This window comes from Hippocampus bargibanti, linkage group LG06 (assembly GCF_051943395.1).
Source record: "Hippocampus bargibanti isolate YZ-2025 linkage group LG06, ASM5194339v1, whole genome shotgun sequence".
Taxonomy (NCBI): Eukaryota; Metazoa; Chordata; class Actinopteri; order Syngnathiformes; family Syngnathidae; genus Hippocampus; species Hippocampus bargibanti.
This window is the reverse complement of record NC_142739.1, coordinates 2,394,594-2,466,682: the sequence shown is the minus strand read 5'-3', so window position 1 is coordinate 2,466,682 and position 72,089 is coordinate 2,394,594.

Here is a 72,089-nt window from a genome sequence, read left to right as displayed (position 1 = left end):
TGTGTGTGTGTGTGCGTGTGTGTGTGTGTGCGTGTGTGTGCGTGTGTGTGTGTGTATGCGTGTGTGTCTGTGTGTGTGTTTGTGTGTCACAGTGTATGTAGACAGTGTAACTAGGTTTCCAATTAAGTTTAACCACGGGCCTGATCAATGCTAGTCCGCTGTGTGCTGGAATGAGCAGCCCTGGGCATTCTGAGCATGCCCACGAATAATTTATCACTTACACTAGGATTGGGCAAAAGAGAGTAGGAGGAGGAGAAGGAGGGGGCGAAATTCAGTGGAAGGACAACGTGTTCAGCCCAGGGGAGGGATTGCCAAACCGCAGCCAATCAAGAGGATGGAAAGATGAAGGGCTAAGGCAAAAATGAGGCCCCCAAATTGTAACCTTCTGGAATAATCCGGAAAGGTGTGGATCCCAAAAATGTAGAAATCCCTTTCTCACAAAATGTTTATTTACATTAAACCTCGCAAGACCCAAAAAGACCAAATGAGATTGCTGGCCAACAGAATCAGGAAAGTCTCGATCAATAAAAATGTTAATTGCTGGTCATAAAGATGAGTTAATCCACTCAAGTGTAACACAAAACAGACTACACGACAAACCAGAAATCTAAATGGAACAATGAAAATAAGGATTTTAATTGATTGCAAAAATGAAGAACAATAATGTCCAGAGAATTGAACTGCGTACGAAGAATGATAGCAAGGCCATGAGTCTGACACGGACATGAGCGCAAGGCAGTCATGAAGTAGTCCAAGAGCTTGATTACAGTATGTATAAAAGCTGCATCGCTGAACGAAACTCCAGCTAGCGTTGAAAACCAAAACACAAAAACAGATCCAAGATATCAGAATCAGAATCAGAATCAGAATCAGAATACCTTTATTCGTCCTACAATGGGGAAATTTGCAGTCCACAGCAGCAATTGAAAAGGGATGGGGTAGGGGTGGGGGTGAAAGGATAGAAAACAAGATATTCTAAGCATAACAAAATAAAGTGTCAACTGTATACTGTGCAGATGTAAATGTGCAAAACCGTTCCATTAGAAAAACTGAATCAAGAAATGCATTTTGATATATTGCAACAACCCATATTTACAAGTGTCCAGTTTTTTTTTCTTTTTTCACATGTGATCATTGAGAATTGAGATATGACTCAAATATTCAGAAGCATCACAATCAACATATTTCTGTAAACAATAGAAAGATTGTCCTCACTCAATATTGCATTACTCACACTTAAATAAGTTATACTATACTATTCTCTAATTGAGACATTGATAAATAACAGTTAAAATTACAGGAGTACCTTGGCTCACTTATATTGAGTTACGTGTGTGACAGATAATTATTGATTGTGTTGTGTTGCATAATAGTGATAGCACACATCCGGATTTCTTTTCTTGCTTGCTATTAATCATCTCACTCACAAAATCTGACGACAACAGCACAAAACAAATCCTCTCGTCAATTTTGGCAAAACTACTTACCCCACCCATATGCACACCCATTTAAAATTGTCAGTGTCACATTAATTATTTAAATAGAGAAATATAGAAAATAACACATCAGGTACTCAGGGACAAGTTTTTTTTTACTGGCCATGTTACACGTGAAGATGCTGATGACTTGAGTTAATCATTTTCGTGTCCCTTTACTCCTGAAGGGGTGTTGCTAAGTGTGTGACATTAGTAATGTGGTTGGTTAGTCTTCGTGTATGTGTCTGGGCATGAGGTTTGGTCCAGGTAGTGTTTTGCTCGCTCTTCTATTCTGGATTTGTGTTGGCAACTGTTTTCTCCATTCAACAAGTAATGACTGACTTTAAGCTGCAGCGTACTTGATTGAGGAAACATCAGCAAGTCAAAATTGAAATGGCTTAAAATAAACAAAATTTAGGTTTCGAAGTGGCCTCATCAAAGTTTGGATTACAATCTGATTTGAATGCTATGAGAGGATTTATTCTTGAAATGTTTCAGTTTTGCTGAATTGGAGCAATTTCCAAGAAAGAGGTCACCAGAAATGGATGGATGGATGGATGGATGGATGGATGGATGGATTGATGGATGGATGGATGGATGGATGGATGGATGGATGGATGGATGGATGGATGGATTTTCCTTTATTAGTCTCGCAGTGGAGTAATTTACATTTACATGTGTGGCTCAACTTAGATTTGGGTGCCATGTACATGATCCCACAGTGCCAGGTATCTTATTTTTTTTAATCTTCTTTTTTTTTTCTTTTTTTTTTCTTCCTTAAAGGACAACCGACACATTTTTTTTGTTTCCCAACTGACATCAGAAAAACGTTTTATAGCATCTAGAATTCCCAAAACACGCAGGATGATATTTTTAGTCAAATGCAAAACACCAATAAAAATGACTTAAAGTGTTCAAAAACTGCTTCAAATTTCGTAAAATACGCTCAGTAGAAGTCATTTGAAGCGATTTTACAAATTATGGACACAACTTGTCCGGAGGCGTTGGTCACATTTAAACTGAAATGTTACTTTACTTGATTGCGATTGGCCAATTCAACATGTCCGGTTATAGTAGTAGTTATTTAGGGTGTGCACATTGCCCTGGAATAAGATCAGAATCATATTTATTGACCCAGTATGCAATACATTCACAGGGAATTTCGTTACTTCCACTTACAACATCCAGAAGAAAAGAACTAACCAACATGACAGAGGCAGAAGGAGAAGTCTGATCGCGAGATTTAAGATGTAAAAGCAAAGCACTTGGGAGGAGCAGAAAAGAGACTCTGACCGTTTTACTTAAATGGGAGGATGGCTAGAGTGAGAGAAAAAAACTTCACCACACTCAGTACTATTAAAAGGGAGTACAATATTTCTCGAGACTCAACATGTTATGAATAGGTTGGGGGAGGGAGGGTTTCAAAGGGCGTCGGTGTCACAATCTTTGAAACAGGCTGCACAAAATAGGTGGGCTCAAGTCTCTCCAGCTGTGCCAAGGGGGAAAGGTGGAGTGAATAGAAATTCAGCAAAGACGTTGACATTGCGCCTGCAGCTGCAAGGCCAAGACCTTATCTGTCAAAGTGTCGGGGAGGAGTTTTACAGAGAAAGAGAGAAAATAAAGTACTCATGAGTCTTTTTTCCCATCCAGGAGACAGTCCAGATAACAACTGTTTTAAGAACAGGCCAAATATAATTAAAGCCAGCTTTAACTGTGTTTTAGTATGTGATACTCCATGGCGTCAATCTGCCCAATTTTATATAATCAGTCCATCAATTTTCCAAGACAGTCTTTTCCATTTCGTGAAGCAACTGCAACATCATTTCCACTTTGTGGTGCGTTGGGCAACAAGTTAGTCAGGGTGTCCCGCCACACTTATCACGTACGGTATCCTATTTCCTGCTCCTGCTTTGCTAACACCAAACAACAAGATAATTGTTATCAAAAGGACAATAATGTAGATGCCTTTCACATCCTCTACACACAGTATTGCCAAGTAAACCATTCTCCGCTCCTGCCAAGGGTATTCGGTGTACCCAGCAGCAAATGTCCCACAGAGGTCAGAAGGGTCCCCACCACCTGCTCTTTCACTGCAAAAATTTGTATCCATAGTCCAGAGAGTCCATCTGACTAATATAATTGTTTGTCTTTTCTGAAGAAAAAAAAAATATAAATGCTATGCCAAGATGGAAGACAGCATATTAGAAGGAGTCACCAAGAACCATAGCAGCAAAAACAAAGTGCAGGTATCTATTGTTATTCCCCCCTCTATTTTCTCCCTATTATAGGTCACAGTACTGGTGGAAACGGTTATTTTGGTGTAATTTAAACAGGCGTGTAGTCATTGAAGGTTGGCCAAATTGATCAAGCAATTTTTTAGACATGGTATAGGTAACATGGGGAATATCTCACTATGCTCACGGTCCCCCCAAATAGATTCACTTGGGTTGCACTAAAGAGTGAGCAGCACATTAAGAGAAGATTACATGCAATGTGGGGCATCTTACAAGTCCTCGGATCACTGCGGTAAGATTAATCGAGATGAGGTGAGGATAGAGAAATGGGGAATATCACTATATCGAACGTCATAGGCATTGGATGTGGTACACTTTGGGTCATTATGGACACATTTGTTTTAAAATGTGAGATTTTCTGTGTTTAAAACAGATGCGAGTGGAATTTGCCTTTTGATGTTCACTAACATGTTTGTTACGTACTTGGGCTTTTTTACTCCATAACTGCCTCAAGAGAGCCACTTTTTCACCATGGATCACATTTCAAGTGAAGCAAATTTGTGAAGCAACCGAGCCATAGTCCAAAACGAAAGAAACCGATCAAAGCAAATGAGCCACAGCAACTGCACAGTCACAACACATTGACATCAGAAATTTACAGTCTTTTCGTGGACCTCCCATACATGTTGGATGAAACGAGTGCAGGGAGAACATGCAATCTTCAAACAGAAAAATCAGAAGCCCAGATTCAAACCCATAACTTAAGATCAAGCAAACCATGTGATTACTTTGACCACTCTGTTGTGTATTTTTGAGTTATGGGATGATGAGGTGCCCCACAGTACGGAGTGCAGTGTTAGATTCCGGACTCCTGTATAGAATTTGCATTTGCTCCCAAGTTGATACATGAATCGATAAGATGAAGAGGTGGTGGTGAGATGGTGGATGATGAGGTGTGATTCTTCATCCTGGTCAAGGGCACAGCTGGCATGTTGCAGCTATCATCTTTTAACCACTAGTTCCTATGTTGTTTGTATTTACTTGTGTTAGGGTCATTTATTAATGAAACTGGTGTAGCTCAAACTGTGAACGTCTTGTTCCAAAGTTGAAGCCTTTACAGATAAACTACTGACTGGACTATTGCAGCTCTTAACAGATGATTTAATTCACTGCCAATCAAGCGTCTCCCTTCAATCCTTCACAATTTCATCACACGAGAAGCGCATCGTCTAAATTGTTAAAGCTTCACAGACTTACCGAAATCTATGTAGGAGATTACAAAGTACAATTGTAAAGGAATTGCAAGAAGACCCCCACTTGCAGAGGATGTAAAGTTGGGTGCATTGAACGCCTGATTGTGTGGACTAGTGTGACAAGCCCCAAAACTATATTTTATGGATGTACAATAGAAAATGAAAATAAGAACTAATGCTGAACTTGACAACTTGAAATGAAGTATTAGACCAAAATAAAAATAAAAGTGAATCCCCTACCAATAGAGTAAATTAATTAACATTTGATAGATTCAACAATGAAAGCTAAATATTCATTGAAATACATGTAAATGTGTGTGCTTGTATGTGTGTGTGTGTGTGTGTGTGCGCGTGCGTGTGTAGGTGTGTTTGCATGCGTGTTTGTGTGTGCTTGCGCGCGTGTGTGTTAGAATATTCAACAAATTGTTACATAGAGAGGTGGGAATTGTATATTTTTTAATGAAATCGTTTTAAACATTTACAGTATACATCTAAGTCTGCTGACATTTTTACTATGCTTAGAATATATTGTTTTTCTATCCTTTCACCCCCCCGTCCACATCCCCTTTCAAATTGCTGCTGTGGACTGCAAATTTCCCCATTGTGGGACGATTAAAGGTTTTCTTATTCTGAATCTGAACATTTTAATGGCAGAAATACAGGAAGGGTTTTACTGCATCTGTTAACTAGGCGATCATCCTTCACCCATGCCCAGGCAGAACATTGTATTGCATATACTGTGCCAATGCATTTAATTGTGAGGGGTTACTGTCGGAAGGTGTGTCCTCAAGTGTACGCTTATGTATGTATCAGTGACATGCAGTCAGGGGAGACAGGTGAGGCGGTGCCTCACCTGTCATCGTGTAAATATCAAATAACAAAATAAATTTAACAGTTATATTTATTTTGTGATTTGTACTTTAATGGTCTTTTCCATGTAACTTCACCATTTTTGTTTTTTTTTTCAAAATCGCTGAATTTTCACACTTACTGTTCAAATACTAAGTAGAGACGAGCGGTGAGGCAGCAGCCGGCTGAGCCTCACCATGTATTGCGCAATGACTATGCTAACTGGCTTGCTCTGCAGTGAGACCGCATTACTGTCCCTCTGCATGTCGCTATTAAAGTGTTCAAAAGCTTTTAGAATATGAATTAAATTTGTACAGTTTAGCTGGTGATCATACCTGTTACTACATGAGATTCCAAATTCCAAAAACAAGCAGTACAACAATGTCTTTCATCAGATTGCCGAAAAGGGTGAAATCGAAAAATAGTTATTTGAAAGCATTTGTTAACCAATCATAAACTGGATCCGCCTTTCCCGGAAACCCAAGGTAACATGGGCATTGAAGTTTTTTCCACAGTTCTCAACGAACGTTTATAGAACAGGTACTGTCCTGTCTTACTTATTATGGCATGACTCCGGTCAAGCCAGCATCTGAAGTCAAGTGATCCACCACTGCAATTGTGAATACAAAATGTGAAAAAGATACTGCTACGTCACATAATTTAGCTTAAATTCATGTAGTGTAATATAATGTAGTCTAACATCCTGTACCAGAATGTAAAGTAATAAAATGTATTAAATTAAAAATAGTACACTAATATACAACACATTGTCATCAAATGGTAAGTATAGTTTTTTCTTTTTTTAATGTTGCTGTGCCGATGACTATTTTGTGTTTGGGAGCCTTTTACTGAGCAAGTTGCGTGTTCTGTAGCCACAAAGGGACATAAGTCTTCTTGTGCCGGTCCCAAGCCTGGATAAATACAGAGGGTTGTGTCAGGAAGGGCATCCGACGTAAAAGCTTGGCCAAAACAAACATGCAGATCAAACCTCTAAAGATGGAGGACACTTATTTGCTGTGGCGACCCCTTCAAGGGAAAAGCCGAAATGAAAAGAAGAAGAAGCTGGTGTATATAATGTAGAGTCACTGTACATTATAAACACTGTACTGCAGTGTTTATTTTATTTTATTTTTATCAAAACTGTGCATAGGTGTGGCACACAGTTCTCCTGCCTCATGACAGGGGGCGCTGGTGATTAGAGATTCTTCTTGCGACTCCTCTGCTACAGAATAATAGAATTAGTGACAACATGGTACAGTTAGCGAGTTAAGTGCAACCATTCAGTCATTTTTACATGTTATTTTCAGAATGGTGGATTACATATCTAAATTGAAAACAAATTCTAAACTGGACTTTCAATCGAAGCGGAAGATAATAATTAAAGGAAGACCAACACCTGACTGTATAGATCATAAACGGTGAGGGATGAATGTAAATAAATAAGGAGTCCAAGATGGCGCCCGAGTAGGCAGCCGTCAGCAAGTGCTCTGATGAGCCTTGCTTTTTTGTTGTTTTTCTCTTGTTTTTGTGTTTTCTTTTGTCACTTTGTGTTGTTGTGCGTCGTGTGGAACGGATACGGATTGTTTTTCAGCATTTTTGACCACGACATTCATCAAGGAGGAGACTGTGCTGAGCGGTTGCGCCTTTTCGGCACATGGATATGCCAGTACTGTTTTTGAATGGGAGGAATGTCTGTGTCATTCGACTGTCATCGCTGGACACCACAGGGGCCATTGTGCGTTTTTGCGCTGTAATGGGCAGCATCTTCACAGCCCCACTTTGTTCAGTGGAAGGTCGGTGCTGCTGGATAGTCTGCGGCTGGATGGATACATGGCTTGAGGAGCCCGCGATAAGAAGGAAGGAGCGTCAGCGCAGAGCGCCGATGCGTCTATGGAACTGTCGCGGGATGGAATTGAAGCTGATTTATGGGGGACAGAAGATTTGAGACAATCTCTTTTCGTCAATTGATGCTACAGCTGCGTGTTTGCTTTCAACATTGAGCTTGTAGTCGACGTGCACATTCTACCATGATGTCCCTGATCCACTGGTGAAGAGACGCTTTGATCCTCTCCTCTTTCATCTGGAACTGCTTTTTGTAACAAAGAGGGTACAGAAAGTGCTTAAGAATGAATGTCTCTCTGTCTTTGAGTTGTCATGTTATTTAGTTTTTTTTGTTCTTTTGACTTCAAGACGGCGCCGCGAGAGTGGCTGCCTTTCCAGCAGCTCCTGTGTTTTGCTTTTCTACTTTCATTTCTTTCATAACTTTGCTGCTGTGAAATGTAAATTTCTCCACTACGAGACTAATAAAGGCAAATTCAATCCAAATCTCCTGGACAGCTTCTCAGCTTTTTGGCCAAGAAGGATCACAGTCGAAACAGGACTGATCAAGGACGACTTACTTCACTGGCAGTGATCTCCATTGAGACAGAGAGACTTGGACTTCATTTATAAGTAACGGTAACACGATAATGAGTTTTTTTTTCTTTTTTTCTATGCTACAGTTTGTATACAGTATATGAAGAATGCCGACATGCCATTTTAAACAAAACACGTTAACTGTTGCCAATCAAATGGTGAATAAGCTACTCTGTGGAGTTCATGTTTGTAAATCTGACTGTGATGACGTCAGTGCCTCACCAGCCATGAACCTCACCGCACGTCACTGGTATGTATGTACATGCCTGTGTGTGGGTGTGTGCGGCGGGGGGGGGGGGGGGGTATGTGTGCGTGTGTGTCTATGTGTGTGTTTAAAATTGTGGGAGATGGAGTGAGAAAGACATAGAAAACCAAGATAGGGAGAGAGACAGAATGAAGCTTCTCAAAGACGTGAGCAGAATGTCGTGGATGTAAGCCAGGGAGGTGATATATAGTTAAGTCAGTGGCGGAGGTCACAACAAAGCCTTTAACAGTAATGTCCTGGGAGTTGCATCGCCCAGGGGACCAGCGCTCCATTTTGCAGCGACTGAGACTGAGACGTTGTGGCATGACAGCTGGAGCATTAAAGCTGCCCTCTCGTACCATCTATAACATGAAGGAGGTGTGGACGCCACTGATACCACCACAAAACACCAAGCCCGAGGCCATGCGACAGCTGGTGAGTTAAGAGGCATGATGAAAAAAATGGGCTTGAAAAATTGCTGAAAGCAGAGGAGACAAAGGAGGGAAAGGATGAATTGTCTGTTTTTATAGGCTGTACAGGAAATATGAGGCCCAGACTACATGTACTCAAAAAGGTGGATAACGCAAAATGTATTTACAAATATTTGCAATCCTAAAGGAGATGTAGGATGCATTATGCTCACACTTTAAAATAATTTTAGTCTTTAATTTATCGTGCAGCAAAATTTTGAGTCATAAAATAAGTTACAATTTAGAGTGTTCATTTTAATCTCTCAAATTTTCAAATGTTAATTGAGAAATAATAATAATAAAATAATAAAAAAAATAATAATTTTAGGTCAGTGATTCTTCACCTTGAGTGAAAAATAACATTTTGATTCAAGTAAGTGTTTGTTCATTTTTGCCGCTGCGAGACTAGATTTGCTCAACTTCGCTTTACAAATCATGCAGATTGAATGCCGAGTCCTTTCATGTTCCAGCAGTCGTGTGAATTCATGTTGTTCAGATTATTCTGACTACTGTTTTCTTTTGCTTGAAATCATGTGTATTAGTTTTTATTATTCTTATTCATTTAGGTATTTATTTATTAGTTTTTTTATGTGTTTGTTTAGTTGTTTATTTATTGTTTGTTGATTTATGTATTTATTATAATCACACGACGTATGATCACAGCAGTCCCATTTAGACAACCGAGTGAAATAAATTTGCTACAGCCCGAGTGGACAAGCAATGTAATGTGATGATCTGCAGCCGGTGTGTCGTTATTAAATGACATGTTGAGTCGGTAGTGTCTTCACCTCCTTGGAAATGGCTCCGTAGAAGCCCTGCAACTGATTCAACGAACCCCTGGGGTTTGATCGAACCCAGTTTAAGAACCATTGGGTTAGATGAACTCTGCAGGGATGTAATTAATTAAACTTACAGACCTGCACTTCCCCAGTTTAGGAGACACAATGAGCACCATTTCACCCCCCCCCCCCCATGCATTCCCACAGACTAAGTCATATTACATTCAAAGTGAGAAAGAGAATCATGAATTATGTGAATTGCGATACGTAGAATGGACAATGCAGTGACGTGAAGTGAGGGCCTGAATAGTCTTGTGTGCTAGCGACAATATTATCAAAACCAATGACCTGCATTTCAAAACGTACATGTGATATTATAAATTAATTGGAAATTATTTCAGTCTTTATTCTTCATTTTATCGAATATATTTGAAATTTCGGGCGGCTCGGTAGTCGAGTGGTTAGCACACCGGCTTCACAGTGCAGAGGTCGCCGGTTCGCGTCCCGGTCCGGCCTCCCTGTGTCGAGTTAGCATGTTCTCCCCAGACCCGCGTGGGTTTTCTCCGGGTCCTCCGGTTTCCTCCCACACTCCAAAAACATGCATGGCAGGCAGATTGACCACTCCAAATTGTCCCTAGGTGTGAGTGTGAGAGTGACTGTTGTATGTCTTTGTGTCCCTTGCCTCGTGCCCTAAGACAGCTGAGATAGGCTCCAGCAACCCCCGCGACCCTAACGAGGAATAAGCGGTACGGAAAATGAGATGAGATGAGATATTTGAAATTTCACCCTAAAACCCAGGTACTAAACTATGAGCATGGGATTTTGGAAAAGCAGAGTGTACTTCCTTCTCATTAATTTCTGACTTGTACCTCTGTTTTCTGAACCAAATCACTTTTCATGCTTGAAGTGTTTCCATTTGTCCTGCCTGGCGCACTGTGTCCCCAGATGGAGCCCTAAGAGTCGGGACATTATACTCATTTTTTTCCATGGGCAACATTGCAGTTATGGTTTCATTCTGAGAGCTCTTAATGGCTGTGACCCGAACACATATATGACCACCTGTTACACATCAAAACAAATTAAGAATTACTTTTGGGGTTGCCCTGTGTTTGCCCAAACTGGGCAAACACAGGGCAACACGCTCCGTGGCGGAAAGAAAATTGGTGAAAATAAAATTTTGTTTTTATAGAATTTTACACATTCTGCTCTATTAATAAGTTTTTATCCGTTTTATGCGATGAAATAGTTAAAAAGTTGTTTTCTAGACTTTGAACGGATTAAGATTTTTTACATTGATTTTAATGGAAAGTGCTGTTTCGGTTTTTGAACAAATCGGTTTTCGAACAGGTTTCTGAAACGGATTACGGTCGAAAACCGAGGTATCACTGTATACTGCCCACACAATTTCCTGTGGTGTTCCTCCGTTTTGCCCGGAGCTCTACTGATTGCGAAACGGGCATAACAACGGACAAAACGACCTCTGGGGCCAGACGAAATGTTCCGTTTCCGTAATTAACAGAAGTGTGTTAGCTGAGGCTCCGCCGAACCCCTGAGATCGGCTCACCGAACCCCAAGGGTTCGATCAAACCCCTGAGATCTTCTCACCGAACCCCAAGGGTTCGATCGAACCCAGGTTAAGAACCAGTGGTCTAAATATTGAGAAAACATCTGTGCTGCGTGAGAAGTGAAATTTAAATTCAAAAAGTAACAGCCGACGAAAGTGGCGAAGTAAAAATCTTTATTCGTTCATTTATTTTCCGCGTCGCTGGGGGTGCTATAGCCTATGACAGCTGTCTTCGTAAGTAGGTGGGGGACACCTGAACCTGTTGCTAGTCAATCGCAAGGAAAAGTCTTTATATGCAAAATAATAATGGAATAAAACAAGAGACCAGGCCGGGACGAGGTAGAGTACATAAGGTTTATAATTCTGGCATGTAAGTGAGTAGCTCAGCTTTAACTGGAGAAAAATGAGCCTGACCCTGTGTGAACAAAAAAAGGACAAAGCACCAAGGGAGGAAAGAATAAAACGCTGCCACAGTCTGTTCACATAGCATGCATAAAGCCCTACTTTTTTGGCATGACTTAGACCCACTTCTGGTCAATCCTGTTCTCCACATCCTACCAGGCTGCCAGTTTGTTAAGCTCCAATTGAGACACAACATGCAGAGCCAACAAATCAATCTAATTTTGTTTTTGTACTGTCTTTATCTCTTTTGGAGTTAAAGGCTGCTGATTTTGTAGAAACATGTGAAAAAAGCATTCAGCATTAATCTGAAAGATAACAATAAAACCTGAGCAGATTGACTTGTGAGGTTCAAACCTTTTATTTGTCTGTCAAAGTGGCCAAACCTCTTCTCCCATCGAAGCAACTCTCGCTTAGTGTTATTGAGCACAAAAGCATTCGAGACATGTGACAATACCCGATGATTTGGACCGGGCTTAACCTGGCATGATAAATTAAATAAACATAGAGTTTTTAATACGATCAAACATACATACACCTTTCACCTTTAACAGAATGTACTACCTGTCTGTGTATGTTTTACGTGGGTCATTTTCCAAGCCTCTAGAAACATCATACGAGTGGTTGCTATTCAGCAACTTGCCCACACTTCACAGAAGCCTAAGCTACATACTATAAGCATGCAACATTACATGGACCCTCATTCATGAGAAGCACAGTTATTTTGAAGTTATTATTACATCAGGTGATAGTGGCCCGGGGAAAGGCAAAATTGATGGCAATCCACAAACACATGCAACAATCAGGATGGACACAACACATGGAACTTTCATTTCGTATTACAGTAGAATAAAAAAAATGATGAAGCAAGATATGTACTATCTAATATAATTTGTACCCACCCCCCTTTTTCCTGCCCACGACCTTCATGTGTCCTCCATTAATACTGAGGTCTCAGGATAGGTCTGGGCTTAATTCGTGCCAGAGGATGGGTGAAGCCTCATTTTTGGAAAGAGTTAAATAAAAGCAGCGATGGTGTCTCATTTTTTCCTTTCATCAGCAAGAATGGCAAAGACTTGAAATGAGTATGAGATTACTGCCCGGTGGTCCTGTGTCCCAGTGGTTAGCAGGTTGACTTCAAAGCGCAGAGGTCGTGGGTTTAATACCCGCTCCGGCCTTCCTGTGAGGAGTTTACATGTTCTCCCAGGGCCTGCGTGGGTTTTCTCCAACGAACGAACGAACGAACGAACGAACGAACGAACAAACGAACCAACGAACCAACAAACGAATGAATTTATTAATTATTGAGTATGAAATGTGGACTTCCAAATCTTCATCGTGTCAATGTTATATATCGGGCATAACATCAGCCCGTTTGACTTATTGTGTCCTTCACATTTATGCAAAAAAACAAAGTAACCAATATGGTCCATCATAAGCTGTGCACATTGTTTCAGTGCCACCAACCAAAATATCAATTGACAATGATAAAACCATTAGGTTCTCTACCACAAGCCTTACTCCTATGTAATGTGATAATCCTGCTGGCCACCAAGTACAATACATCCACAATACACTGCCACCAACTGTTTCAGTATACATGTCGGGGCACAGTGGGAGTTGCTGTCCTCTCAGGTAATTTCCTCAGCACACCAGGTACTTTTCTGTAATATATGTAAACACACCCGCTCATTGGGACAAAGCCTTATACTACATCTGAAACAACTTTAAAGCGGAATATGTATGAATCATGGAAGAAAGACAATCATATAACATTTACATTATAACAGTGTTTTGAAATACAACTGCCAGCTTAAAAATGGGTCTTTTTAAAGGCCATATCTCACTGAGTGGAAAACATTTGTGTGCACCAAGAAATGGTTTTTCAATCAGTATTTATTCAAGGTCGTAAATGGTGATAAAAAATGCTCCCCACCAACTAATGAAACTGCAGCTTTGAACGAAGGCTGGCAAAAAAAACCAACCCTCACAATGTTCTCACACACTTGCAAACCTTTCTCAATACGGTCTCAATGGCTAATTTTATCAAACGTGTGTTACATGCTGTGTATATCACAACTCCGGAGTTGTGCGGACGAAAATAATTAGTTCGATGATGCTTTTTCGAAAATATTTTTTTTGCCAGAAGACTACGAACCCAAAAGAAGCATTACTTGGTTCAAGTGATACAATTTGAAAGGTTTTTGCTCTCACATGCTAACGTTCTAAATGGGATGGGATTTAGAAAATGATGATAAAAACAGTTATATACCAACAGCTTCTTCCCCCAAGACATTAACTCTTTGAACAGTAGCCCAAATGGAACTCTATAGTGCCTCTTCGCAATTTTTTGATGATGATACTAGTGCAGCGTGTTCGACCGGAAAAAAATTCCTTGTGTGTTCTACATACTTGGCAATAAAGATGATTCTGATTCTGATTCTGATTCTGATTCAACTTGCCAATGCGAGTGCAATCTAAATGGTAGATATAAGCTTTTCATCACCAAATATGACAATTAGTGACCAATAGAAATGCAAGACCACTCAACTAAGAAACAAAGACCTGTTGTAAAGGCCTAAATCAGTGGTTCTGAAACTGGGTTCGATCGAACCCTCGAGTTTCGGTGAGTCAGTCTCAGGGGTTCGATGGATCCTCCGCCGCAGAGGTCCACCCTCAGTCTCGTCTGCAGTTAGTGGGCACAGTCATTGAAAGAAGGGTTTGATGAATGAGCATATTAAACTGGTGGCTTTAGGCTTCAACTACATGAGTTGACAAGTCTCTTTTTTTAATTAGCGTTTTATTAATATCCCTTTCAAAATTCCAAGAAATATATGAGTGTAAGTGGTTGTTCGTTTATGTGTGCCCTGCGATTGGCTGGCCACCGGTTCAGGGTGGAATAGCTACTTAAAATCCTCCACCTTCTTTATCTCTTCTCCCTGTAGCATCATCGACTCAGTTATGCCTGTCGAGTTCTTTCAATGTCATTTGAAATCACTGTTTAAGACAACCTGAAAAAAGACCTACTTCAGAATTCTTTATTTCAAATATTCCCATCCAGCACCGATTGATACAAATGAACAAAAATGTTTTAGTTTATTGTATAAACCCCTCACCTTCCCCCCCCACGCACACCTCTCTTTCCATATTAGTTGCTCATCTTTCACTTGCCTCTCCACTCCCCCTCCTCTTCCGCTTCTTCGCTATGGCCCCTGCAGTCTCAGTCGGAGACAAACGAATGAGGGCCCCGGGAGGGCAGCGCCTGCACTGCCACACATCGCTCACTTGCTCCCTCCCAATCATGCATACTCGCACAACTGGCCTGTCTTTGTCCCACGCAGGCACTACCTCTGGGTTGTCATGGTAACCTGCAGTTGGATTTGCTTTTAAGAACCGATTGTGTTGAGCTTAGGCAGGATGGCGCCCCAGGTGCGTGAAGCCTCATTGGAGCCTGCCATGCCGTGTCATGCTGTTCATACCATGGCAGGTTAGACTTTGATGTCGTCTGCCATATTTGTCAGTTATCAACCATTTTTATACCTTCATCCAACATCATTCTACCATGCATCAGACACCTTCTTTCTGCTCGCAATCTCTTTGTTTATGTTATTAACAACTTTAATAATAACATTTACATGAATATTGATTTGAAAATATTCAGTCAGTCAGTTTTGTCTGACTGTGTAGTGACATGGAGATCATGAAGTCAGACAAATATAAAGGTGAGGGAATGTTGTCAATTATTGTTTACGTCTATCACTACAGTTTGCCCCACTTTATCACATCCGTGCATTGTCTATCATATATTTGTAAGCAATCATTTTTATGGCTTTCCACATATATAAGGGATACACATATATAGAGTTGGACGCCTACAGTGTACTACAACATTGAGCCGCAAGATTCCAGCCAACACTCAGCTCTACAGTAACAAATGCACCAGATTTAGGAATCAAGAAGAACACGCAGGAAAGGGATCCCTTCATTTACCCCAAAGATTATAGTATTGCTCCTTTCTTTGTGTGTGTGAAATACACCTTTACTTGGCTCTAATTTCATGCTAACCTGAGACTGCAGGAATTGTATTTTGTCGCATATGAGATGGAATCCGTTGTTATGGAAAAAAATGAGTCCTTGTGTCATTGTACTGTATCCTTGAATTTCGAGGATGGGAAAATTCCACGAATTAGCAAAAAATTAACTTTAAATCTAACCTTAATGACAAAATAAATGTGTAGCAAATGAACTTTTAGAATTGTTAATGTAATTGTGTGTCAGGTTTTCCACAGTGTTTGTGTGTTTATGTTTGTTATGGTAAGAAATATAAGTCGATGTGAGCATGTCAGTTTGAAGTTAGTGACTTCAGCATTAACTCTGTTGCCTTTTAAAAATGTAGGCATGTTTTAAATATACAATGTGTGAAGTTATTATATTTTTTTTGCTCAGTTTCATTATAATATCCTACTAGGGTTCCTTTAAAGAGCTTAAAGCACACAGCAAACAGCAGATTCAAATTTACTGTACGTTTACTCTCCAAGTAACAGTGCAATCAGTTTAACTTCACAATGTTGGTAGCTGATAAATGCACCAGGCTGTTCTGCATATGATTTTTTTCCCAATGATCATGTTTTAAAGAAATTCAGACTGAATTTCAATCAGTTATCAGGCTTTACAGCGAACTGCACTGTGATATTCAAATCACACATGACAATGCATAGCTAAATAAATAAATAAATAAAATAAGCACTTATGAGACAAAGTCTTCCTATTTAATCCAATTAGGCTACCATCACATAAAATATAGGATAATTTCAATAATACTGTCCCCCTTTATTTCTCACTTGTTTATTTCCTATATACAGTAAAGTCTCGTTGTATCGATATTCAAGGGAGTCCGAAAAAATATCGATATAACCGGGACTATCGATATATCCGACCCTGTTTGCATGTAATTTTCTCCGTGCGTGCATAGAAATAGTATCGATATAACCGGGACTATCGATATATCCGATATCGATATAACGAGTATTTACTGTATTTCCTATATATGATACTTGTCCATGTTAATCACTTTGTTGCAGCTTCTGCTATTGTTAAATCAGAATCAGAATCAGAATCAGAATACCTTTATTCGTCCCGCAATGGGGAAATTTGCAGTCCACAGCAGCAATTGAAGAGGGAAAGCGCTATATAAATCAATATGTATTGCATTGTTTTGCATTGTATCGTTTCCTCTCTGTGGACTATTATCATAGTTCGGTTACCAACATGCTCATGGTAACTGTAAGCATTTCAGACATTGGATGAATAGTGGCCAGAGCAATCTCTCTCAGGGTTTCGGTCACGGGAGAACACAAATGAAGAAATGACAGAAAAAAAACAGGTTGAGAATACAGAATGTTAATTCCATAACAGGGGGGAGATGGTGGAGGTAGAGATGTTGTCTGCAGGTGTGCAGAAGGTCCAGTAGCTGAGTCTGGGTTGACAGGTGCTATAAGCGAGTAGACTGGCAACGATCAAAGGCAAAATGGTAGCCTGCGTACAAGAAGAAAATACAAGTCAGGATCGGTATTAAAAAATTACCGAGAGATGGATGTATTGACAATTTGGTGGTATGGTGGTGTCCAAGGCATTTGATGAAAATGTGTGAGTGGCTCCAGCGCAACACGCCTGAAGCAAAGACAGCAGATTGACAAACAAGCCATTTTCATTGGAGTTCAATAAATGATGCATTATGTTTATGGATGAAATAATTTTACAGTATATTTTGTGTGGCACGGTAAACTGTTTTTCAATTAGGCAAGGCAAGACAATGTGTTTCTCACAAATTAAACACTGCACCCACCATTATTCACAGACACAACATTGAATTACATTCAGAAGCAAAACATAGAACATAAACATAGCTTTAAAAAACGGACAATTATATGATGTTCTTTCACACCACATCAAAGAACTTAAATGTGACTGAAGTTTTTTTTTGTTCATTTTCACTGACAGTGCCAAAGTGCAGTGATAATGTCCAAACCAAGGGTCTTTCACATTACAAATGACCCATTTTACATATTGCACTGGAAAAAAAACATGTTATGAAAGACCTGTATGTACACTATCGCTTGGGTAGAAGGAAACTAAAGTTGCAGCAGAACTTTGAGATATTTATTGAACAGGATAAAAAAAACACTACATTCAAAATTGAAAACACTTGCAATGGGCATGTTGCATGCAAACACTGAAGCAACTGCAAGCTAAAGGATCAACCTAAATTGCAGTCAGAGCTCCAGATATCACTTGCTCAGTCAGACCTTTTATCAAAAGCAAAGCACGCTACGGTGTGTGTGTGACTCCAGATTAATCACAAATGTACATACCTTACAACACCAGTTCATTTATTGATTAATTTTTCATTGATTAGACCATGTAAGGTCAGTTTGTATTTAGCTTCCTTTTTACAACTGTTTATGTTGTAATATTTAGATTTCACAAGGCAGAGCTTTTTCTCCGCGATTTCTATTTAAATTGTACAGATCCGAGCTTGGTGGGTCGAAGGTGTGTCAAAAGTGGGTCTTCCACTTGGCAGCTTTCAAGCACTTTTCACCACCCACCACTATTTGGGAAGGAAAATAATTACTATTCATGTTGGATTATGCCTGGCATACGTGTAGCCATAAACTCATCATGTCTCGGTGCAAGTTCTTCTCAGTGTGAAAAGTAGAAATCCACATCCGGCAGTGGAGATGAAGAACTGTAGGTGGTGGAGTCAATGCAAAACCTTTTGTGAATACAAATGCTTTGAACCTGGTTGACCCAGTCTCGATTGTGCTTGTGGGAGTGTGTGTCGGCACTCCACTTGTGTGGAAACAGTCAGTGGAAGCAGCTGCACTCTGTCTCTTTGCTCCCACTGCATTCACGCTGGTCCTCAGGGTCAAACGCACACACAAATCAGACACAGAGATGTGTCGGAGGCCAGTCTAAGCTGCTGGTGAGTCACTGCTTTGCTGCTTCTGAGAAAATGAGCATCACTTTAGAGAAGAGGCCCCAGCTCCACCTCCACCTTTGTCTCTCTCTTTCCTGTATGGCTCTCCTTACCTACATCCGTGTGCCAAAAAAAATAATAATAATAAAACAGACAAAAGAGCAAAAGTCAATTGTCGACTGCTGCGAGGGAGCTACATATACTGGTATCATTCCACAATGAAAGCTGTACATGTATAATTTGTGTTCTCAAGTGTGAACATAAAATAAAAAAAGGTATGCCTATCTGAGAGAACATGTTCAGGGTGTGTAGCCAAAGATTTTTTTACCCTGCGCTTCTGTCTGGCTAGTCAGCTCCATAGCTCTGTTTAAGAAGAGCTGGAGTGGACACTTGTAATTTGTAATTAGCTGTCTTTTTTCCTGTGTGGGAAGGATAGAAAGCCTTGAAAGAGAAAAAAGGGAAAGGATACATAAGTGAGAAGGTAGAGGAAACAAGCTAGAGAAGCAGAAGAATGGTTAAGGTGAGGAAAGAGAGCAGAGAAGAGGAAGAGAGCGGATGGGAGGGCAAGGCGGGATGGAGCCGAGCAGGAGGTGTGGTGATGGAGTAGAGTTTTGACTTCCAAATTGACACATTAGTATTCAGGCTACAGCCCTTCACACACTACGCTGCCACCACCACCACCACCACTACCACCACCACCCCAGCCACGCTCCGCTGCCTTGTCTGCCCAGCGGCCAGCTCTCCTCCTGCCGAGGATCCAAACACAGAGCGGCGTGTGGCAGAGGCAAATACTTGCATTAAAAAGAGTGCAATGTTTTCGAGCACACATTTGACAGCCTTAATAGCATTGGAAGCATTTAACTTATCATGTACCAATATGCGGATAGTTAGGGAAGCCAAATAGCTTGAAGTCCAATGACCAGTAACAAAATAGAAAAACACTCATCTGCCATGTTGATTGCATGCTCCTGTGTCATTGAGGGAAAAATTAGTGAATCGTGATTTCAAACCGCAAAGCAATGTTGCATTGCAAGTCCATGTAAGTCATACATAAATTTGTTTCAGATCATTTCAGAATCAGCAGTCACATATTGGTAATCATTACATTAACAGTTCTAAAAATTTTGAAATTGAAAATTTTTAATCACGAGATATTAAAGACATTATATGTTTCGGATACTTAATTCCTCCATTCTACCTTGAAATTTCCAATTGTGTATTCACTTTGACAATAATCAAGATGCAACTTTGTTGCTTACATTATCACCTTTTTTTCAAGCTAAATGGCCAACAGTCGTGTCAAAGAAATGCAGTACAGAATATGCAAGGTGTGAAAGAAATGGAATATCTGTAACAATCGTTGCGTCGGCGCTAATTGGTTCAAACGAAAAGGTGCGCATGCGCACATGTTCACGCATACGCACGCAGAGCGGACAGCAGCAGATGATAGACTGCCGAGGCACCATTGACTTGAGTATTATATCAGCGCCAACGCAACTGATGTTACTTATCAGTCACTATTGGTTTGGTTTTTATTACTGTACATGGTTTTATTAATGGTTGTGTTTGCGTTGGTATTCTCAATAATTAAATGAAATATCGTGATTACTGTCTTTCCCCACCCCAAAAATACGATCTTTCTTTGGCTACATACACATTGCATAGGATGTTACTAAACTGTTCGTAATAACACGTTTTCAGATTCACAGACAACTGTCTGTGAGTCTCTCTTCCAAGCACTCGAACCTGAAACGACATGAAAAGAGGCAGATGTGTGGCATTTTGAAGACCATTTTAACATAAGATAAGAGACGATAATATAAGCCTTATTAGTCTCGCAATGGATAAATTCCCAATTCACAGCAGCAATGTTATGAAATGAAGAAGCATGAGAAAAAAATATAGGAGATGCTGTAAAGGTAGTTACGTATCTCTGGAAATTAAAGGAAGAAACTGTTTTATCTTCCATTCCATCCCCTCAAGAACTCCCACTTCTTCACAGTACAATATAGTACTTAACTTCACTTATTTTGTTTCATTTTTTAATTCTTTTTTTATATTAGGGAAACTAACAACATACTGCAGATGGTAATGAAGAAGCTGAGTTTTAAGCCTCTCCATGAATACACAGCGGATCCCACGGGTTTTCAATGGGAGTCAGGTCTGGAGAAAGTTCAGGATGTTTCCTAATGATGTGACCTCCATGACTTGGAGCATTGTTGTCTATGAAGATAAATTAGGACTGTGTTGTTCATGAAGGTGCATGACCACTGGATTAACCTTTTCAGTGACAGTGGTTATTGCAGTGGACATATTATCACGTAATCAGGTTATAGGGTGCATAAAATGGTTTAATAATGTTATTCAAATAGTATAGGCTTGTCGCAAATTTCCGGGCTATTTTGTACGGACTGGACACCGCCAACATCACCTAAATTGGTCTGGTCACAACAGTAGCGAGCGATGCATAATTCTCTCCTCATTGACTCAAACATTGTGTTGGTGCCCAATACTTTTGCTCAGCATGAATCGACTTTGGTCAGAGAGAAGCATCAGGGCCCATTGGCCTCTCGTCCAGCATAAATGCTCGCTGGCTCATGCAAAACAATGATGCCTGTACTTGGTGGTGTGGTCAGATACACTGGGAGGTAATCTCCCACGCAAACCACACTGATGTAGATGGTCTCGAATATTCTGACGTCGCATGTCAGAACCTCTCACATCCCTTTGACGTGCCTGGAGTTGTGATATTCATCATCCTTTTTCTCAAGGCATTGTTTAAAATGTAGTGGCATTGGAGGTGGGCTAAGGATATCCACTTATACATCTTTCTGTGACACTGCTAGTCTCTTGATGTCATTGTTGATGACACTCTCAGCTCAGAGTCTACTTTCAGAATCAGAATCATCTTTATTGCCAAGTATGTGTAACCGGCCTCAGGCCTAGCAGATACCTGGGTCGGTCCAAAGGCGTCACAGGCAGGTAGCACTGTGAACGACGAGGAAAGACGACACGAGACAACCGTGTTAATCAGCTTCACACAACGGCATTTATGACCATTTACTCATCAAAACATCAATTCAGCAATTTCAATATCAGAATACATTCATGTGTAGATCTATACATTCAACATCTATACATTGTATATATCCTCCACATTCGCACATGCTTATGCACGTCTGCCCGCTCGTGTGTGTTGTACTGGGAACTACAATTGACATCCAAAAATCCAAATTCATCAAAGCCACAAAATATTCATCAAAGCCACAAAACAAGGTTTCATATATAGCATCGCCCAATAAGTCCCCAATTACTTTAACATCTTGAGAATGTATAACACTTATTATTTTGAATACCTGTGAACGACGAGGAAAGACGACACGAGACAACCGTGTTAATCAGCTTCACACAACGGCATTTATGACAACTGCGCATGCGTGAGCTGAGCCTACATCGCCTTCCTCTGTTCCATTCACAGGCGCGTAGCGCCCTCTCCTGACTTGGTAGTCTAATCGACTAACATACAATAACAGAGGTCGTTTCTAACCCCCTACATATGTAGAACACACAAGGAATTTGTTTCCGGTAGAACACGCTGCACTAGTGTCTTCATCAAAAAATTGCTAAGTGGCACTATACAGTTCCATTTGGGCTACTGTTGAAAGAGTTCAAAGAGTTAATGGCTTGGGGGAAGAAGCAGTTTAAATGTCTGCTGGATTTGGTGCGCATGGATCGGTAGCGCCTGCCTGAGGGGAGTAGCTGGAAAAGGTGGTGGGAAGGGTGCGGAGGGTCCAGTAGGATTTTCCGCACCCTAGTTTGGATTCTTGCAGTGTGCAAGTCCTCGAGAGTGGGTAGGGCGGTGCCAATGATTTTTTCCGCCGTCCTAACTGTCCGTTGAAGTCGGATTTTGTCCATTTTGTGGCGGCCCCGAACCAAACGGTGATGGAAGAACACAGGATGGATTCGATGACAGCGGTGCAGAAATGTTGCAGCACCTCCTGTGGCAGGCCATGCTTCTTTAGCAGCCTCAGGAAGTACATTCTTTGTTGGGCCTTTTTCAGGATAGAGTTGGTGTCCTGGGAGACTGTGATTCCCAGGAACTTGAAGGTCTCAACGGTTGACACGAGGCAGCTGGATAGTGTGAGGGGGAGCTGTGGTGATGGATGTTTCCTGAAGTCCACGATCATCTCTACTGTCTTGAGTGTGTTCAGCTCTAGGTTGTGACGGCTGCAACAGAGCTCCAGCTGCTCCACTTGTTGTCGGTACGCAGACTTGTCACCGCCTTTGATGAGACCGATGACCATGGTGTCGTCTGCGAACTTTATGAATTGACAGCTGGGTGCGTTGAGGTGCAGTCGTTCGTGTAGAGAGAGAAGAGCAATGGAGAGAGGACACATCCCTGCGGGGCTCCAGTGCTCGTGGTTCGTGTTGAGGATGATATATTTCTCAGTCTGACCTGTTGTGTCCGTCCTGTCAGGAAGCTGAGGGTCCACTGGCAGATCGTAGGGGACGCACCAAGCTGGAGAAGTTTGGGGATGAGGAGTCCTGGGATGATGGTATTGAACGCAGAGCTGTAGTCCACAAACAGGATCCTTGCGTAGGTTTCTGTGTTGTCAAGGTGGTCGAGGATGTAGTGCAGTCCGATGTTGACTGCATCCTCCACAGACCTGTTTGCCCAGTAGGCAAACTGAAGAGGATCTAGCAGAGGTCCGGTGATGTTCTTTAGGTGGTTCAGCACGAGGCCTTCAAAGGACTTCATGACCACAGACGTCAGAGCAACAGGTCTATAGTCGTTCAATCCCGAGGGTGCTGGTTTCTTTGGAACTGGGACGATAGTAGACTGTTTGAAGCAGGATGGGACTTCACACTGCTCCAGGGATCTGTTGAAGATTTGTGTGAAGACCGGAGCCAGCTGGTCAGCGCAGACTTTCAGGCAGGAGGGGGACACTCTGTGTGGGTTCTGTTTTGTGTAAGTGGTCAGTCACTGGGGTTGTGTTGTGTGTTTGTACTGCTTTTTTCCGTGAAGTGCAATAAATTAGCTCTTCACCACAGCCATCATCTATGCATCCATCACTTCATTGGTTTCAAAACTCAATGCTTTGGCGTGTTTTTGTATCTTTGCCATCACTAGCTTTGGTTGATTTTGTTTATTTCATTTGCGTTTTGCACTAAGACAATGGGATTTGGCGTTGTTTTACTCCACCTTTGCGCCGTAATGTCGCGTGCCCCCTATTTAGTTGTTGCCGCCTTGTGAGTGTTAGTTTTGACTAGAAAAACGTTGATAGAGCACCACTTCTTACTACACCTCATCCCGCCATCTCCCACACCCTGCCAGACTCATGTGTAAGGGTTGTAACCAAGCTATGATATACCTCAGAGATACAGTACCTCATTTAATGTATATTAAATGGCTTCCTTCTGTGTCCTCTCCCAGCTCTTTGCTCATGTTGGTTTAATTATATTCACATTAAAAAAATGGAGACAATTTCATTGGGAAATCTATTCATCCCCTGGCATGTATTAAGCAATGCGACCATTAATGTCCAACCTAGTAATACCCCTGCTCCACAGTCTAATTGTCGACTAGATAAATCAGGTTATCTGTAACAATTTCGACACTGCGTGAAGAGCGTAAATCAGGAAATTATTAACGAGTATCTGTTATGTTCTGTCTTGTCACAGAGTGGCAGCAGGAAGAGGAGAGGAGCTGATAGAACAGGGAAGAAAGCAGGGACGTCCTTTTTTGTTATTTGCCAATACTAAAGGTGGAGCTTGACAGCTACATAGTAGCTGAGAAAGTAATTTATGAATTGATTTTAGAAGATAAAAATAAAATGCTGGAAAGCTTAACTGGGGCTACGCAGATTTCCAATGCGCCATTCCATTTACTTCAGCAGTTACTTAAGTTTTCTTTGCATTATTTAACAAGATGCAAACATACCATTATTCCATTATATCAGTAACAGAACTACATGAATAACAGCACAGTGGCTCCTAACAAGTCATTCACATACATAAAGTGGCAAAATAAATAAATAAAACAACACGCGCGCACACACACACACACACACACACACACAAACACACTGGCGGGTGTAGATCATTATGCCTCTGTTAAGTGCCACAGAGGCACCGGTCTCTCAATTAAGAGAAGAGTATTTGTGTATTTGTGTGTGCGTGTGTGTTTTCTGGGGGAGGAGCAGCTGGCAGGAGGTGCTGAGGGCAGAGAACATCTGCAGGTGGCAACAATGCTTCATGCATGTGTCTGCGTGCATACATACACGCACACACAAAACAGTACACATTGCTAGACATGCTACTCTAACTTCCAGCTCTGAGTACAAATACGAAAAATAAACATTTATAAGTGCACAAAGGACTATCAGAGTCATTGCCACTTTTGTCATACCACTGAGACTGTCACCATAGCAACCGAGGGCTGGTCATGACACCGTAGTTTAGTGAGATGGGTGACGGCAAGAGGCGGTGTGAGATAGGCAGGCGATAAAAGGAGCAAAGACAAAGACAGAGGACTGGGGTCATGAAACATCCTCCACAATGTTCAACTTGATTCTTGATTTTAAACAAAGACAGGTAGAAAGACATACCCTTTGTGTACAAAGTGGAAATGCCCTCTTTTCTGTGTGGTTTGTGAGCACACTACTTTGTTCACACTAATGTGCAGCTTGCACACATTCTCGCCAAAGGAGTCAGAATGCAAACGATGATGTCGCAACTTCCTCTTTTGCAAAACATGGTTATATGGAACTCTTTTGTGTTATTCTGCAAGGTGAAGCGATATTATTTTGTCATAATGACATCAGGACATGAATATAATGATGATGGTGGTGAGCGTTCTGTCACTCCATAACATAACAGAGTGGTCCTTCTGCCATAGTGGTAATACAGGTAACATCAGATGTGATTTAGACCACCCGTACTTACGACCACGACTGTCAGACCTTTTTTTTTTTTTAATTCTACGCCTGGCACCGCAACGCGCAAGCTGCCGGCAACGCATATTACAATTTTGGCCAGCCAGCATGTCACACACTCGCACAACACTCTATTGAGCGTGACTACATTCAATACAGTCGTTATACAGTGCGGCAATATCTTCTGTAGTACTGTGCACTGCTTTTTTCCTTGGGCGTCAGACTGAGTCTGAGCGTGTGTCCTTAACCCAGTATATAAAGTATAAATATAAAATATTAATTGATAATATGAAATATAAAATGAAAAAAAATACACTAAAAGGTATGTATAAAATTTATAAATGAACTGTAAATTTCCCTATTGTGGAACGATTAAAGGTGTTTTATTTTATTTTGATACAATAAACAGTTTTGTATACATTACAGGTACAGTTATACAGTCATGAAAATCAATAATATGAAACATAAAATGATAAAAAGGACACTAAAAGGTAAGTATAACATATATACATATACTTTACAGTAAACAGTTTTTTATACATTGCAGGTACAGTTATACAGTAATAAAAATCGATAATATGAGATGAGAATGACACTAAAGGTTGTAATTTTTTTTATTATTTATAAAATGTATAAATTAACTGTAAACAGTTTGGTATATAATAGTAATCAATAGAAAAGGTTGCTTAAAAATAACAGATTGACATCGTATACTATCCTGTCATGTAAACATCACATCTGGCATTTTGAATGGATTTCGATTTACGGCCGTTGTTTTATGACCGTTTTGTCAAAACGGAACCCGGTCGTAACTCCGATGTTACCTGTACTCAGTAGCTATAGGTCTCCCTTTGCGGGTCTGTGACTTGCATGTGCAGTGGAGGCTTGCTTCGTGAGCCAAAGAGTCGTGATAACCTAACATCACATTGTGGATTCAAGTCCAGTGTGGGGTTGTTCCTTAATGAAAAGACACAACATTCATGAACTTGCGAGTGTGATGGGGTAAATGGATGAATGGTAGTTTTAATTGGTAAGAGTGTGTGTGTGTTTGTGTGTGTGTGTGTGTGTGTGTGTGTGTGTGTGTGTGTGTGTGTGTGTGTGTGTGTGTGTGTGTGTGTGTGTGTGTGTGTGTGTGTGTGTGCGTGCATGCTCTCGTTTGTGCACCACGGTGGGGACATGAACCTGACTGCACGCAGCCCGGTGGGGACTTGTGTACCTGTGGGGACCTAAAATGAGGCCCCCACGGGCAAATTGCTCTGAGAGACTTCAAACCGTGTTTTAAAGACGTTTCATGACATTTCTTAAAGTGTCCCCACGGGGGCATTCCAGACCAAAAAACTGTGTGAGTGTATGCGACCCTAATGTGGCAGACTGGTGTCCGCCAGGGAAGTGTCCTCGCACCAGTCCTGTTCAACATCTTCCTCCCGTGTGTGACACTGTTGCTCCATGAGAGGATCGAGAAGAACAGTGGGGTTTCCATAGATTTCCGGCTTGATGGAAATCTATTCAACATCAGGAGGCTCCAGCCAGTCACGAAAGTAAGATCAGAGCAAGTCATCGAACTCCAATATGCAGATGACTGTGCAGTTTTGGCCCACACACCAGAAGAACTACAAGCTAGTCTCTCAGCTGCTGCAGATGCCAATGGTAGACTGGGCCTCTCTGTCAATGTGGAAAAGACTGAGGTAATCTGTCAGTGGGCATCCATTGCTCCAGTTCATCCACCAACATTCATCATCTCCAATAAGCCACTAGCAATAGTGGACTCTTTCAAATACCTGGGCAGCTTTCTCACTTATGACTGCAGCATCGACATAGAGATACAACACCGGATAAAACAGGTATCAGCATCTTTTGGCAGACTTAGGAGGATAGTCTTTCAAAACAAAGATCTGAAACGCCACACCAAGACTGCAGTTTATCGGGCTGTTGTTGTGTTAAACCTCCTCTACAGCTGCGAAGCATGGACCCTGTAAAGTCGCCACCTGAGGATGCTTGAGGCCTTCCACATCAAGTGCCTACAATGTGTCCTTGGGCTATACTGAAGAGACAGAGTCCCCCACACTGAATTACTCCAAAACCAACTGCACCAGTGTAGAAGCTACAGTCACCCACCACCAACTTCGCTGGCTAGTCCATGTGATCAGGAAGGCCAGAAGAGCGCTTGCCACGTAAGGTGCTTTATGGCCAGCTCCATCTCGGCCGTCGCCTGGCAGGAGGCCCCAAGAAACACTATAAAGACCAGGTGAAGACTGCCATGAAAAAATGCGGCCTGAACCCGACCGACCCAGCTGGAGGACATTGCAGCTCAACGCTCCATCTGGCGGCAGCTCCTCCAACAAGGCATACAGACACATGAGGAAGACCGAGGTGACCGACGGACCAGGAAACGTCAAAGGAGACATCATACCAGTGCCATACCCACAACCCCAGTCAATGCCTTGACCTGCTCTGCCTGTGGCAAGCAGCGTGGATCACGGATTGGGCTATACAGTCACATGAAATGGTCCCACAAGAAGAAGTAGAGCTGGACTGTCATCATCGGACACGATGGACAACCTTAAGCAAGTAAGACATTGTAGCAGTCGAGGAATGAGCATGCCCGCCACAACATATTTACATGTGAAAATACGTATAAGTAACACGAGGCCTACAATTGGTGCCTTGCATGTAGCATTCGATGTCACGGCCTTATGCCAACAACGTGGCACATTACCATCGAGTGCATTAAAATTGTTTGTATATTAGAAATATAGAGTTTAGACAAATGATGTTTTTTTTTTAATTTGCAATTTAGAAATACAGTGAGACCTCAACTTACGAACTTAATTGGTTACCAGACAGAGTGTGTAAGGCGGAAAGTGTGTATCTCAAAAATAAAAATTCCCATAGGAAACCATGAAAATGGGAATAATCCGTTCCCGGGTTTCCATAAAATTTACTTTTCAAATAAATCCGCCTTAAAACTACACACAACATACCTTATTCTATGTGTAATAAATGTGCTATTGTATTGTAATGAAAGAAATACACTGCATTGTATCATAAAGTCACTTTATTTACATTTGTGATGGTCATTTATGGCTTGAAGGAATGGCGTTGGAGGTCGAAGGTCAAAGGGTATTGCTGTTTGGAAAGAGAGGCGCATTACATTAGTACTGTAATTAAAGAAATAAACTGTGCTGTAAAATAAAGTTTTATTTACCTTTTTGATGGTCGTTGATGGCTTATGGAAGAAGAGTCACCTTCCATAAGGACTGTTGGTAACTTCACCTCTGGTGCTGTTCGGTCATGTGCTTCCGCCGAAGATCACTCCGCCAGCCGTGGTGGGTGTGTATTATGAAAATAGTGCTTATTATAAGGTTTAATTTTCATAAATTGATGTTTGTAAGACGAAAAGTTTGTAAGATAAAGTGTTTGTAAGTTGAGGTCTCACTGTATAATGCTCAGATGAATGTATTTTGGTTTATTCCAATCAGTTTTGTATACTTGTGCATTTTAGTTCAATCTGGCCCCATCCATTTTAGACTTTGGCCCCCTTTTCAGACACAACCCTTTTTTATTTCCCAGATGCATCCTTGCATGTGTTCAAAATATACAGATTGATTCAAACAGCCAGAGACAGGAATAAAAGTAGCAGCAATTGTAATCTCAGAATTTGAAAATGTTTCAAGGCTATTCTTTGGAATTCTTGTCAGAAATAAGGACAGTGATCATTCAGTTCTTTGCATTGAATAGAGCAGATCAAGCCATTAACCAATAGTGGCGGTTATGGCGAAAAAACATGCAACAGTATTTCCAAAAGTGCAACAAATGACAATCAATACATAAAAAGAAACAACATGATTAACATCTCAAAATGTATTTTTTGTTCTTGCAGGATCAAAGTCGTTGGATGAGATATGAGATGGAGAGATCTGAGAAGACTCAACCACAAATGTCAACCAAGGTATAAGGACCACATTTCACTGAAGGCAACGTTGGGCTGGACTATAGTCTGCCACAAAGGAAATGAAGTTAAACTTAACTTTATCGACATTGTTTTAAAAAAAACGTGCAAATTCAGTTAGTGTCAAATCCTTAGACTTCAGCCACCTGCATTTTGTGACACATAATATCTGAAGAAAGTAACCCATTTATGCTGTAACCAAACATTCTTTCATTGTCAGTTAATTTGATGTTTTTTTGTTTGTTTTTCAGATAAATCACAAAGAGAGCTCCAATGATGACAACAGCCATGACCACACTTGTAGTGATGTTGGTCATAGTGCAAGTGTCCCTGAGCTCCAGAGGCCGGCCAGTGTCATCATAAGTATCTATCGTGCTTAATCTATTGCAAATTCCCCCATTGTGGGACTATTAAAGGCTTTCTGTATGTGTGTGTATGTGTGTGTATGTGTGTGTATGCGTGTGTATGCGTGTGTATGTGTGTGTATGCGTGCGTATGCGTGTGTATGTGTATTTATATATATATATATATATATATATATATATATATATATATATATATATATATATATATATATATATATATATATACGGGCGGCCCGGTAGTCGAGTGGTTAGCACACCGGCTTCACAGTGCAGAGGTCGCCGGTTCGCGTCCCGATCCGGCCTCCCTGTGTGGAGTTTGCATGTTCTCCCCGGACCCGCGTGGGTTTTCTCCGGGTCCTCCGGTTTCCTCCCACACTCCAAAAACATGCATGGCAGGCAGATTGACCACTCCAAATTGTCCCTAGGTGTGAGTGTGAGAGTGACTGTTGTATGTCTTTGTGTGCCCTGCGATTGGCTGGTAACCAATTCAGGGTGTCCCCCGCCTCGTGCCCGAAGACAGCTGAGATAGGCTCCAGTAACCCCCGCGACCCTAATGAGGAATAAGCGGTACGGAAAATGAGATGATATATATATATATATATATATATATAAAATCCGCGTCTCACCCACCATGGGTGGTGTCTGTCCCCCATTTTAGCTCGGGTCCTCTATCAGAGGCCAGGAAGCTTGAGGGTTCTGTGCAGTATCTGTGCTGTTCACAGCACTGCGCTTTTCTGGACCGAGATATTCGATGTTGTTCCCGGGATCTGTTGCAACCACTTGTCGAGTTTGGGGGTCACTGCCCCGAGTGCTCCGACCACCACAGGCACGACTGTCACCTTTACCTTCCAGGCTCTCTCCAGCTCCTCTCTGAGCCCTTGGTACTTCTCGATTTTCTCATGTTCCTTCTTTCTGATGTTTCCATCACTTGGGACCGCTACATCCACGACAACGACTTTCCTTTCCCCTTTATCTATGACCACGATATCTGGTTGGTTGGCCATTACCATCTTGTCGGTCTGTATCTGGAAGTCCCACAGGATCTTTGCTCGGTCATTCTCCACCACCTTGGGAGGTGTTTCCCATTTTAACCTTGGGGTTTCCAGTCCATACTCCGCACAGATGTTTCGGTAGACTATGCCAGCCACCTGGTTATGGCGCTCCATGTAGGCTTTCCCTGCCAGCATCTTACACCCTGCAGTTATGTGTCGGATTGTCTCAGGTGCCTCTTTGCACAACCTACACCTTGGGTCTTGTCTGGTGTGGTATATCCCTGCCTCTATGGCTCTGGTGTTCAGGGCCTGCTCTTGGGCAGCCATCCTCTGAGTACATCATCCGTTGGAGCCTTCTCTTTGATGTATTCATGGAGCTTGGATGTTTCATCCTGGACAGTGGCTCTCACACTCACTAGTCCCCGGCCTCCTTCCTTACGGCTTGTGTACAGTCTCAGGGTGCTGGACTTGGGATGGAACCCTCCGTGCATGGTGAAGAGTTTTCGGGTCTTAACATCCAGGAAAGGTTAGGTTTGTCTAACTAAGGAAAGGTTAAGTTTGTCAGCTGGAACAATGCATTGTTTTTATATATGTTATATGTGTCATGTGCACTTGTTTCTGGCACATTTCAATACAACACAGAGACAATAGCTTTTATTTCAACATATTGAGTGTTTTTTTTTTTTTCTTGAATATTTGTCGACTAAACTTCTGGACACACCAATTTTGTCCAGCACTTTTATTTCAATCTTGAACATTTTACACACAGTTGTTAATATGAAAGCAATTTGTATTTATTTTCTTACCACAATGTCTTGAATGTTTGAAATTTCATTTGATGTATTTCAATTAATAAAAAGATCGGAGGCTGCCATTGAAATTGATACGTGAGCAGTGTTAATTTACTTGATTCTCTTCAATCTATTTTATAATTGTTCTTTTGACTTCAAGACGGCGCCGCGAGAGTGGCTGCCTTCCCAGCAGCTTCTGTATGTTGCTTTTCTACTTTCATTTCTTTCATAACTTTGCTGCTGTGAAATGTAAATTTCTCCACTGCAAAACTAATAAAGTCAAATCCAATCCAATAAATATGCAAGAAAAAGTATGTTTGTTCAACTTAGATTGAAAATTGAAAAAATTAAAACATTGTCATTTAGGTCCGATCTGCACAGGTTGTTAGTCAATATGTAATTAAAAGACAGGAGATATTTTCCATAGATTAAACATCTTCTTCTTCTTTTCCTTTCGGCTTTTCCCTACAAGGGGTCGCCACAGCAAATCAGTGTCCTCCATCTTTAGAGGTTTGATCCGCATGTTTGTTTTGGCCAAGCTTTTACGTTGGATGACCTTCCTGACACAACCCTCTGTATTTATCCGGGATTGGGACCGGCACAAGAAGACTTATGTCCCTTTGTGGCGACAGAACAAATAACTCGCTCAGTAAAAGGCTCCCAAACACAAAATGGTCATTGGCACAGCAACATTCAAAAAAGCTGTTAAAAACTACACAAAGAGCACACCAAGTGTTGGAACTCAGCAGAATTTTTGAAACAAAAATTTGCTGGCAGCACCAATGGGATGTAATTCACAGATAAATAATAACGAATAGCACATTGAAAAGTCCAATACTGGATGCAGTCAAATATTTGGTTGTGACAGAACCTGGCAGACGTACATCTGGTGCTTGATTATTCTGTCGGATATCGTGTCAGAAAATGGGAGGGGGCATGGACCAAGTTGTGCATGTGAACAAAATATTTCACAATTTATGTGTTCAAAATTTAGAATTGTCAAAAAATCTACGATCATGGCTCCTGCAAAACACAATTGCTGACCTTACAGGCTTTAAATATTGTCTCTTGAAAAAAATAAGCGCCACCTGCGGGTAGTTTTGGTTTGACATGATTCGTTAAGTCCCCACGGAGTTGCAAAAAACCTGGAAGAATTAAATCAAGAATTATGCCATAAAAAGTGATTTCTGAGTGAGCACAGGCTAAAAAAAATTGGGTCCTAAAATAATTTTTTTTATGAGTTTCATAAATATGTTTTTTTCATCTTTGAAATTGGGTTCCCACGGGTCAAAACCTTTGCACACCATGTCCCCATCCTGTAGCAAAACGTGTACACGTGGTGTGTGTGTGTGTGTGTGTGTGTGTGTGTGTGTGTGCATTGTGTGTGTGTGAAAGAGAGAGTGGAAGGAGGGGATGGGGGCAATTACCTATGTAATTATCAGGAATGGAATAATCGATAGGATAATCAATTCTGAGTAGATTTGTTAGCGACCCTAGTAGAAATGTCAACTTTCAGATGTTTTTTGTTCCTGTTTTGGCTGTGCCTTATAAGTAACTGTCATTTTATACACAGAAACATACATAAAACAAGCAGTTGTCTGTTAGGGTAAATTTTTGTAGTGACCGCCGTAAATCTGGTGAAGTAGTTAGTGTTAAGATTAGATAAGATAACCTTGACCAGTCTCACAATGAGAAATGTCCATGTTCATGTGCTGAGAACGGTGTGACTTGTTTTGTTTGTAGCTTCATGCACACACCAGTGAGGAGCACGTATGATCGTATGATGAAGACGTATGATCTAAAATCATTAAAAACTAACTGGAATATGAATTGAAAGGGGCACTCATGTCAGGGTCTGCAACAGAAAAAAAGTGAACTTCATTTTCAATGACAAAAGCATTTTGTAGCTCCTGTGGTTTTTTTTTCCTTGTGAAACGGGTTCAAATGATTGACATTGTCATACTGTATGTCCCTCCTCACTTGTCATTCTGCACGTGTGGCAATCCTCCGCAACACTCTCCTGACTTGGGTCGTTTACAAATTCATACATATTTTACAGACATGCCATGTCATGATACAACACAAAAAATACAAATAAAAATGTCACAGATTCATCTTGATAAATGTGCAGTCCTTCTAAGATCAACCATTCATGTATTTGTTAGATAACCCTGTACACCAAACATTATTTGAATCGTAATTGGGTTTTGCGGTTTTGGGTCACACTCAGTTAATCACAGACTCTTTGTCTATTTTCACATTTTATTGTCTTAAACACTCAACACTTAAATACTCAACACTAGTATTTCTTCACACAGAAAAAAAGCTGTTATAAAATAATTTAATTACATTTTTTAAAAGAATTACTTATTAGCGCTCAGGTGTGTTTGTGTGTGTGTGTGTGTGTGTGTGTGTGTGTGTGTGTGTGTGTGTGTGTGTGGTGAAGGGGTGAGAGTGAGCAAGATAAGAGAGAGAGAAGAGAGAAAAAGAGAGAAACAGATAGAGAAATATTGTACAATGCAGATTTACACATCTTTATTAATCATTTTTTCTGCTCCTTGGGCAAATCTATACAGTATTGATTTGAAGCCTGTGCTAAGGGTTTATGTATTTGACCCTTGACCATAAAAAAAGTAAAAGAAAAAAAAACATCCTAATATGACAATAGAAATCCACTACATTTCTACTGCTACTACTCTAACTCCATCTTAATTTGAATGCTATGTATCCATTGTTGTGTATTGAAATGACAAATCCCACTGTGCAATTAGCACTTATTGTAGCACTGACCTACTCTTGAGCCAAAATTGTTTAACAGTATAAAATAAACATTTGTCGATGCCTGAATATTGTCATCATCCCTTCAGCCATCCATCCATCCATCCATCCATCCATCCATCCTACTACATCTCATCTCATTTTCCGTACCGCTTATTCCTCATTAGGGTCGCAGGGGTTGCTGGAGCCTATCTCAGCTGTCTTAGGGCACGAGGCGGGGGACACCCTGAATTGGTTGCCAGCCAATCGCAGGGCACACAAAGACATACAACAGTCACTCTCACACTCACATCTAGGGACAATTTGGAGTGGTCAATCTGCCTGCCATGCATGGTTTTGGAGTGTGGGAGGAAACCGGAGGATCTGGAGAAAACCCACGCGGGTCCGGGGAGAACATGAAAACTCCACACAGGGAGGCGAATGGGTGGCGCGGCTCGGGGCGCCGCGCCGAGTGGCCAGCGCACCGCCTGCCCGGCGCCGCGACACCCTTGCGACCCCCGACCCCGCGCGTACGACCCCGATTCCCGCCGGGAATTAAAAATGCACTTTAATTCATGTGATACTTTAACATGAATTAATTGGTGCTGTTTTAATGAGTGAGTTGAGATGAGTAGTTCAATCTTTAATATGTATGTTTTTTGTATGCTTGCCGTGATTTTTTTATCGAGTTTGTTTTTATTGGATGAGAAATAACAGCACCTGTTTGATGGGGGTGTTTATTTGTCTTCATCTGCATCGAGACCAATTCAACAAATGCTCCAAAACATTTCATTTCCGTGACCTCCGTCTGGGTTGTGAAGTTTAACACACCTATACTATAAATTGCCTTATATGTCATTATATTTTAAATGTTGATACCTATTCATTGTCGCCATTTAGCAAGTTTGAGTGTACCACTGCTTGATGTATGGAAATCTTTGTACATCGTCTCTCGGTGAAAATGCTGCATGCAAGTAATGGACCTTCAAAGACGAAAAAAAATGCAAGGGTGATGTGTTATCATCATAGTCATACCGGAGTTTTAAATTAGCCCAAAGACAAGGAAGGGAAGAATTATTGGTAAGATGTGTTTCTTTCATTGGCACACTGCTCATCATTGGAGTCTGATTCAAGCTGTGCAAGAACAACTCTCCATGTTGGAAAAAAAAACTCTTTATTCATGAAAGCATTGTCTCCATTAAACCATGCAACAAAAGTAAAAATTATGAAGCTTGCCTGTCCTGTTTTTGTGAAGTCGAACAATTACAATCTAAACACATTTTCAATCAAAAGTCAAGCAATGAACTGAAATCATGACATACATGAAAGGAAATGGAGAGTCACAATCCGTTTCATCACGTGTCAAATTCTAGGCCCAAGGGCCAAATTTGGCCCGCCACATTATTGTATTCAGCCCGCGAAAGTAAATCAAACTTCCATGATGCTTGCTCAAGTCTGAACCAAAATTTCAAATTGTCGTATGCTAACCGCAATAACAGTCATTATTATTGCCTTTCAGATTAGAAAACTAGTTATTCATTAATTTGTTGTGCATTCCGAATGTAATATGTGGAGGAGATGAAACATTCTGAAGGTTTTTCCAAATTCATAACTGACCCCAAGAGGAAACCAAATCCAAAACCAAAAAAATCACCTGGTGAATCACATGACAATCATTCTATGTGAAGAGAAAAGATTAAAATATGACTGGGAGGGAATTATAAATCAGTATTTTGCTGCTGTAACCAAACCAGCACATTTAGACAGAAGAAATAAATGCCTCATTGCTTATTTAAAAATCCTGACCTGATTTAGATGATCATAACATCAATAATTTGAATGTGTGTGTGCGTGCGTGTGTGTGCATGTGTGTGCGCATGTGCTCGTGTGTGTACATGTGTGTGTGTGTGTGTGTGTGTGTGCGCATGTGCATGCGTGTGTGTGTGTGTGTGTGTGTATACATGTGTGTGTACGTGTATGCGTGTGTGTGTGTGTGTGTGTGTGTGCCTGTGTGTCTGTGTGCATGTGCGTGTGTATACATGTGTGTGTACGTGTATGTGTGTGTATGTGTGTGTGCGTGGTGCGTGTGTGTGCGTGGTGCGTGCGTGTGCGTGTGTGTGTGCGTGTTTGTGTGTGTGTTTGAGGCAGTGACGTGCGATGAGGTTCATGGCTGGTGAGGAACTGACGTCATCACAGTCAGATTTACAAACATATGAACTCCACAGAGTAGCTTATTCACCTTTTGATTGGCAACAGTTAACGTGTTTTGTTTACAATGTCATGTCAGCATTCTTTATATATTGTATACAAACTATAGCATAGAAAAAAAGAATTAAAAACATGTGCTTATCGTGTTACCTTTACTTATAAATGAAGTCCAAGTCTCTGTCTCAAGGGCGATCACTACCAGTGAAGAAAGTCGTCCTTGATCAGTCCTGTTCCGACTGTATGTTTTCAGTCTTTTGTGCTAAGAATGACCGCTCCCCTGATGCTGTAGCAGCTGGAACAGTGAGCACAAGCTGGTGCCTCAGGAATAGTTTCAATGAGATCCTTCTTGGTCAAAAAGCTGAGAAGCTGTCCAGGAGATTTACATCCATCCCTCGCCGTTGTACAGTCCGGTGTTGGTCTTCCTTTATTTATTATCTCCTGCTTTGATTGAAAGTCCAGTTGGCCAGCCAGAGTCCAATTTAGATATGTAATCCACCATACTGAAAATAAGGCCAAACAACACGAAAAAATGACTGGATGGTTGCACTTTACTTGCTAACTGTTTACTGCAGCATTCTCTCACTAATTCTATTATTCTGCAGCCGAGGAGGCGCAAGAAGAATCTCTGTATTCACCAGTGCCCCCTGACATGAGGCAGGAGAACTGTGTGCCTCACCTAGGCACACAGTTTTGATAAAAATAAAATAAAATAAACAGTGGTGAACAGTGTTTATAATGTACAATGACTCTACATTATATGCACCAGCTAAACTGTAGAAATTTAATTCATATACTAAAAGTGTTTGAACACTTTAACAGCGATATGCAGAGGGACAGCAATGCAGTCTCACAGCAGAGCAAGCCAGCACAGTTAGCATAGTGATTGTGCAATCCAGGGTGAGGCCCAGCCGGCTGCGGCCTCACCGCTCGTCTCTACTTAGTATTTGAACGGTAAATGTGAGAATTCAGCGATTTTGGAAAAAAAATCCAGAAATGGTGAAGTTAAATGGAAAAAAATGTTAAAGTACAAATCACGAAATAAATATAACTGTTTAATTTGATTTGTCATTTGATATTTCCATGATGACGGGTGAGGCACAGCCTCACCTGCCTCCCCTGACTGCGCGTCACTGGTTTGAGGTCATGCTTGTGTGTGGACTGTACATACATGTTTGAAATCAGGCTCTAGTTTCAACCCAATTTGCAGTGAATGACGCACTGCTCAGAGATTGGATACCCGCTGTGTTAAATAATATAGCAGGTAGCGCCATTTGGACTGTGGAGAGAAATGTTTGACGATTAATATATGGTTAGTACTGTAAGTATGTCAACGACTGCTGTTAAATCATTTAGGGTTGGTGAAAGGCTGATTCACAAATATATATGCAAGCATAGTACTGTATCTATGTGTGTGTGTCAATATTGAAAGTATGTGTGGGGGGGTGCGTGTGCGCGTGCATATTAAAATTTGTGCTTGAGTGATATTGCACACGCCAACATCTGTTTGTGTCCACGTCAGCAATGTGTGTCACTCATCAATAATGTACAGTAAAACCCTCTTTTATGCCCTCTTCAAAGCCAGTGACACTCTAGTTTTCCCCATAACTAATTTTTGAAACACATACACAAATGCCAACAATTTGACAAACATATTAAAAATAAATATGGATTCCAAGCGATAGATTTGCTGTACCGAAAGGAAATTTTATCCACAAGTGTATATGATTTGTAATGCCATAATTTGAAGGAAATACTTGTATTTTGCAATTGTTGTTGACTGTTCTTCTTTGAGATGAAAACACGTCAGTTTTTTTCTCATTTAACATAAAAAAAGAAACATGCCTTCTTGGGCTGGTCTCCACTGGCTTGAGGAGGGAGACGTGGAATACGGGATGGATCCGCATGATGGGTGGCAGCCGGAGCCTCACCGAGACCAGGCTGAGGATGGCCTCGATGGGGAATGAACCAGTGAAGCGTGGGCCCAGCTTGGCTGAAGTCCCTGCCAGCCGCAGGTCCCTCGTGGACAGCCAAACCTCCTGCCCGACCTGGTAGCTGGGTGCGTTTCGACGGCGCCGGTCCGTGACCTGCTGGTTCCGGGTCACCGTGCGTGACAGGGCGGCCCTGGTCTCCTTCCAGACTCGGTGGGCCCGTCTGAGGTGTTGTTCGATAGACGGGACTTCCACCTGGGCCCTCTTGGGTGGGAATCAGAGGTGGCTGATAGCCACAGGCAGACATGAACGGGGACTGACCTGTGGCTGTGGAGACCAGGGAGTTGTGGGCGTACTCCACCCAGGGTAAGTGGAGAGCCCACGACGCCGGGTTGTGGAGGCACACGCACCGGAGGGCCGCCTCCAGATCCTGGTTCTTCCTCTCCGTCTGTCCGTTGGTCTGGGGATGGTAACCAGACGACAGGCTCGCCGACGCCCCTAGGGACCGACAGAAACGTTTCCACACCTTGGACACGAACTGTGGTCCCCGGTCCGACACGATGTCAGTCGGAATCCCATGGACACGGACGATGTGGTTAACTAGGAGTTGGGCCGTCTCAACAGCGGACGGCAACCTGGTTAACGGGACGAAGTTGGCCGACTTGGAGAATCGGTCCACTACAATGAGGACGGCCGTCTTGTTACGGGAGTGGGGGAGGCCTGTAACGAAGTCGACGGAGATGTGTGACCAGGGTCTGGACGGTACCGGTAGCGGTTAGGGGACTCCTGCCGGGGGCTGGTGAGAGGCTTTTCCACGGGCGCAGGCCGGGCAGGCTTTGACGAAAAGGGTGATGTCCCTCCTGAACCCCGGCCACCAGAACCGTTGAGCGATGAGTTGGATCGTCCTGTTGACCCCCGGGTGACGGGCTATTTTGGAGGTGTGTCCCCAGATAAGCACCCCCGTGTGTAGAGCAGGGGGGACAAACAGGCGATCCGCGGGGCAGCCCGTGGGGATGGGGTCCCTCCCCAGGGCTTGCTGAACTTTCCTCTCCACCTCCCACCCCAGGGCGCCCAGGATGCATTGGGCCGGCAGGATGTTGGCGGTGACCCCCAGTTGCCGACGTCATAGTTGGTTTCGGCGGGGCTGAGCCGGCGGGAGAAGAAGGCGCATGGGCATAGCTTCTGGTCAGAGGGAGAGCGCTGGGACAGGACGGCCCCCACTCCGGACTCAGATGCGTCAACCTCGACTGTGAACGGGAGGTCCGGGTCGGGATGACGCAGGACGGGGGGGTTTGTGAAGGCAAGTCGGAGGCGGTTGAACGCCCCCTCGGCGTCGGGCGTCCACCTGAAGGGGACTTCGGTGGAAGTGAGATTAGTGAGGGGGAGTGCCTTCTGACTATATCCGCGAATGAAGCGGCGGTAGAAGTTGGCAAACCCCAGGAACCGTTGGAGCTGCTTACGTGTCTTTGGGGTAGGCCATTCTACCACCGCTCTGGTCTTTGAGGGGTCGGCCCTGAGCTGCCCACGACGAACCCCAGAAAAGACAGAGAGCGGACATGGAACTCGCACTTCTCTGCCTTCACGTAGGTTTTGCAGGAGCCGCGCCAGGACCCGACGGACGTGTTGCTGATGCTCCTCTGCGGATCGGGAAAAAATGAGAATATCATCCAAGTAAACAAATACAAAAACATTGAGGAAGTCCTTGAGCACATCGTTAATAAGATCTTGGAAGACGGCGGGCGCGTTCGTGCGTCCGAACGGCATCATCAGGTATTCAAAATGCCCTAATGGCGTTTTGAACGCTTTTTTCCACTCATCCCCCTCACGGATGCGGACCAGGTGGTATGCGCTACGGAGGTCCAATTTGGGAAAAATAGTAGCGGATTGAAGGGGCGCGAAGGCTGAGTCCATGAGGGGGAGAGGGTATTTATTGTGTATGGTGATGTCGTTCAGACCCCTGTCGTCGACACACGGGCGCAGGGATCCGTCTTTCTTGTCAATAAAGAAGAACCCTGCGCCCAGCGAAGAACGTGACGGGCGGATGAGGCCCGCCGCCAGGGAGGAGTCGATGTAGGTGCTCAGGGCTTCCCGTTCAGTTTGGGAGATGTGAAAAAGTCTGGAGTCCGGTAGTGGAGCCCCTGACTGCAGTTTGATGGCACAGTCATACGGTCGGTGGAGCGGCAGGGATTGGGCGTAGTCCTTGCTGAACACCTCCCGCAGGTCGTGGTAGCACTGCGGCACGCCCTTGAGGCAGATGGCCTCGGGCGGGCACCGCGGGAGGGGTCTCGCCCCGCCGTCGCCGACCGCAGGCAGTTGGCATAGCAGTAGGGGCTCCAACCCTGAATGGTGGGACCCTCCCAGGAAATGGACGGGTCATGGGTACGGTACCAAGGGAGGCCCAGTACCAATGGCACGTTCCGGGAGGGCATAACTAAAAATTGTCTGTGTTCCATGTGATTGCCCGCTACCCTGAGTTTAAGCGGGGCAGTAACGTGGGTGACTTCAGCTAAAAGACGACAGTCAAGATCAAGGATCTCCCTAGGGGGAAGGAGATCAATCAGTTGACAGTCCAGAGAGTCAGCCAGCTGGGGGTCGATGAAACACCCGTCGGCCCCCGAGTCCACTAGCGCCCGCACCGTCTGGGGGCCGGATGGGCCGATGATGTCACCGTCCAGCTCTAGTCGCGTAATGGGGGCCGTGGGCCTCCAGGGGTCGCCGCTTCGACGGGGACTTACAGGGGCCGGAGGTCTTGGGCTGGGGGCCTGGGGTGCGACGAGCCCCGGGGGTGGTGCGGTTGTCCCCCCCTCCCATCTGCATGGGTTCGGGGGATCCTTCCAGGCGCCACACATGCACTCTGCTGGGTGTAGTGGTCCGTGGGTCGCCTTGTTCCCTCTGCCGCTCTCTCAGAGGGAGATCCAGGCCGATGACAGCGTCGACCAGGTCGTCGAAAGAGGTGCCGACGTCGCGGGCGGCCAACTCATCCTTGAGTGTGGTGCTAAGTCCTTGATGAAACACCCCCCTCAGTGCTGGGTCGTTGTACCCGCTGCCGGCGGCCTGGATCCGGAAGGCGACGGAGTACTCCGCCGCGGAGCGGGATCCCTGGACACAGCTGTGGAGCCGCCCCACGGCCTCGACCTCCGTCACCGGATGATGGAAGACCCGGCGAAGCTCAGCCACAAAGTCCGGGCACAGCTCCGGCCGGGACTCCCTGACGGCGCCCATGTCTCAGCGATCCCCGTGAGCAGGCTGGTGATAAACGCTACCTTGACCTCGTCGCTATCGTAGGTGTTGGGTTGTTGCTCGAAGACGAGCGCGCATTGCATAAGGAATTGTTCGCATCGTTCGGTTTCGCCAGCGTAGCGGGAGGGGTGGGGTAGCTGAATCTCTCGCCTGCCCACGGGAGGGGCGAGGGTAGTGAGAGAGGCAATGCGTGTCTCGGCGGACTCCATGCGTTGAGCCAGCGCGGAGGTAACATGGCGTATTTCCTCAATGGCCTGGACCAGCTGCCTCACACGCTCCGCCTGCAAGGCTAGGGCAGCGATGATTCTGTCTTCGCCGGCGGGATCCATGGTGGTCGGAGTATTATGTTACGATACTCGAGGCAAGGACGCCGGGCTCGAGTGGCGAGGGAAGGAGGGAAGGCTTGGATCCGAAATGCAACGGCGAGACAGAGATCAGGGTAAAGTCTTTTACTGAGACACGCATGCGAAACAACAATCATAAATTGGGGAATGTGCGTAAAGGCAATGGAACAAATAGCGAACCTGACAGCAAGGTAGCGATCGGCAGATATAGTCAGAAGGCACAATGAGTAAATGACAATCAGGTGTGGAACCGCAGGTGAGAGAAGGAGGGAGGTGACGGGAGGGGCGGGGCCCAGGATGGCGACGAGATGTGACATGTTCATCATGGACATCACGTTGGCCCTGTGGTTAGCGCATAAACTTCACACCACACAAGAGGTGTTTTAAATTCCAAGTCCTGGATATCCTCTGTGGAGTTTGCATGCTCTCCCAAGGCCTGCATGGGTTTTCTCTGGGTACTCAGATTTACTCTCACATTCAAAAAACAATCAGCGGGCTGATTGAACACTCCAAATTGACCCTCGGTGTGTGTGTGTGTGTGTGTGTGTGTGTGTGTGTGTGTGTGTGTGTGTGTGTGTGTGTGTGTGTGTGTGTGTGTGTGCGTGTGTGTGCGTGTGTGTGCGTGTGTGTGTGTGTGTGTGTGCGCGTGTGTGTGTGTGTGTGTGTGAGCGTGTGTGTGTGTGTGTGTGTGTGTGTGTGTGTGTGTGTGTGTGTGTGTGTGTGTGTGTGTGTGTGTGTGTGTGTGTGTGTGTAAGTGTTTGATCACTGTGGCATGTACCCATTAATGAGGAATTATACTCAAATGTCTTTAATAGCACATTGAATGACATCCATTTTTGTCTTTTATTTTTATTAATTGAAAAGTTAAAAAAAGCAACAGAAAAAGACAGCAAAGATTTCCACTGCTATAATGACAGTTAAATTTGCATTTGCAATTGAACGAGGTGACATGGAACACACACACACACGCGCACACACACACACACACACACACACACACACGCACACACACACACACACACACACACACACACACACACACACACGCACACGCACGCATACACACACACAAACTTGAGTGATGTTGTTGCCATCTTAGAGTGATGGTAATATCAGACACTTGAGGAGCTGCTAATGAACCGAGCGAATGGGAAGAAAGGCTCAAGCTCAATCCACTAATTGCCTTAAAAGCTTTTTGTACAATTTGCCCTGACAACAGAGATGGAGGTTGTAGTGCGTTTCTTCAGATGTTTGTTTCCGTAGGTGGTAAGTGAGGAGCGAGAGTGAGGAGTTTAGGGGTTGGGGGGGGGCAGGGGGTATACACCTACAAACATATAAGTGAGAATGAAATATTGTCGTTTTTTAACAACAGTCTCAAATACAGTCCCCTGGGATTTATCTATCCATTTTCTGATCCGCTCCTCCTGACAGAGGTCCCACATCATGCTGGAGCCTATCCCAGCTGTCTTCGGGCAGTAGGAATGTACATGTACAGTACATGTATGATCCAACATGAAAGTCCTTTTCAAACACTTGGATTTCCTCAGACAAGTTTGAAAATGTGCTTTCTGAAACAAGTTCTGGCTGGCTTTGTACACTTTCCAGATTGAGCATCACCATTCTTGTTCTTGAATTGATGTCACACTTCCTTCCGGATTTGTTGCTCACCAGTTAGAAAGACATGTTTACGCACACACCCCATGATGAGCTATAACCATATTGGATCATAACACGAATGACAAAAGAAAAGAATGAGTTTGTGAAAATGATATCACCTTTGTGGAAAGTATCATGGACATTGGGATGCATTTTTTGCATTTTAAGTGTATCACTTATACATAACATACAATCTAAGATTAGATGAGATGTGATTAGATTAGATTAGATTAGATTAGCATGTATTACTCTCACAGTGGAGAAATGTATATTTCACAGCATTTTAGCTTGCATGTTGTACCATTTTAAATTGATCGATGTTGCATTCACACCGCTCGGTAATAAAATATCCTGAGTAGTCTAAGATGCAACACGCTGCATTTCTATTGTCCATAGAAATGAAAAAAAAAAAAAAACAATGAAAAAAATGCGCTTTCTTGAAATAGTCTTTCTGCTAGCCACACTTAGAATCTGGAATAAATATTCTGTATTATTGGAAACATTTACTGATGTAATGGCACCAACGTATAAGGACTCAAATTTAAATTGGATGTCCATCTGAAAAACACAGTGTAAAATTTCATGTACCTCCCTCCAAAATGGTACCAAGGATGTACAGTCCCAGAATATGTGGAAATGGTTTGCTTCAAGGCACCCACATTGCCGCCAGCATGCTTAAGATTTCACGTATTGTTTCTTTTGGGCTGGGGTGATGAAAAATCTTACCAGCGTTTTCCAACAAAATTGTCGCCAGACCCGTGAGCTTGAAATTTTTCATTGTATCCCACTGAGATTCTCCCAAACTCCTTCATTTAAGACTAAATTGCCCTGCCGTTCCAATTTTTGTTTTAGATGCAGTGAATTTTGTTTGTTGTAAACCCTTGTAACTTTTTGGCTAGAGCCGTTACTGTAATGTTTTATTCTATTGCTATAGAAGCCTGTCAACCAGAGTCCATCAGCTTTCTCCCTGCTGTCACCCGTTGTAAATGTGTCACTTAATTGACATACCGGGTTGCTCGTCATACACATGTTGCTTGCATCACTGCGCATGGGCATACAAGGGTGCTAACAGGCAAAGCTAGCGGTTTCGTTCAACCAAACACCAATGCGTTGCCTGGGACATTCTGATGGCTACCAGTTAGTGAGAGGGTTGTGGGGCTTATGACTTTTTAAATTTGAAGCAAAAAATAATGACTGTGATTGTGGTTTACATGGGACAATTAGAAATTTTGGTTCGGACTTTCGCGAGCATCATGGAATTTCACAAGTTTTATTTGCTTTCGAGGGCTGAATAAAATGATGTGGCTGGCCAGATTATGCCTTGACTTTGCCACATGTTCAGTAGGGCATGGAGCAACAACTCTTCTGACCATGTTAAAAATGTGTTACTTAAAAATGTGTTAACAATGTGATTTTGCAAATATGCAGCTACATGTTTCATGTTGGTGCAAAGTTACGTATGTGTGCAAAGTGTTATGAGGAAGTTATGTTTGTATTTTTTTAGGAAAGCCTCAATTTTTGTTCAAGAACTAAAAGTAAATATTCCATCGATCTATCTATCTATCTATCTATCTATCTATCTATCTATCTATCTATCTATCTATCTATCTATCTATCTATCTATCTATCTATCTATCTATCTTTTGGGATCAACTATAATGGCATTCTGCTTTTGTTGTTGGTCGTTTCTGAACAGGAAGTCCTGTCAATGAAAGCCACGTGTCTTTGTGCCCTGCTGACGTAGTGACAAAACGACAGCAAGTTGCTGCTTTAAGGCCCATTGAGTGTGTGTTTAAAAGTGAAAGGAGGGACAGTTGTCCTTTCAGTCAGTGTGTTAAGGTCTCCTGGCCTCACATTAATCCCTGGAGTCTGAGCTCTGTCAATACTGACGGGTTGCGGAGGCAGAGGTGGACCTGGGTCAACAACAAAGCCGATTCACAAAGACAACCAGCAGATGTGTGCATACACAACCGGCACAACCACCTACACAAAAGTTGGCATGGCAATAACTGCAGCCTCTTATTGAGCTGGCCAGGTCTAAGATCTGACAAGATCTATAATTAACCCTTAAAAAGGCTAATTGTGAGGACAGTGACTTCACGAGTGAGGACACTAATGTTTCCCCAAGGACAATATCCAACTTTGTGCTTTTTATTAAACTTGCTGTCCTTTGGATTGTTTTGGGTCCAGGGTACAGTGATTTCATGGCTTCAATACCTCCAATAACCAAATAGTCTAACACTGTATACAACTACATTACATTTAATTTAGATGTCACAGGACTTAAGTTGTGACACGACAAAAGTTGACATAATTAATCGCTGTTGATTTTATACATTAATTTAAAGATAACATATAAACTCTTGATAATATACAACAAAAGCCCACTATTTGCAGGTGAAAGTTGCTGGGGTGGTTCACAAAAAAAAGTGAAATAATGTATGTAGAATTGACGGCCATTATATATGCATTGAAAAACCGCAAGTATGCAAGGTCTACTGTCCATATTTGTTAGGGCAATAATTCAGTATGTGAGTGTGTGCTTGGAATGACATGCTCATGATAGGAGGATTTGTTTGACAGTATATATTCCCCAATCACGACAGTCTGACAGGCCTTCACAAGCCCAACATTGCAGATATTCACAAACTCCACTGATTTTAAGTGCAAAGGATGGCAAGCAAAAAACAACAAATGGTATTGTATTTTATTTTTATTTTTTTTACTATGAATCCTTGACCTCAGTTTGATAAATCTAAACTCTGACCTCAGGAAAGAAAACAATTTTGTTGAAGTAGGAAGGACAAGCAAGATGTGGAATACTAGGGATATATGCATTCAATTACTTATACCAAGTAGATTAATGCTTGCAACAGGCGTAAATATGTTTGGTATATCTCTTTGGGAGCCACTTCAGTGTACTGTCAGACTTGAGCCTCAGCAGGGGAGTGTGTCACTTCTTCACATCACGTCTGAGTAGGAGATACAGTACCTCACTGGTAGCACAGTCTCTTGGGATGTGGAGCTTTGTACCATGGATGCATTGCGGAAGATGGCATATTTGGAGTGCGAGATCGAGTGGGTTTTATAAGGTTTGTGACTTGCGATGTTGGAAACACACATCGACATGCCAAATCACCCGTAATTTTACACGCGCAAACACAAACCAACACACTTGTAAAAAGGGAGTCAAAATCCCATTGCTCAACCTAAAAGCTGAGGGAGAACAACAGTCACTTTCCAAGCAGACAAACTGAAAAAGTTTCACTTAAAATCAACTCCCAGGTTCATTGTCAATGCATACAGTACAAGTCATGAACACATTATCTTATCCTCGTCATAATAAATCCACGTCATTGAGCCTCAGTTCACGGTGTTCTGGGCTGAAAAGTTAATGCTGCAGTTAAACTTTAGCCATCGTCATTTCATAGAAATCTCCGTGTGCACACACAATCATTTCCTCCTGCGATCATTGATCTCACCCAACCTGGACTTATATCAAAGCCCTACTTTTCCCCACCCTTCTGTGCTGAAGGTTGGCTGATCCACAGGTAACCTTTTTCCTCTTTCGTTCTTCATCTTCTTTCCCCTCTCTCCCTCTGTTGCTGCTTTCTCTCAGAACCAGTGAGCATCAAACACTGCTGGGCCTCACGCCAGGGGCTCCGCGCTACGCAAACTGCCTCAGACCCCCCGCCAGTATCCACCCCTCATAACCAAACCACTGCAACTCCAACAACACCCCCACCACACACACGCACACAATAAAAAAATCCTGTGACGCATACACCGCCTCCCACCAGGCCCCAGTTCTACAATGTCTACCCCATGCTGGCTGCACATACTGTAAACAACAATCTGTCAACAGGCTTACAGTGTGCCAGCCTCTGATGTGACCTGTGGAACGGTAAACTGGCTGTGGAGTGGGCCTCCATGCTCACTAGTTGGGGCAGGGGGCTTGGTGGTTTGGGGTTAGTTAGTCAGGGCTGCCGTGTGTGGGGTGCATGGCCAGATTAGTTTAAACAAATACAACAAGGGCTCACTAGCCTGTTGTAAAAATACTAGGGCGGTATGTATGCCAAACCAGCTACAATAAGAATAAGAATAAGAATAAGAATAAGAATAAGAATAAGAATAAGAATAAGAATAAGAATGATGGGCAGTAACAAATACAGCAAGGGTTCACTAGCCTGTTGTAAAAATACTTGGCCGGTATGTATGCCAAACCAGCGAGAATAAGAGTAAGAGTAAGAGTAAGAGTAAGAGTAAGAGTAAGAGTAAGAGTAAGAGTAAGAGTAAGAATAGAAGAAGAAGAAGAAGAAGAAGAAGAAGAAGAAGAAGAAGAAGAAGAAGAAGAAGAAGAAGAATGATGGGCTGTATGGTGGTCAACTTGTTAGCATGTCCGCTTCACAGTACATAGGACATGGATTCAATTCCGGGTTTTGGATACCCTGTGTGGGGTTTGCATGTTCTTCTCACGTCTGCATCACATTTCTCTGTTTTCGTTTTACGTTCCAAAACTATGTATGGTAGATAAATTGAAGACTCAATATATTGTCCCTAGATGTGATTGTGAGTGTGATTTATTGCCCTGCGATTGGCTGGTAACCAGTTAAGGGTGTACCCCTGCCAACTGTCCAAAGATGGCTAGAAAAGGTGTGAAGCGCCTGAGACCCTCATGAGGACAAGCCGTTCAAATGAGGGATGGATGAATGGATAGAGAGTATCGATATTAAAGAAAATGCAAGCCCATACACCCCGACAAGTGATGCCTCATTATTAATGTGTGTGTTTGTGTGTGAGTATGTGTGTATGTGCGTGTGTGTGTGTGTGGGGGGGGGGTGTCTGTGTGCATGCATGAAAGTGTGTGAGTGTGACTGTGTCCTGAATGCAAGTCATCCAAGCTTAAAACTCAAAAATGTATTTGTAGAATGTGTGACCATTTACATTGACAACATGATTCTTCACAGAATGCGCCCAAGCACAGAACGATTCTGGACCATCAGTTCCAACAGAGACATGACAATAAAGAGGAGAGGCACAAGAATTCTACACATCTCCCAACCAGAGCAAACCTGTTTTCCTTATCAAGTATAAATGTAATGGAAACCCAGATAAGAGCAAACAGCGAAATCATTGATGACAGATATGAGTGTTTTGGAAAATACTGTCATCATTTAACTGAGCCCACAACTTTAGCTGAAATAATTCAGAACACGACTGAGATAAATCGTAAAGACAGACATCTTTTTCTGCCACATACTAAGATTCGTTTGATATTCGTTTTGTCTACACCTTGTCTTTAAGCATGCCTTCTTCTACTGCACAAAATTGCTGCTTGTCTGCCTCCCTGACAATTGCCTATGTGCTATTATTACTATCAGCGCTCCACCTTCTCTCGCCTCGTCTCCCCATCCCACACCTACTCAACGTCTCCTCTACACTCACATGCCGATTTGTAGCTCTTAATGTTGTATCTGTCTACCAGAAGGACAGGAGCAGTTGAAATGACATGTTTCTGCAGAGGGTGAAAAGAGACACATGGACACACACACACCCTCACACGCACACTTACTAGACATCCATACTACGTCAAGTCAAGTGTAATTATGCAGAAGCCAAGCAGTCACTTACATACCTGAGTGCTCCACATAGTCGATCAGAGGTGGGATGTTATAGCTCAACACTGATAGGTAAACCCAGAAGTAAGTCTATGAAAACACACTGACAGATAAATGTTTTGACATGGATTGGCTGAATAAAACAAATATTTGAACATAGAAGTGAGGAAAATTGACAGCTTCCATTGTACAAAATGAAGGTGAGAGTTATTCAAATGAAAATGGAGGTGGGGAGGTGTATATGACAGATGAGTGAACTTGAGCCAAACACATGTTCATAGCAATTACCTACTGTAGATTGTGGGCATACGCTGTATGTTAAAAAATCTAAAAAAGGAGGCTAAATCTGAGCTGCCTTTATCAATTGTGTTGTCAGGGTGTTTTTGGAATGTACATTTTCCATTCATTGTGCCGAGAATTCTCACATGGTCACTGTTACTTACGAAGCCCGCCCAACTATAATGTGAGCCTATTGGCTTGGGCTAAACAATCCCAACATTGTGGGAGCCAATATATGTCCGCTTCAGCTGTGACGAACACCATCAACAAATCACAGGAAGTATGTACACAGAAAAAAGTAGACATCGATTCAAAAACATTGATTATCCCCCCAATAAAAAAATTATCACACTAAAATATCTGTAATTAATTCATTGCAATTACTGTAACGTGCTAATTTGACATCTCTTGTTGAAATGGTCCTTTGAAACATAAACCCCGTGCAAGTCATGCTGTTGAATTTCAAATGATTCCAATTAAACAAGAAAAATTCCAACAAGCTCAAACAACCAGCATCACAGATATTAACAGTGGTTCTGTGTGTGAGAAATATTCTTACAGGCGAAAATGATTTTCACCACTCAACATGTTACCACCTTTTAATGAATGCACTGGCTGTGTACCTCTGAGGGCGCACAGTCAGGTTCAATATTGTGCCAACACATCCTAGTAAGAAAAAGAAAGTGAAGCAGACATAATGACCCAGTGAAAAAAGCAGCAGCACAGAGAGTGGTTCAGCACCAGGCAGAGGGTACAGAACCCTGCATGAATATCAAAAAGCTTTGTCACTTTGACCTTGAGATTAATATTTAAAATCCCACTCCAGTCTATACACCCCTACACATCAAGTACACACTGATCATGGTGTGCCCTAAGGCCGTGGGTGAACTGGAGTCTTCCTCATTAACTGCCTCTTGTGATCTATGTACATATAAATACTGCTTGTACTCAAAGTATACACACACAGTTTATATATCTATCTATATCTAGATCTAGATTGACATCTACATCTATATCTATATCTATATCTATATCTATATCTATATCTTGCATAACCAAATGGGACTGCTCATTTACAGGTAACATCCGAGTTACGACCACGTTCCGTTCCGACCAAACGGTCCTAAGTCAAAATGGTCGTAAGTTGAAATCCATTAAAAATGTTGACTCAGTGCTAAATGACTTGCAAACGACCTGATTCAGGCGCCACGGGGACGGGTGGTCTGGATTGCCACTGTTCTAACGGTCACCCTCTCTCCAGCCTTACCCCGCTCTCCGACCCCGCGGCCGTCTACTGCGCCGACGCACCAGACCCGCCACCTCGCACTGAAGCAGAACGAGTTGACTCAAAGTGGCGGCGCCGGCCGTGGGCCTGACGCGGCGATCTCATCGCGCTGATCTCGCGTGCCCAAGCGCCAACGCCCACCCGCCTCGGCACTAGTCCTGGCCGTGCCGCTGCCGGCATCGGTGGGCACTCCCCCATCCGGTGTCATCACATGGTCGATTGCTGTGCGAGAGTGAGATACCAGCTGGCTGGCCAAAATTATCGTACATGTTGCCAGGGTGCAAGCGCATTGCAGTACCAGGCGTTGAATTTTATATATATATATATATATATATATATATATATATATATATATATATATATATATATATATATATATATATATATAGTGATATATTGAGAGGCTAGCTCTCAGCGGGACGGGACAAGAATACAATGGACGACAGGTTTGGATACAAACAAAAGGTTTTAATCAAGGGTTCCAGGGGGAATTCACAAGCAACAAAGGTTCGAATAGTGTCTCTTCCAATACTTGTCAAAATAAAGTCTCTTCTGATACTTAAATCCAAATAAAGTCTCTTCTGCTACTTAAATCCAAATAAAGTCTCTTCTGCTACTTAAATCCAAATAAAGTCTCTTCTGAGGTAAAACTGAAGACGGAGTTCTTTACAAGAGTCATGCATGAGAAACTCGAGAGATACCAAGGGCTCAGAGAGGAGATGCAGAGAGAGAAGGTGACAGTCGTGCCTGTGGTGGTCGGAGCACTCGGGGCAGTGACCCCTAAACTAGACGAGTGGTTGCAACATATCCCGGTAACAACATCAAATACCTTGGTCCAGAACAGCGCAGTGCTAGGAACAGAACGGATACTGCGAAGAACCCTACGAGCTTCCTGGCCTCTAGTAAAGGACCGGAGCTAAAATGGGGGACAGACACGACACATGGGGGGTGAGAAGAGGATTTTTATTTTATTTTATATACAGGTAACATCCGAGTTATGACCGGGTTCCATCTCATTTTCCGTAGCGCTTATTCCTCATTAGGGTCGCGGGGGTTGCTGGAGCCTATCTCAGCTGTCTTCGAGATGAGGCGGGGGACCGGGTTCCGTTCACAAGTCAAACGGTCGTAGATCGAAAATGCATTCAAAATGGGTCACGCGAGGATCACGTGATCATAACAAATGACGACACGCTGGAATCTCCTATACGACAGGATAGTATACAATGTCAATCTGTTGTTTTTAAGCAACATTTTGTATTGAATACTATTATATACCAAAATGTTGACAGTTCATTTATAAATCTTATAACTTTTTAGTGTCATTTTAATCATTTTATATTTCGGATTATCGATCTTTATTACTGTGTCGGCGAACACGCTTTCTGCTGACCCGAATCCGCACTGCTTCCCACGCATTCGAGCTGTCCAAAAAAACAGCTGTCCAAAAATCACTCTCCCTGCTAACGGAGAAGCCAGAAGAGGTCACCTGTCCCAAAGAGGCAAGGGCGCCGACCATGCGCCCGACGCGGCGTTTGTGTCGCGGCGTTCCCACCCGCTCCCGTTCGGCGTCGGTGGACACTCCTGCCTCCCCCCGATTGCAGTGCTTTTGCAGATATTTTGGAAAAAATCAAAACAGGACATACACAACAGCTTACGGAACACCTCAACTCCATAGACACCACACGGACAACGGAGACATACTGACCAATATCTCCTTTGGACATCTGAACACCCCAATATTCATAAATTGTCAGTCGTCAGAACATTACATGAACGCACCACAATGATCACGGACCCGGAGGACAGAACACAGGAGGAAAAACATATACAACACGCACTACAAAAATGCCAATATCCTCAGTGGGCAATAACTAAAGGTGCAGAGCAGGTCAAAAATAAAAACAACACAAGACAGGGGAGAAAGAAAAAGCAAACAAACAAACAAGAGCACAGAGGAATGGTAACATTGCCATACATGAGAGGGATCACAGAACGCATACAAAGAGCACTGAGGAAACACAACATAAACACACCGGTCAAACCACACACAACTCTCCGACAGATCTTAGTACACCCAAAGGACAAAATACACCTGGAAAATAAATGCAACTAAAAATATGAAATCCCATGCAAGTCATGCAATAAATCATACATCGGGGATACAGGAAGGAGATTCAATACAAGAAAAAAAGAGCACAAGAACGAGTGTGAGAAGGAGACAGAAACAATACAAGAGCAACAAGAACAATAAAAGAACAAGCACAACAGGAACACCATAAATCAGCCATCACAGACCACTGCAAAAGAGAAAATCATATCATGGAGAAGGCCAGAGTCATCTGCACTGAAGAAAACAAACATCAGCGCTGGATCAGGGAGGCCATTGAAATCCGGAAGCGAGGACCAAGGACCATCAACAGGGATGAGTGAGCCTACATGCTCTTTACTACCTGGAGCAGTATCCTGGAGGGACGAATGGACAGCGGGGGGCGTGACCTGCCTGTCAGATCTGACAGGTAGGTCATGCCCTCATAGCAACACCAGCTGAAAATGGCGCGTCACAACAACATCCGTGACACTCTGACGAAGGCGGAAGTAGATGCCGAAACATGTGAGGTATTTGAACACCGACAATACACTGTCTGTAAGATAAGAATCTGTTTTAAATTAGATATCAAATAGACAGAATGAATTTAATACAATCCACCACCTTTAGTCTAAGCAGGAAAAAGGAAACTAAATAAAATGGCAAAGTAGAGAGAGAGAGAGAGAGAGAGAGAGAGAGAGAGAGAGAGAGAGAGAGAGAGAGAGAGAGAGAGAGAGAGAGAGAGAGAGAGAGAGAGAGAGAGAGAGAGAGAGGGGAGAGAGAGAGGGGCAGAATGTATGCATATGTGTAAACACCACACATTATACAATAACACCCAACCTGCCTTCTCTTAAAAATGAACGTCAATGTAAATAACACAGAGCAGTGATGCATAGCTAACACTGAGCCTTCCTTATTCATCCCCCACATCCCCCTTCTCTTACATAGCATGTCTCTCACAATCTCGTCTTGTTCCTTCCACTTTCTCAACATCTGCACTCTCTTTACATTCCAATGTCCTTCATCTCCCAGGAACATCTATGAACACCTCCTTCATTCTCACCCTATTTTTATCTGTTCTTTTTCTGAATCTCAGCCTCCCTTCTTGAATGCACAAATCTCTGCATTCCCTCTCTCCTACTCTCAACGGGCTTATATCCCACTCAGTGTAAACTAGGAGGGAGGACTGATCTTGGAATGGAAAATTGTTTATTTCTGACAACTGAGCAACATAAAACATCACCCCCATTCCTAGCGAAACCACATGATGGTAGTGATGAAAAGAAGGGAAAAACAACCAAACAACCAAAACAAGTCATATTAATCACTGTAATTGTGTGGGTGCTTTGGTTACCCAAGCGGCTGGGTGCCGATGAGGGATGGTACTGCTCATAGGCCTGCCTCGCCTCCATGAATCACAGCCTGAGTCGCTCACAGGCCGCCACATAACAAAAAATGGAGATGAAAAATGCAGCAATTAAGTGATTTGATTTCTGCTCTACCCTTCTGTATTTCTACCTGACTGCCGCTTTTAAGGCCACACAGGCATTATACGCACATGTACAGGCAGGCATACACACGCACACAAACACACACACACACACGTACACACACGTATACACACATACTCATGCACATATAAAAACATAACACATTGATATTCAACCCGTATTCAAAACCTAGATGAACACATAAATGCATAAACCTCAATTGAACTCCTTCATACAAACACAAGTACAAGCATATGAACAAATCGGCTACAGTGTATGAAGGCAACAGATGATAGCTGATGAATTTCACTGATGCTTCTCTTTCACTGTCTGTGAATTTCTGTGCCAACCATTAGTCATGAAGAGACAATGCCAAGCATCTTACGACTCTTCAACAATAGAAGCCACATGATCACCGCACAACATTTAATATGTATACAGGTAATACATGTTGCAAGAGAATCCGTGTACCTCCAAAATCATCACTTTTAAGGAGTGCCGCAAAATACCATGCTTGCTTAGTCGTGAAGATTGCATTAGCAGAGAGAAAGCAACATTATACATTCAACATTCAACATTATACGACTTTGTTCTGGCAGTTGGCATTTACTTTGTTGCTTACAGCTACTAATGGGAAAATGGGACATCATGGAGCACTGAATAATAATAATAATAATAATAATAATAATAACAATCAACATTAAATTTACTCGCGAGGACATTAAAGAGAACCAAATAACCTTTTTGGATTGTAAAGTAATTATAAAAGAGGACAGAGCGCTAAAAACAGAAGTCTTTAGGAAGGTTACGCACACTGACCAATACTTACTTTTCGATTCGAACCATCCTCTACAACACAAACTAGGAGTTATTAGAACCCTCAAGCATAGGGCTAATACTAATACCAACAAGCATCAAGGCAGAGAAAAGGAGTCAAAACATATCAGGAGAGCACTCACAAACTGTGGGTACCCTCAGTGGGTACCCTCGGTGGTCGTTTAACAAATTTCCACATTGTGGGACGAATAAAGGTTTTCTGATTCTGATTCTGATTAACAAATGTCAGAAAGAAAGAATAGGGAATGAAACCAAAAATTCTGAAGAAACAAAAAGGAGAGGAGTAGCAGTACCTTACATTGCAGGAGTTTCTGAAAAACTACAAAGAGTACTTTGGCAACACAAAATTCCTACTTATTTCAAACCGATAAACACTTTAAGGCAAAAATTAATTCATCCAAAAGATAGGCTGCCAAATGAAAAACAAAGTCATGTAGTTTATTCAATACATTGTAAGAATGAAAATTGTAAAGCGCAGTACATTGGGGAGACTAAACAAATTCTCAAAAAAAAAGACTTTATCAACATCGCAGGGATAATACTAGTGGGCCTCAATCGGCAGTACATATGCACCTAAAAGCTAGCAACCACTCATTTGACGACAATGAGGTTAAAATCTTAACGAAAGAACATAGATGGTTTGAAAGGGGAGTAAAAGAAGCAATTTTCATAAAAAAAGCTAAATCCTTCATTAAACCGATATAGTGGGGTGAGGTTCAATTTGGATCGTTCGTACAATAGCCTGCTTAGGCAACATAGGTTAGGCAACATTAGTAATGCTGATGAGGTGATACCGGAGGGAGTGGGGCAATCAGGCCAGTCGTTAGTTAGGAATGTAGGAACAATCGGTGGGGCCGCAGGGAGTGATCCTCTGCTCCCCCAACCTGAGAGTAGGGACCTATCATAGCAGTGTCCGGCGCCGCCATGTCTGGACATTAGGGATATACGTATATATAGGGCCGATACTACCAGTAAGACTTTAGTTCGCTGAATAAGAAGCGAAACGTCCGACACCTTCAAAAAATACAGATGACGGCTGAAGAAACCTTTTCATAAATAATAATAATAATAATAATAATAATAATAATAATAATAATAATAATAATAATAATAATAATAATAATAATAATAAGCAATTTTATTTAGGAGCGCCTTTCAAAACGAAGTCCGTCTTCTGAGATGAAACTGAGAATTTTGCCAACGTAATTTTTTTCTAGCCCTAATCCTCTTGTGTAAAAATGGCATGTAAACATGTGCGTGTCTTACTTGAAAGAATAATTGCTTTAATTTAGACATTGACACACAAACAAAGAACAAGACACAAATTTCATTAATTTTTGTTGAGGGGAAGTTGTTCAGTTCTTTCGAACAAAGTTTACACTTCACTTTTATAAATATCAGCAAGTAGAAGACATTAAAACGAGGGATACACTGTGTTGTCACAGTAGTGACATTATATATATGCACGCACTGGTTGTAATTTGTACCTGTTTTGGAGATATCTGCTCAAAATGATTCCAGACATGGGATGTTCTCTTCTTTTTCATTGTGAATGCTGCTTACAAAGCAGAACAAATGTGATTGAAGATGCGGGTTGGGTGTGTCAGTGCCACATTAGAGCTTTTTGACGCCCCAGTGCTGCATTTTATTTCGAATCTTCGTGTGGGTGATGACGTAAAACCCCATCTCGCGAGGCATCGGGCGGAGCCACCTGCGTTTGAAGGCTTGGGGCGTGGCCACAAGTGAAATCGACCCACGCCTTGAATCGCGCTTCGCAAATTGTTTCACTTGTTTACTCGGAACATGCCTCGGAGCCTCGGCACAGTCGGGCACTTCATTACTTACAGCCACCTTCTACAGCATGCTGTATAGCGGTAATGCATAATTATACTTTTTCTTGCTCTAATACTTCTTCAACTACTGTCTTTTTCTTCTTCTGCTATCTTTTGGCAGTAAGCAAGCGTTTTGGTGCATTATCGACAACAAAGGTGGCAGTTCTGCACAAAAAGTGATCCTAATTAAGGAGGAGGGCTTTTGAGTGCCAGTCAAGTTCAAATGACTGTAGTCAGGTTGCATCTGATTATAAGTTGTAGGACCAACAAAATTATGAAAATAGTGTATCTTGTATTTTTTAATAGAGTGGTCATGTGACCCAAGAAGCCTAGTACATTTTTTTTTGTTTTTTGAGCTTGAGATGAATGTGTTTGTCACTCATATTTCCATAACTGTTCCTTTGAGCTTGTGACGTCACATGTGGATGTGGTCTCATCACGGTTGAGCTAACATGTTTCTTGCCTCTCAGGGGCTCCATAAACTGCATCAACGTCAGGTAGGTGCTCTCCCAGGATTAGGTATTCACTGCCTGATTCTGATTGAGATGCCAATCTAACTACTATAGTTCTTCTAAGATGAATTATGTCATAATTAAAGGTGAGGCTAAGTTTCTTTCCCCCCCCCCCGGCTGTTTTCAGTTCAGCCTGATCTTTTTTTTTTTTGTTTTTACTTTTTTTCGGAAAAGTTCAGTTGAATAATCATGACTGTGATCAACTACAATAGTTTTCTTGACAAATGTGTGATGAAATGCATGAAGCTTTTGCCAGTGTGTGAAGTGGATGCCTTTTCATTCGGTTTTATTTGTCCTCCAGCACTATGTTGCATGACTAATGTCACACGCTCTACTTTCACTGGTGGTGAATCTGCTCCTCATGTTCCTGCGGCAATCACCAATCTGCCCATCACTTTCCTATCCATACTTGCGATAAACAATTTTGACCCTGGTCACAGCACGGTTTTGCGGTTGTGGACAGATGCGTCAGATGTGAATATGCTGACAGTCATCACGCGTCTTCATTCTCATCTGATTCACACTTGGCTGCAATCCTCTCCACCAGGAGGTGAGGGTCACAATTTGATGACATACCAGAAATGTATCATCTGCAAAAAGCAGAGACGTCATACTGATGACTGAATTGGTGAACAGAATCATGACAAATCCTTGGAGGTGACAAACTTTTACTGCAAACAAACTTAAGATTTACAGAAGCCTGGTGTAATAATATGTACCGGTAATTTGTCATTTATAACCATTGCATGCAAATATTTTCGCTATATTTGATCAGAATATTATCGATGATTGCAGAATGTTACCGATCACTTAAAAAGACATGCTAACACTCAATAAAGTACACATAGGCATGTTTCTATGATGTGAATATTATAATGAGAAAATCAACATAAACTGAGCTACACTTTGATCTACAAACTCTTGTTGATATTTTTTTTCTGAAAATGTCTGCATAGCTCAAATAATCAGCAGTCCTCGAACAAATTGCCTCCAGCAAGGTCGAAGGACTCTTGACAATGAGGGATGTCAACATTTAATGCATGTGTCTTGCATCGGGGATGGACCTGAAAAGGACAGGGCTAAACGTGATGCAATTAAGAGCTGGTGTGAGGACTTAAAAATTACCACCAGCGCTGTGTAAATGTGAGTGTGTTGTGTGCATGTACAAGTGTGTAAGTGTTTTTGCGTAATTTTGAGTGTATGGCCAGGCTCAGCATCAGGCCATGATGGCCTGCTTCACAGAGTCAAACGCCCATTCAGCAAGCAGCATTGCCATTAATTCAGCCAAACTCCACATGTTACATGCACACACAGGAATTCATGAAGCTACGTACACCATCAACTGTTGCAATCCATCACGATGTGCCATCACTGACAGGAACACACATGCACAGCAGCATGTGGTGGTCTATTTTTAATATCCATCGTGTATTTAAATTGGTGTATCACCTTTATTGGTGTTGAAAAGTGGTGTTGGTGTTGGTGTTGAAAGTTTGGATATATTGTACTGCTAAGTCCAGGCCATACCCTTTTGTTTATTAGGAAAAAAATCTGTTTTGGGGAAACATGTCAATCAATCATCACAACCTTTATTACTGTAAATTAGAAAATCAAAGTCATTGTCTGCAAGTGTGAATGTTTGCTTGTCTATGTGTGCTCTGCGATTGGCTGGGAACTATTTCAGACTGCACCCTGTCAACTGGCTATTGGGATAGGCGCCAGCATATTTGATGATTGTATTGATTGGACTCATTTTTTTGGTTTGTATTCTCTATGTGCTATTTGCCTTTTGCAAGCAGTTTTTGTTTATGCAATCACTTTCCTGGCTCCTTGTGGCCTGCGATTCATGTCCTTTGTTTTGCATTTTTTTTAAATATTTTTTTTGTTTTGCCTTTTGCTTGCATCTGCAGTTTGGGGATCCAAACTATTATTTAGTCTACTGTATTCTCAAACCTGAAACACAGAATGTTAATGGTCAGACAAGAATGCTGTTTTTGGAGTCTCCTGGGAAAGTGATCCTTTTGTGGGGATTAATATTTCACCTCATGCCAGGCATATTTTGACATCAGTTCCCGACTCCTTAAGACCTGCTCCGACCAGCAGTGTGTCATTGTCCAGCACTTGTTCAACCTAAGCCCTTGAGAGGGTGCCCTCCTACAAGTACCTGGGTGTTACTCTCAACAATAACTGGACTGGTCTACAAACACGGATGCCCTAATCAAAAAGGGACAGAGTCGCCTCTTCCTACTCAGGAAACTGAGGTCTATGACTCTGTGGTGGCTTCGGCCATCCACTATGGAATTATCTGCTGGTCAGGCAGCATCACCACCCGGGACAGGAAAAAACTGGAGCGCCTTGTCAAGAGGGCAAGTTCTGTCCTGGGCTGCTCGCTGGACTCTCTGGAGGAGCTGGGCAACAGACGGACGCTAGCTAAACTAAAAGCTATGATGGACAGCCCCTCCCACCCCCTCCTGCCCACCCTGACAGCACTGGGTAGCTCCTTCAGCCAGAGACTATTACACCCGCGCTGCAAGAAGGAAAGGTACCGCCGCTCGTTCCTACCGACTGCTGTCAGGCTTTGCAATTCTCAATGATCACATGTGAAAAAAAAACCAAAACTGGACACTTGTAAATATGGGTTGAAGCAATATATAAAATGCATTTCTTATTCTTGCACTATGTACAGTTTTTTTATGGAACGGTTTTGCACATTTACATTTGCACAGTATATAGTTGACATTTTTATTTTGTTATGCTTAGAATATCTTGTTTTCTATCCTTTCACCCCCACCCCAACCCCATCCCTTTTCAATTGCTGCTGTGGAATGCAAATGTCCCCATTGTGGGACGAATAAAGGTTTTCTGATTCTGAAATGTTTAATATCAATGCAGCCTGCATGTAGCAAGTGATGGCTAACCAATTAAGGGATTGGATTAACCGTTGTTAGTCTTGCAGTGGAGAAATTTACATTTCACAGCAGCAAAGTTATGAAAGGAAGAGGAAAGGAAAGAAACACGTAGAAAAACAAAATACAGGCGCCGCTGGAAAGGTAGCCACTCTCACGGCAAAAGTCACGGCTGAAGTCAAAAGAACCAAAAACACAAATTACCAAATAATATGACAACACAAACACGTCATTCAATCGTAAGCACTTTCTATACCCTTTTTGTTGCATGAAGCAGTTCGAGAAGAAAGAGGACAGGATCAAAGCATCCTTTTCACCAGTGCATCAGGGATGGAATGTGTGTGTATATATATATATATATATATATATATATATATATATATATATATATATATATATATATATATATATATATATATATATATATATATATATATATAGTGATATCATGAGAGGCTAGCTCTCAGCGGGACGGGACAAGAAGTGCAATGGACGACAGGTTTGGATACAAACAAAAGGTTTTAATCAAGGGTTCCAGGGGGAATTCACAAGCAACAAAGGTTCGAATAGTGTCTCTTCCAATACTTAAATCCAAATAAAGTCTCTTCTGAGGTAAAACTGAAGACGGAGTTCTTTACAAGAGTCTCTAGGCCTCACCCCTCTTGACGTCCTCGTCATGTAGCCTAGCCACCTTAGCTAGGTTCAAATCCAGTGTCCAGTCGTGTGGTCACAACTGGCAATGAGTTCCACGCAGGAATCAACTTCTCCAGAGAGCACAGCAATCGAGCTTGTCTTTCCCCAAGCTGCAAACTCAGAGGCTCTCTGCCTTAAGAGCCCTGCTTTCCAATCAAGCCCTGATCAGCTGCAGGTGTGTGGGTTTAATTGCTGCCTTCCACCAGGTGGGGCCAAGACTCTCTCTGGGTGGAGCCATCTTAGGGGGATGTATTTGCCCTCCAGGACACAGCCTCTCGTGACATCACTTGCGATAAACAATTTTGACCCTATATATATATATATATATATATATATATATATATATATATATATATATATATATATATATATATATATATATATATATATATATATATATATATATATATACTCCAAAAACATGCATGGCAGGCAGAGTGGCCACTCCAAATTGTCCCTAGGTGTGAGTGCGAGAGTGACTGTTGTATGCCTTTGTGTGCCCTGCGATTGGCTGGCAACCAATTCAGGGTGTCCCCCGCCTCGTGCCCGAAGACAGCTGAGATGGGATCCAAAACCCCCCGCGACCCTAATGAGGAATAAGCGGTACGGAAAATGGATATATATATATATATATATATATATATATATATATATATATATATATACAGTAAAGTCTCGTTATATCGATATCGGATATATCGATAGTCCCGGTTATATCGATACTATTTCTATGCACGCACGGAGAAAATTACATGCAAACAGGGTCGGATATATCGATAGTCCCGGTTATATCGATATTTTTTCGGACTCCCTTGAATATCGATATAACGAGACTTTACTGTATATATATAGCACCATACTGTCATGATCTGGTTGGCGACCAACGGGGGGCGCTGTCGGCCCCGCCTGCACCTGCACAGGTGCTGGTCGTCCCGATTAGATTGGCGACCAGCGGGTAGCGACGTCAGCCCTGTCGGCAGCCTCGCAGGTGCTGGTCGTTATAATCAATGACACTTAAAAGGGACACCTGGCACGATCATCCAGTGCCGATTCATTGTTTGTTTGCTGCTTGTTTGCTGCATGCATTGTGTACGTGTTTGTTTAACCTTGGCGGGCTTTTACTTTTGGTCTTCTTTTGCTACTTTGTATTTTTTCCATTCAGATCATTTTGATGTTTTACATTTTGTTCCTGCTGACTTTATTTTAATACAATTGGTCAAACCACCTCCTGCTCCCTCCTGCCTGCTTTTTGGGATCCGAACCCGCCATCACCACCTCGCAAAACCGTGACACATACTAGTGGAGAGAAATATTGCCACAAAGCCTGAGAGAGAAATCAATAAAGCTCGACCTGAGTTTGACCTTTTGCTGAATAGTAAAGTTATGGGATCACACTGGACTTGATATTATTTTATTTGGTGTATGGTTTCCCAACAGCAATGCTCTTTGCCCCCACCCCATTCCACCCCTCCATATTTCTTGTCTTTTTTTGTGGTACTTGTGTCAATTGTTTTTCTGTTAAAAGCTTTTGAACACAGACATAATAGCTGTGCGCTCACACACACATGCATACACACACACATGCATACACACACACACACACACACACACACACACGCACACACACAGCCCACATGACAAATGCTATATGAGTCCAGTAACACAGTCCAGTGGTTAGGTGCAGTACTGAGGCAGATTTGTCATCATAATAGACGTTTGCCTGGATAGAGAAAACCAAAGCCATTATCCAAATGGCATTCCTTGTATCGTTTGACTGAGAAACTACATTGCTATTCACACCAATTTAGCCCTGGCAGGGTGGGATTTTCAGTCCAGCCAACCTTTTTGTTATGACTCTTGTATTAACATCTAGTTCTAACTGTGGAAATATTTCAGCAGGATGGACGAGAAAAGCTCCATGGAAACTATACTCACATGCTAATAAACTCTATTATAAGCCTTAAGACCAAAACAATAGCTGCAAAAAAAAAACAACAAAAACAAGGCAGCACCTTCACAAATAAAGCCATCTCCCGAATCCCTCTCATTTCATGGTCATATAAAGTAACCCTATCAGATGACATGGTTGCCATTTTTTTCTTCATGTGGGAGCAGACTTGGATAACTGATGTGGAAGCAGACCTGGGTAACTGTACCATTGTTACGTAATCCAGATATAAAAATACAAAACTTTAATTTGCTGTGTTTGCAGAAAAAAAAAACCGTCAGATTACCGGTACATTTGTTAAAATTTCAGATTTTTTTCACAGAATTACTTTTCTTGCATAGGGAAGTATAACAGTAGTTCATTTGAATCATCATTCACTCCTGGGATAAGCAACCTTCCGGAGTGGATAACTGGTCGGAATATAATTCAGTGCGGCACCATTTCTCATCCTCTGGAAAAAAAAGTTTAATAAAAAAAGTATGACAGAAAATCACTCCAAGAGGAGAAAAAGACAACCACTACCATGAAGACAAAATCCCTCTTTGTGAGGATTAGTGGAAAAATAAACAAGACAATATATCAACAAAACACAAAATTTTACACTGGGCTAGACTGGAGCATTACATAGAAATCAAGACTGAGAGTGTTATCTCATCAGACAAACTAGCATGAACAGAAACAACTTGACTAATACACACCTTGTCCACATGGACATGGAAATTATCTTAACATGGTATCATGCCAAGAAATGTTTGTGTTCATCCTAAAAAACTGAAACTTCTTTGCTCTCATATACATATGTGGAGCCCTGTAACGCTGCCATAGGAAGTCACGAAAAGCTTAGAATGAAGAAGCCGTGACAGGAAAACAAACTCAAAATAATGGCATTGAATGCCAAGTGGGGAAGAAAGCACTGGAACGGATTTGGGTGGAGATTTTGCTGGAAAATCCATACTACAGTTTCTGCAGCATGAAGGCAACATATGGTCTTTGTTATTGTTGACTGTGATCGTACATGGTCACACCAGAGCTGGGCCAATGGGCCACAGTTTCAGAAAATATGCCCATGTATTGTATACAGATATGTAGCGTTTTGACATCCATCCATGCTGCAAAAAAATATCTTATTTAGGTTCACAAATAACTGGCTCCATGTGGAGAAAACACACAAACATAAAACATTATGTGGCGATACATTAATAGGAAATATGGGAGAAGGGGAAGTTACCCGAAAAAAAACGGTGAGACTATTCCAGTTTAAAAAGGAAGGATTGAAAAATTATCTTTTGCAAAAAAAAGTCACCATACAGATCTCTTGGACATGACTCCCTTGAGCCTGTGAAAGAGGATGAAATCAGGTCGGGGCTTTAGTGATGTTTCTTCAGCATAGTGATGCGCTTCATGGCCAGGACATGCAGGATACTCAGGGAAATGTGAACCTTCAATGGCCACATGATTACTTTGCAGAGTTTCTGGTACTCATTGAAGGGCAAAACAAACAGTCTGTAGTTTGAGCTTTTAAAATACTGCATGCCCCAAAAGTTTAATTTTCCGGATGACAAGCTCTGGCCAAAGATTATGTAATCATAGCTCTAAGCCTGCAATAAAATATGTCTACTATGTCGGAGAATTCTTTGTTTACCTTGTCAGTTCTGAACCCACTGAAAAAAATGACGTCTTCCACACTCATTCACTTGTATATTTATCGATGTTTATATGTCCTCGAACATGGTGGCAGAGAGGCTCCACGTGAAACTCAGATTACAATGTTATGCTGAAAGACTGATGAAAATCACTGCCCAGGGAACAAAAAACACCAAACCAAAGATTTGATTAACTTTGCCCACCTCTGAAACCACAGCTTCACTAACAAAGACGGCATTTACACAAGAATTAACACAAGCAGAATACACTTGCGGATAGACATCGGTAAATATAATACACACAACCGCATCTAAAATGGCCATAAACAAGGACCACAGAGTGTTAGTGCCGAGGCTCAAGTCATCACGGACCTGTAAAGCATTAGCCTCTGTGTGACTCGAGCCACTCCAGAAATAGCCCTTGTAATGTATGCTTACTACCATAGTCTCTTTTGCACAATAGTGCCCTTAATAACACACTCAATTTCTGTTGGCATAAATAAGGGCTCCATTTCCATCTTATTTAATGCAAATGAGAGAACCAGCGCCCAAACAGGTAGTGGGAGTAGTGTGTGTAAGTGGAGAGTGGAAGTGTGTAGTCGCTGAGTGTAGAGGCATGATTCGGGACGAGCAAATTCAAATGAGCACTGAAGAGACCCAACAATGTGCCGTCGACTCCCCCGCCGGCCTGCCATCAGTGTGACAGACAGCGTCACTTAGGGGCCATGCCGCCTGCACAGTGTGCCATTACAAGGGCCAACGCAAAACCAATATTTATCCAAGCAAATGATTCTCATGAGAGGGATGATGATTGCAGACGCAAGTGTTGCGCTCCAGTAGGAGGCGCTGGTGCAGCCAACAGCCGTGGTTCGTTGCTTCCCTCGCGTTGTCATTGGTCTGCTGCGATTAGAAATTCACGTAATTCTGCACAACACTTCAGTTCCAGACAAGATAAACAAATCTGTAATAGGGCTTTTCAGTGCACATAAATGCAAAGGTACTAATTGAATGTTTCCTGCGTCAATAGAAATTACGCCCCACTGATGATAGAACAGTGATAACTTGACGACACTTTTGTTATCCGTGAGCTTCAACAATTACCGCATGGACAAAACAAATAAAAATAACTCACCATATTCTAAATATATATATATTTGAATCTGAATATACTTTACAGTTTCCACAGGAAAGTGATGATTGTTTGGTTCCATCACACACTGTATGAAGTACTATGGACAGGACAAAGAGACAAGTGCACTCATAGCATTGTATCCGTCTCACAATTGTTCATCATTTTGCAGTGTTCATTCAGTACACATTCTTAAAACTGATTGAAAACCAGGAACATGTGTCTTTCACAATTTAGGGGCATCTGTAAATCTGGAATTAACCTTTCATTGTCCTCAGAGCAGATCTACAGGCTGTATTTGTCCCTAACTATTTGAGGTGTGATTTAGGGGAAAACACTGTAAAATGATTTGCAAATTAAAAATAATGATTCCCAGTGACGTGCAGTCAGGGGAGGCAGGTGAGGCCGTGCCTCACCTGTCATCATGGAAATATCAAATGAAAAAATAAATTAAACAGTTATATTTATTGAGTGATTTTTACTTTAAAGTTCTTTTCCATTTCACTTCACAGTTTTTGGATTTTTTTCAAAATCGCTGAATTTACACATACCGTTCAAATACTAAGTAGAGACGAGCGGTGAGGCAGCAGCCGGCTGAGCCTCACCATGTATTGTGCAATGACTATGCTAACTGCTGGCTTGCTCTGCAGTGAGATCACAATGCTCTCCCTCTGCATATCGCTATTAAAGTGTTCAAACACTTTTAGTATATGAACGAAATTTCTACAGTTTAGCTTGTGTATATAATGTAGAGTCACTTTACATTATAAACACTGTACTACAGTGTTTATTTTATTTTTATCAAAACTCTGTGCATAGGTGAGGCACACATTTCTCCTGCCTCATGACAGGGGGCGCTGGTGATTACAGATTCTTCTTGCGCTTCCTTGGCTGCAGAATAATAGAATTAGTGAGAGCAAGCTACAGTAAACGGTTAGCAAGTTAAGTGCAAACATCCAGTCATTTTTTCGTGTTGCTTGGCCTGTTGCATCAATAACTGAAAGTTATTGATGCATTTATTCTGAAGGAGCGGTGCACGAACTTCATTTATAAGTAAAGGTAACACGATAATCACGTTTTTTTAAATTCTTTTTTTCTATGCTACAGTTTATATAAAGAATGCTGACATGACATTTTAAACAAAACATGTTAACTGTTGCCAATCAAATGGTGAATAAGCTACTCTCTAGAGTTCATATGTTTGTAAATCTGACTGTGATGACGTCTGTGCCTCACCAACCATAAACCTCACCGCACGTCACTGATGATTCCACTAATTTTCCCTGTACTACTGATAAATGGGATGAAGTGCAGAGCTTGAAGAAAATGGTTGCTTTGTCTCTTTCGGGGCATAATGTTACCATTTAGGGGCATGATGTCCTGGCTCAAAGCCGCAGAAGTCTCATGGCCCTTTATGTTTGGCTGCATTAATTCGACAAGGTATGTAAAAGCACCCATGGACTATTGCCTGGCACAACACGTGCTGTAAATAGTGGACTTTGCATAAATAGATCATGTAGTGTGTATAATAATGTGGCTGCACATACATTGTATGGGATTGTCAATAGGTGCAGGGGTGTCAGAATCAACTACAAATGCCAACACGACACTCTGCGTAGGCAAACATTTAGACATCAGAATGACCAGAATCTCCAACAATTGTGGACATTGTTAGACAATACATAAACAATGTCATGCATCCAAAGGGATAGTCTTGCATACTTATACATGTTCTGAGAACACTGTCACTGTCTCTATGCACTGACGTCTTTACGATATTTCCTTTTCAGGGTTGTAAGCCGCAGAAGGCAAACCACATCCGTGACTAGTTGCCTCTCAATGCACATTCGACATTCAGACAACAATTCTCTCTTTCACACTGACACTGAGTGGGAATTGAAGCCACAGTGGATACATGGAAGTCAGGAAAGTGAATCACGTCACCGTCAGGGTTTATTAAATCAGCCGGAATCAGCTTGTGAAATACAAAGTTTGTGAAAAGTATTGTGAAAATGTGTCTCTTGAATTGGGCGTAGATTCTTGTCACAAAGTACCCAATTATGGGCTGCTACAAAATGTGCCAGGAGTGGCAGCTGGTAAAACTAAACCAAAAGCCAGAAGAGGTGGAGAGGGTAAAAGGTTTACAAGGTTGGTCTGATAAAACAGCCCGATACAAACTTCTTTCAAGGAAACGTTAATGTCCCTCTCTCTCTCTCTCTCTCTCTCTCTCTCTCTCTCTCTCTCTCTCTCTCTCTCTCTCTCTCTCTCTTTTTTTTTTTTTTTAAGGATGGGGGTGATGTGATAACGGATGCAGGTGTGGTTGAGGAGAGGGTCGGCATTATCTGGAGGTAAACTCTGTTGGCGCAGAGAGCGGGGTTAGGCCGGGGAGAGGGCAACCGGTCGAATACCTTTTTGTTTTACCCTGCCTGTCTCAGTAAAAACCCTTTTTGAACTATACTGTCTCCATTGAGTATTTTGGATCCATCCTTCGCCTAAAAGCTTTACAGTGTTGTGTAAACTTTACACAAAGGCGTTATTTAGTTAATGCTTTCACGTAACTAATGACTCTGAAATTGTCACGTGCGAGTTGACAGCTGTGGCGACGCCGCCGCACTCCGCCAGATCCGAAGACCACTCCACCAGCCGTGGTGGGTGTGTATCGCGAAAAGTAGTGCATATTTGAAGGTTTAATTTTCATAAATTGTCGTTTGTAAGACGAAAAGTTCGTAAAATAAGTCTCACTCTGTTCGTAAGCTGAGGTCTCACTGTCAGTGGCGGTCCGTGCATTTCACACCTAGGCCTTCAGTGAAGTCCTGTTTAGTCTGACTTGAACAAATATCCCTCGTAATACCATAATTTATGACACAACGACTGGAGATATCATTTACAAAAGCACACGCACGCAGTACTACAACACAGGCTATTTTCCGGAGCAATTACACATCAATAAATCTGCATCAGCAATTAGAACTTGTCACTATACGTGATACTGCAAACACTTAAAAATAAAAGGAAATCATTTGACCACCAAGTTTTGTGAAGTTCACCAAGAATATGCAATCTTTAACAAGATTTTACGCTAAATTACAAAATGTCAGTTTAATATAAGAAAACAACAAGACGTTCACAAAACGAACTATTTGTTGAAAAGAAAAGTAAACAAATCTTTTTCATTTGTTCTTGAGAATAGGCTAACCTACATGCAACAGCGAGTTGTCCTCTCCTTCAGCCATTGTGGGTTGAAAAAGCGAGTAGATATACTTGGTTTTTCTGCTAAAGTTTCCGGGTCTGATCTGTTGTCAGCTTGGTTGATTTGCATAGCGCTGCCTCCGCTGAGGGCTGAGGTCAAGTGAGTATCCAAATACAGGACTCGTACGTCATGTTCAACGCGAGGCCCTCTAGCTGGCCTTACTGTGCCAACTCGTGATCTGATTGGCTGTCGCAACTGTATATCAACTACATGTGCCCGTTCATGTACAGCGCACAGACTGTTGATTCTGAAGGCGTCGGTCAGATTTCATACAGCCTGGCGACACAAACTAGCTGAATTCTGATTGGATTAAAAACTCTGACCTAAAACGACAACACTGAAAGCAGCAGAACCAAATGGATTCTCAAGAAGTCCTATCAGTGGCTAGGGAGGGCTGGCCTAAAGGACAGCACAGAGGCACTCATGCAATCCAAGATGGCGCCGCGAATGGCAGCCTCGGTCACACGCTCTCTAGTATTGTATCTGGTTTTGTCATTTTCATTTGTTTTTTTGCGACCCTACGCGACTCAGTTAGACGAGGGAAGAGTTACTGAGCATTGGGGAATCCACTCTTGGACTATTTTCACCGACACACTAAAATCTACAAGGTTTTTCGGGGCTGCTCGCGAGCGGCGTAGCAGCTCTGTACGGAGCTTTGAGACGCCGGCGTAGGAGGGGTAAGTGAGCCGGCGTGCTCGTCAAGCTACGGCAGCGTGGATTTTGAATACCGCTCCTATCGAGCCACCTCGCTAATCTACGCTCACTATCAAACAAGATGGACGAACTTCTTCTCACAAAAACCAATAAAACATTTGCATGCTCTGCTGCGCTGTGCTTCACTGAGACCTGGCTCAGTGACCGCCACCCGGAATCCGCGCTACACCTACCCAGCTTCCGTCTCCTCAGAGCCGACCGCGACACGGAGCAATCGGGGAAATCCAAAGGTGGTGGAATATGCTTCTACATCAACGAAGAATGGTGCACCGATGTCACGATGCTCAATGCACACTGCAGCCCTGGCTTGGAATCACTGTCTCTCAACTGCCATTCTACTCGCCACGTGAGTTCGCTTCCTTTATTCTCGTCGCCGTGTACATCGCGCAACAAGCTAATGCAAACGCGTGTATACAAACGCTAGCGGACCATGTAAACCAACTCGAACTAAAATATCCAGAGTCACCCCTGATCATTTTGGGCGATTTTAATCAAACACGTCTAAACCGTGAACATCCCAAATATAAGCAGCATATTGACCGTTTCACCAGAGAAGGAAACATTCTAGATCACTGTTAAACAGCACTCAAAGGTGCATACCGGTCTGTTGCGCATGCAGCATTGGGTCTTTCTGACCACTATTTAATCCAGTTAATTCCCACATACAGACAGAAACTCAAATGTGTAAAACCGGTAGTCAAGACAGTTAAAAAATGGACTGATGAAGCAAAGTTAGCGCTACAAGAATGCTTAGACTGCACTGATTGGAGCGTCTTTGAAACTTCAACGGGCACATTGAATGAATACACAGACACTGTGACATCATACATTAGTTTCTGTGAGGACATGTGTGTACCAACAAAGTCCTTCCGCTCATTCAACAACAACAAGCCATGTTTCACTCCCAAACTCAGGCAGCTTAGGAAAGAGAAAGAGTCCGCATTTACAAACGGCGATCGAGCACTTTACAAACTCGCCCGAAACAGATTGACAAAGGAAATTAACATCGCAAAGAAGAGGTATGCGGAGAGGCTTAACAAACAATTCTCCGCTAATGACTCTGCATCGGTGTGGAATGGCCGGAAAGCAATAACAAATTATCGTTGACCATCACCCCAAGCAGTGTACAACAATGGTATGGCTGATGAGTTAAATACATACTTTTGCCGATTTGAAAAGGGAAAAGGGAAACTACCGTATCTCAGACCTCTGCCCTACAGATCCACGAACTGGACGTGAGACGGCTCTTCAAGCAGCAGAAGATCAAGAAAGCTGCAGGACCTGACAGAGTGTCCCCCTCCTGTCTGAAATTCTGCGCTGACCAGCTGTCTCCAGTCTTCACACGAATCTTCAACAGATCCCTGGAGCAGTGTGAAGTCCCATCCTGCTTCAAACAGTCTACTATCGTCCCAGTTCCAAAGAAACCAGCACCCTCGGGATTGAACGACTACAGACCTGTTGCTCTGACGTCTGTGGTCATGAAGTCCTTTGAACGCCTCGTGCTGAACCACCTAAAGAACATCACCGGACCTCTGCTAGATCCTCTTCAGTTTGCCTACTGGGCAAACAGGTCTGTGGAGGATGCAGTCAACATCGGACTGCACCACATCCTCGACCACCTCGACAACACAGGAACATACTCAAGGATCCTGTTTGTGGACTACAGCTCTGCGTTCAATACCTCAGCTTCCTGACAGGACGGACACAACAGGTCAGACTGGGGAAAATATCATCCTCAACACGAACCACGAGCACTGGAGCCCCGCAGGGATGCGTCCTCTCTCCATTGCTCTTCTCTCTCTACACGAACGACTGCACCTCAACGCACCCAGCTGTCAAATTCATAAAATTCGCAGACGACACCACGGTCATCGGTCTCATCAAAGACGGCGACGAGTCTGCGTACCGACAACAAGTGGAGCAGCTGGAGCTCTGGTGCAGCCGTCACAACCTAGAGCTGAACACGCTCAAGACAGTAGAGATGATCGTGGACTTCAGGAAACCTTCAGGACCTTCAAGTTCCTGGGAATCACAGTCCCCCAGG